The sequence below is a fragment of the Malania oleifera genome, chromosome 3 (genome assembly GCF_029873635.1).
Source record: "Malania oleifera isolate guangnan ecotype guangnan chromosome 3, ASM2987363v1, whole genome shotgun sequence".
Lineage (NCBI taxonomy): Eukaryota > Viridiplantae > Streptophyta > Magnoliopsida > Santalales > Ximeniaceae > Malania > Malania oleifera.
In genome coordinates this window covers 99710380-99782468 of record NC_080419.1, presented here as the reverse complement: position 1 = coordinate 99782468, position 72089 = coordinate 99710380, and the positions used below count along the sequence as shown (strand labels likewise).

Sequence of the window (72089 nt, the reverse complement as noted above, 5' to 3'; positions counted from 1 at the left end):
ATCGCTTGTGTTTGGAAATGTGGGTTCGCAACGAGGACGTTGCATTCTGTAAGTGGGGGAGAATGCGATACCCCGTGGAAGAAAGGTTTAAAAGGATTAGATGTTACTACCCATATCAATACGGTGCACATTTCTTTTCAGGAGTCTTCCCATAAGAACTCCAAGATTAAGCATGCTTGGCTTGGAGTAATCTTAGGATGGGTGACCTTCTGGAAAGTTTTCTCAAGAAGTGTGTGAGTGAGGACAAAACACACTAAAAAAGGACACATGTTGGTCTGTGGGGCCAGTCATTAGTCTGATAAGGCCCAATCCCTCTTGTTTGGTCTAGATGGAGGAGGAGAGACGCAGTGCTCCTTGGCAAACTCAGGTTGGGGTGTTACATCGGCAGCGATTCTCCACAATTTAACCGGAGCGATTTCGCTGTTAAAACTTTTCAAGCACCACTCCAAAACTAGGGTAAGGAAGTTATTTTTCAAGTTTAATTAGTTATTGGGATATATGGGCTTAGGAGTATTTAAAATGATAAATATTCTGGGGTTGAGCTGATTAAGTTGGGATATATGGATACAGGGTTTGTGTGAGCGCCACATGTATAGTTTTGAGATCCCTACAGACATAGCTCCAGGAAACAGGTAAGGGGAATAAGTTATATCAGTTATTTTAGAACATTGTACTGATTAAAATATAGCATACGATTGCAGGATTATAGAGTATGATTGTATGGATGATACAGAGTATGAAAGTTATGGGTATGGAAATTATAGTTTTACGTATATACACATATTTTGGGAAAAAGCTTGATAGTTGGGATTTAGATAAACCCTAAAGATGGCTATATTATTATTTTACAGCAGAGAATTATAATTTATTCCTTACAGCAGGGAAATACAGTTTTCCATACAGATTATTATACTGTGAATATCATTCAAATTGTGTGACATGAGAAATGATAGATTTAAGTATAGAATTTATATACAGTATTTTACAGAGCCATAAAAATATTGTTTATTCAGAACCATGATATACAGTTTATACAGAATCATAGTGTTACAGTTTATACAAATTCATAGTATTGCAGTTTTATACCAAACCATGATATTACAGATTTATACAGAATCACAATATTACAAATTTATACAGAATCATGGAATTACAGTTTATATAAAATCATGGTATTACAGTTTATACAAAATCATGGTAACACAATAATATTTATAAATAGTATTATATAGTATCAAAAACTTGATGGACTAGAGATTTACAGAGAGCACGGTACTGTTGCTATACAGTTATAGTAGTGCAGCCACACTTTTAGATAAAGTGTTGGTAAATCAGTTGATTGGGCCATAGGTGTAACGACCTGCTTAACTTCCATGTTTTTTTTTTTTTTTTTATAAGCCTAAGCAGCGAGAAGCAAAAATCATATAAACATAACCATATGTAAATATATACAATACAATACCAGAGTGCTAACATGTTTCCCCAAAATATACACATATCACTGTTTCCCCAATATTCCCAACCGATGAGGGGTATACAAAAATATACTCACTCTCTCTCTCTGACAAGGCAGTACTGAAACCCCTCTATCTACGAGCCTGGTTTGCTCGCGTACCTGGATCACCTGAAAAATAATTCAACACTGGGATGAGCCAAAGCTCAGTAAGACAAAATATGCTATTACTAGTGTGTGGCAATTGAGCTACAATACTGAGAAAATGCTATTATAGTCATGTATCACTGAATCTGTAAAGTATAATACTAGAAATATAATCTTCATCTTTTACGTGTTGCTTAACATTTCTGTACTTTAGGTTTCTATTCGAATTACTGCTAGTATATGTATATCTTTTCTGTTTCTATAAAGCTGTATAAACATAATAATAACTGTAAACTTCCCTGTGGATAACTATGTGTCATGATTTAACCCCTCATGACAGGGTTATGCGGCCCGTAGGCGGGATTTACCATGGCTGGCCAACCAGGAATAAATCACTATACTCCATAGTCTGATCAGCCCTTCTCAACCCATATCCGATGGGGAGCCTATCCACTCGTGGGCTATATGCGATCGGCCTTTATACGACGTATTATCTGAATAGGTGGTTACACTCTATAAACTGTATGTAGCTACAATACAGTGCTCTGTAACTGTATGGTCCAACAGGGTCTGACACTATATAATACATCTTTATATACTACTATCTGTTTTACCATGATTCTGTAATAACTGTATAAACCATAATGCTGTAGAAAACTGTATCTTTATCAACTGTGTCTTTGTAATTAACTGTAAATCTGTAGGTCATGGTACTGTAAAACTGTATAATCATGATATTTCTGTAATTGTTGTAAAATACATTCACTATCTATATATTCTGTAAAACACATCTCTGAAAATACTGTAAAGCATGTTTCTATACTATGTACATATTCTCAAGCCACACAGTAATTTTAAAACATATTAATCTTATTCGATAAACTGTATAAATCTCTACTGTAAACAATACTCTGGTGAAATATTTATAATTTTATATTGAAAACATTCTCAAATAACCTAGCATAGCATATTTCTCTTACCTGTTTCCTACTAAAAATCATTTACTATAATGGGTCCAACACCCGCAGGGTTCTCCACTCAACACACTAAAAACCATAAATTTCAGAACAAAACATCAATATTTCTTGGCCTACATCATTTCCTACAACTGCTAGGAAATCAAAAACTGAATAAAAGACCTTACCCTGAATTTGGGATGAATTCCAACTTCGTTTCACCAACGATCCGTTTTGGCAGACTTGAACAGAACTCCGCCAGAAACGTCGTGGTGGCCTCAAATCGTCGATCCGACGACTAATGGGGCTAAAATCGATGGAAGAAGGAGGAGGAGCCGTAGAGGAGAGAGAGAGAGAGAGAGAGAGGGTTCGGTTGAAATTCTGCGATAAAAAAATAGTTTAAGGCTATTTATACTGCAAGATTCGTCAACGAGCCACGTCATCTCATCGGCGAGTCCTTAAGGAAATTCGTCGATGAACCTTACCCTTCGTCGACGAAATTCAGAGTAGCCCAAAATCCTCACTCGGTATTTTCTCGTCAATGAAATGGGACCTCGTTAATGAGATCCTGAAGACATTCGTCGACGAATCCTGGAAATTTTTTGAAATTGCTATTACCTCTAAAATACAATGTCGTCGATGAAGCCTACTGCCTCCTTCTGTTCCCGTTTCAATTTTCCTCCCTCTTATTTTTAAAATACTTTTATTCTTCGGATCACTACAATAGGAGAGTAGAGGATCACCCTGGAGTCCAGACCAAGCTACGTAGCCCAATCGTACTCAAAGTTATAGTTACAGTTACAGATACAGATACAATTTGACTTAGCCTAGTAGGCCAGCCACGGTTAAGTCCAGCCTAGGTGCCGTACAACCCCATCATGTGAGGTTAATTCATGATTACAGTTATCCATCCAGGGAATTTTTCACAGTTATATATATACATAGATTTACAAAAGTAGAAATATTTATCATAATTAAAAGTATGTTCAAATAGAAAATGTGTATCTTAAATGATATAGGCGTGAGTTATGTATATATATACAAAGATGCCTTTTCAGTTACAGTTGAATTAATAGCTATGTTTTGATTATATAAAACTCATCTGCCATACACTGATATTCACTTTATCCCACTTACTGAGAGGTGTCTCACCCCAAGAATTCAAATATTTCAGGATATCCAGATAGACAGGCAGAGCAAGCTCCGACGTAGAGGATTGCCCTAGGTTCACGGTAAGTGTTTGAGCTGGGAGAGGTGTTTTGTATAATCCCTAGGACGTATGATGATTTTTGGGGATATATGTATAGTTATGTGTTGATGGATGATTAGAACTCTGGTATTGTATATGAATTTCGGGTACTTTACATTTTCCGCTACGTAGATAGTATGTATTTATGGATAGCTATATCCCTAGTACCCCACTTTGGGAGCGAGTTAACTTTGTTGATATTTTTGTGGTATCAGAGTTTACTATGTGGGAGAAAAAAAATATATAGCAAAATTTTCGAATCGTGCCACAACTGCCCTAAGATAACACCAATCTCCCCGTAGCTACAAAGTCACCCTGAGATAATTCTAATCTCCCTCTAACTTTAACCTTGCGAATATCCAAACCAAGAATACTCTTAGCAGAACTCAGCACCTTTATGTCAGTTTCCAGTCTCAATAGAGTCTCTAACTAATTTTGTAAGAACCTAAATCGTGATAAGTGGGTTTAAATAAATAAGAGAAGGGTAAAATTGGTATTTGAACAGGCTTCATCGACAAAGGCCATGCATCTCTCGTCGACGAAGTTCAGAGGCTCGTCGACGAGGAGAAGCTGAGAAGTTTCGGGAATCAGTGATATCAGGATTCGTCGACGAATCCATCGTCTCGTCGACGAGAGAACTATAGAGCCTCGTTGATGAGTACACCATCTCGTCGATGAATTTGCTCGGGTCAAAGGGGCTATAAATAGAAATTTCATTGCTTAACTATTAAGAGACTTCTAATATCTCTCTCTCTGTCTCTCTACAACTCTCCCTACTCTCTATCTCTCTAGATTTCTTCGCCAATCGTTGCGAGGATCGTGAATCTGAAGCTACCATGAGGATCGTGGAAGGATTCTTTACAAGTTCTATGGATTGGAATCCTGTTTGGGAGATTTTCGGGTTTTGGCGAAAAATCGAGGTAAGGCTCGGTTTTCATTTCTGATCCGGTAGTTTTGTAGGAAACTGTCTTGTGAGTATATCCTATACTATGATTTGTAGGTTTTGGAACTCGATTCTCTGGTTAGGGGCCTTGGAGTTTGGGATTTGTTATTCGGGGAAAAGGTAAGGGGAACTGTGTTTATATCGGTTATTTTTGAAATCGAACTCAGTCGAATTGTGTCCACAGTCCTTTGGGTGTTTTGGCTACTCATTTAGGGGGATCTAATGAGGAAAACTATAGGTTTTTCATTATTATAGTTTTGAGAAAAAAGGGGCGACAGGCTGCATCCCTGGTTTTGTTAAAAACCAAACGTATATGATGATTTATACCGTGTTATAAGGATGGTCGTGCCTTGACTTGTTTAAACTATATATGTTTGGAAAACCATGATTTTATATTACCAAATAGGTGTGGTTTGTTTGGTTATATGAGCATGCATATGTTGTATCTTTGTGAAATAGGAACGGGATTTCGAATTGTTCCAGGTTTGAAAATCTGACTTTTGCCGACGAGTGCACAATACCACTAGATTGGACGGCTTTTGAGCTGGAGGGTGCGTGAACACCAGATCTGCACTGGTTCAACGCTGATGCTATGTCAAGTTACCGGGGGCACCGGCGTTTGCCGAAGGGTGTGAAATATCACCAGACTGCCGACATTGGCCGAAAGGTGTGAAATATCACCAGATAATCGATTTTTACCGAAGGGTGTGAAATACCACCAGAGAGTCCGGCTTCGAGCCAAAGGGTGTGACGACACCAGATTGTATTGCTTGTGTTGTGAAAATACTGGAACTGGTTTTGATTATTTTGACTATTGAACTATGCATGTTATGATGTCATGATAACACTCAAATGTCACACACTGATATAATCTGTGTTCTTCCTTACTAAGAGGTGTCTCACCCCTGTTGTACGTACATTTTACAGGTCTTTTGAGTAACCGAAACTAGCGTCCTCGTGTAGCGAGCGTAGTGGCTGGTGTACTGCAATTAGCGCTTGGGTAAGTGCTAGGACTGTTTTTGGTGGGTTGCCATTTTGAGATGTATTTGGGCACCCGTTTGTACGTTTTTTATAGAGCCTGTTTTTGCTCTTGTATAGACTCTGGTATGGTACTGTATATATATGGAATGACCTTTTCCGCTGCGTAGATTCTGTTGTGTTTGGGTTTGTTTAGGGTGCCTAAGAACCGCACAAGGTTGAACCCTCATCCTTTGTACTATATCTTTGGATGTTTTATCGGATAGAGGGATAAGTTAGATTACATTTTCACCCTCGGGTCCCATTTTCGAGTTCGGGGCGTGACAGCTTGGTATCAGAACTAACCAGGTTGTTTGGTCTTCTAGACTTGGTTAGGCTTAGCTGTGAGTACATACCAGAGTATAGGATATTGGATATGGGTAGAGTTGGTTGAGAGTTTTTCGGTTGCTAGATCGGAATTTGTCGACGTTATTCCATGTTTTTCCTGGGATGACGATTCCAGTAAAAGTAAGGCAGATCATTAATGACTTTCGTGTTGGTGTGACAAGACAGACCTAGACCTGGCAGGGAGTAGTTAACACGATTAGTGTAGATCATTGTGTTAATTGTATGTGTTGTAGGGATACTGATAGATTCCTATTGTGTTATAGTATGGAGCCCAAGGATAATGACTTGGGAAGTGGTTTCAAGGAGACTGCGAGTGATGAGTCCCCTTCTGTGCCTCGAGGTTTGACGAGGCAAGTATTACGGAAGATTAGGGGGAGTGTAAGGAGACACAAGTGCTCTCCTATTGTTGTGCGGTGCACCATTGAGAGGTTTAGACGCATGCATCCTCCAACGTTCTTTGGAGGACCTGACCCAACGATAGCGGATGTCTGGGTGGAGAAGGCTGAGAGAATTCTGGAAGTTTTGAACTACACGGATAGGCAGTAAGTCCTCATGCTACCTTCCAACTGTCTGGGGAGGCAGGTCGATGGTGGACTGTAGTGAATCTTCTGAGAAGCAGAGAGCCGGTCCTGAGTAGATGATGTGGAGCCATTTCAAGGAGGTGTTCTTCGATAAATACTTCCCGGCTTCTATACGTGATGCGAAGGCAGATGAGTTTTCTACTCTAACTCAAGGGAGTATGACGGTGTAGGGATATGCGACTCGGTACATATACCTGTCCCGATTTACGCCGCGTCTGATCTCGAGCAAATATGAGAAGACTTGGAGGTTCAAGAATGGCCTAAGGAAGGATATCCACATACTAGTGGGTATGCTTCAGATCCGCGAGTTCTCGGTGTTGGTGGATAAAGCCACGGTGATTGAGACCGGTATCCGAGAGGATGAGGTGGATCAGGAATCAAGGAAGAGGATAATACCTTCCAGTTCTCAAACAGGATCTCGACAAGGATCGTGGAGGAAGAGGAACAAGCATTCCGGTTACCGTTAGAATACCGAGCGCCAGGATTCTCAGATAAGCTAGACTCATGGACGTTGTACTAGATTCCACAAATGGCACGAGGGTGAGTGTCGGTCGTTTGGAGGTAACTACTACAACTGTGGCCAGTCAGGTCATATATTTCGTGATTGCCATGCACTGAGACGAGACGTTCCTACATCTAGTTTGAACCGAGGGAGCAATCAGATACCTCGGGGAACCGTTCAGATGAATACAACTCTGGCCAGAGTATACTCTTTTACTCTGGCGGACGCTGAGCATGCAGGGAACGTGGTGATAGGTACCTTATTATTGCTTTCGAATAAGGCTTCTGTTTTGTTTGATTCGGGTGCAACCCATTCTTTTGTATCCGTGAATTTTGTGGGACGATGTGGGGTTGAGACCCAAGACATGAATGAGTTGTTATCTATTACTATGCCATCTGGAAGTGTATCTTTCTATAGGAAGATATTGGTAGACTGCCCAGTGAAAATTCAGGGGAAGCTATTACCGGAAAATCTTGTGGTATACGACATATCAGGGTTCGATATCATTCTGAGGATGGATTGGTTGTTCTCTAGTTACGCGGCGATCGACTGTCGTAGGAAGGTAGTAGTGTTTAGACCTCCTCGGGAGCAAGAATATGAATTTGTGGGATGGTGTGTGCGTTCGACGCCATAGATTTTATCAGCATTGCAGGCGAGGACACTACTATTGGACAAATGTGAAGGGTACCTAGCTTGTATGATGGAACCGCCGCGGAATGAGTTGAGGCTTGAGGATATTCAGGTAGTCAGTGAGTTCCCAAATGTGTTTCCAGATGATTTACCCGGTTTACCTCTGGATCGTGAGGTGGAGTTTGTGATAGAGTTGCTGCCTGGTAAGGCATCGATCTCTAAAGCTCTGTACCGGATGGCTCCAACAGAACTTCGAGAGTTGAAGGAGCAATTATAGGAATTACTAGACAGGGGATTCATTCGACCTAGTGTTTCGCCCTGGGGAGCTTCAGTACTATTTGTGAAGAAGAAGGATGGGTCGATGCTAATGTGCATTGATTACCATGAGATTAAGAAGGTAACTGTGAAGAATCGCTATCCTTTACCTCGTATAGATGATCTCTTTGACCAGTTGCAGGGGACGCGGGTCTTTTCGAAGATCGATTTGCGGTCAGGATATCATCAGGTGAGGGTTAGAGCAGAGGATGTAGCGAAGACTGCTTTCTGAACCAGATACGACCACTATGAGTTCTTGGTCATGCCATTTGGGTTGACGAATGCTCCAGCGGTATTCATGGTTCTGATGAATAGGGTTTTCCATTAGTACCTGGATCGATTCGTGGTGGTGTTCATTGATGACATTCTGGTATACTCGAGGAGTACGAAAGAGTACATAGAACATTTGAGGTTAGTGTTACAGATTCTGCGGTAGAAGAAGCTGTATGCTAAACTGAAGAAATGTGAATTCTGGTTGAGTCAGATTGCATTCTTAGGCCATGTGGTAACTAGTGATGGTATATTAGTTGATCTTAGCAAGATTGAAGTTGTGGTCGACTAGGTGAGGTCGATGAATGTGTAGGAGATTTGGAGTTTTCTAGGACTGGCGGGTTATTATCGTCGGTTCGTGGGGGGGTTCTCTAAACTATCTAATTGGACTAGTGATTGCGAGTAGTGTTTTCAGGAATTGAAGCACCGGCTGGTTACTGCTCCAGTATTGACCATTCCTTCGAAGGATGGTGGGTTTGTGATTTATAGTGACGCGTTTTAAAAGGTCTGGGATGTGTGCTTATACAGCAGGCTAAGGTAGTAGCTTATGCTTCTCGGCAACTGAAGGAATATGAGAAGAACTACCGTACATGCGATTTGGAATTGGCTGCTGTTGTGTATGCACTGAAAATCTGGTGACACTATTTGTATGGTGCGCAGTGTGAGATCTTCACTGATCATAAAAGCCTCAGGTATTTCTTCACTCAGAATGAGTTGAATATGAGGCAGAGACGGTGGCTTGAGTTGATTAAGGACTACAATTGCACGATCAGTTATCACCCGGGGAAGGCTCATGTGGTAGTTGACGAGTTAAGTCGGAAGTCAAGACCTACAGTTGTATCTGCTATTGTAACTCAGTGTCACATCAGACGGGATTTGGAGAGCTCGGGTGTAGAGTTGGTGGTTGGTGATCATCAGGCTTATCTTGCTGATTTGGTGGTCCAGTCGACTTTGTTTGAGCGCATAAAGGCCGCGCAGGCTAGTGATGCAAAGTTGGCAGAGGTTATGGAAAAGGTATAGCAGGGACTAGCTCTTGGGACCAGACTATGTGTTTCGAACAATGATGAAACCAAAAGGACGATTCTAGAGGAAGCGCATCGTTCTTTGTTTACGGCACATCCTGGTAGTACGAAGATGTATCAGGACTTGCGTGAAACTTTCTGGTGGTCTGGTATGAAGAGGCAGATTGCTCAGTTCATGGAGCAGTGTCTGACATGTCAGCAGGTGAAAGCTGAACATCAGAGGCCGGCAGGGCCATTGCAGCCTTTGCCTATTCTAGTGTGGAAATTAGAGCATATTTCCATGGATTTTGTGACCGGTTTGCCACCAGCGCTTCACGGGTAGAATGCTATCTGGGTGATCGTGGATAGATTGACGAAATCTGCTTATTTCATATCAATGAAAGTTGGCTATCCTTTAAGCAGGCTGGCAGAGTTGTATGTGCATGTGATTGTGAGAATGCACGGGGTACTAGTGTCCATTATGTCAGATTCAGATCCAAGATTTACTTCTCGATTTTGGATGAGCTTGCAGGAAGCATTGGGGACGAAGCTTACTTTCAGTACAGCATTCCACCCCCAGACTGATGGACAGTCGGAGAGGACGATACAAATATTGGAAGATATGTTGCGAGCTTGTGTGTTAGACTTCGATGGTAACTGGATACAGTTTATGCCACTTGTAGAGTTCTCTTATAATAACAGTTTCCATTCTAGTATCGGGATGGCACCATTCAAAGCTTTGTATGGTCAGAGGTGTCGATCGCCTTTGTGTTGGGATGAGGTTGGTGAAGTCAGGTGTTAGGACCTGAACTTGTGTAGCAGGCGTCTAAGAAGGTGGGTTTGATCCGAGAGAGGATTAGATCAGCTCAGAGTCTGCAAAAGAGTTATGCACATGTTCGCCACTATGATTTAGAATTTGAGGTGGGGGTTAAGGTTTCTCTGCGTATCGCTTCGATGAAAGGGGTGATGAGATTTGGGAGGAAGGGCAAGTTGAGCCCGAGGTATATCGGACCATTCGAGGTTCTTAAGCGAGTGGGTCCGATAGCCTACAGGATTGCATTACTTCCACCACTTTCGAGGGTCCACGATGTGTTTCATGTATCCATGTTGAGGAGATACAAGTTGGATCCTTCACATATTATCAGCTTTGATGAGTTGGAAATTGGGGATACTTTAGCGTATGAGGAGATACCTGTTCAGGTTCTGGACTGTAAAGTTTAGAAGTTTCGTACTAAAGATATACCGTTGATGAAGGTATTGTAGCGAAACCACGAGGTTGAGGAAGCTTCTTGGGAACTGGAAACGGAAATACGCCAAAAGTATCCACAGTTGTTTTGAGCACTTGTATGTTATCCTACTTTCGGTTGGGATAGGTGGTTAGTCGTCGGAAGTGTGTGTATTGTGAACTCCTGAGATATTTGTACTTGTAACCACGGTATTCCTCTGCCATAAGTGAGGGTATATATGTGTATGGGTATGATGGGGCAGCGCTGCAGTAGTCGCTAGCTTCTTGTTGACAGCTTTCGTGTATATGTTTCCGTGTATGAGTTGTTAATGAGAGATGAAAAATTTTGAGGACAAAATTTTTGTAAGGAGGGGAGATTGTAAGAACCCGAACCGTGATAAGTGGGTTTAAATAAATAAGAGAGGGGTAAAATTGGTATTCGAACAAGCTTCTTCGATGAAGCCAGAGTTCGTCGATGAAGGCCATGCATCTCTTGTCGACGAAGTTCAGAGGCTCGTTGACGAGGAGAAGCTGAGAAGTTTCAAGAACCGGTGATATCAGGATTGGTCGACGAATCCACCGTCTCGTCAATGAGAGAACTATAGAGCCTCGTCAACGAGTACACCATGTCGTCGACGAATTTGCCCGGGTCAAAGGGGCTATAAATAGAAATTTCATTGCTTGACCATTAAGAAACTTCAAATATCTCTCTCTCTCTCTCTCTCTAGAACTCTCCCTACTCTCTATCTTTCTAGCTTTCTTCGTCGATCATCGCGAGGATTGTGAATCTGAAGCTACCACGAGGATCGTGGAAGGATTCTCTGCAAGTTCTATGGATTGCAATCCCGTTTCAGAGATTTTCGAGTTTTGGCAGAAAATCGAGGTAAGGCTCGGTTTTCTTTTCTAATCTAGTAGTTTTGTAGGAAACTATCTTGTGAGTATATCCTATACTGTGATTTGTAGGTTTTGGAACTCGGTTCGCTGGTTAGGGGCCTTGGAGTTCGGGATTTGTTATTCGGGGAAAAGGTAAGGGGAACTGTGTTTATATCAGTTATTTTTGAAATCGGACTCGGTCGAATTGTGATCCACAGTCCTGTGTGTGTTTTGGCTACTCATTTAGGGGGATCTAATGAGGAAAACTATAGGTTTTTCATGATTACAATTTTGAGAAAAAAGGGGCGACGGGCTGCATCACTGGTTTTGTTGAAAACCAAACGTATATGTTGATTTATACCGTGTTATAGGAATGGTCGTGCCTTGACTTGTTTAAATTATATGTGTTTGGAAAACCATGATTTTAGATTAAAAAATAGGTGTGGTTTGTTTGGTTATATGAGCATGCATATGTTGTATCTTTGTGAAATAGGAACAGGGTTTCGAATTATTCCAGGTTTGAAAATCTGACTTTTGCCGAAGAGTGCGCAATACCACTAGATTGGCCAGCTTTTGAGCCAGAGGGTGCGTGAACACCAGATCTGCACTGGTTCAACGCTGATGCTATGTCAGGTTACCGGGGCCACCGGCGTTTGCCGAAGGGTGTTAAATATCACCAGACTGCCGGCGTTGGCCGAAAGGTGTGAAATATCAACAGATCACCGATTTTTACTGAAGGGTGTGAAATACCACCAGACAGTCCGGCTTCGAGCCAAAGGGTGTGATGACACCAGATTGTATTGCTTGTGTTGTGAAAATACTGGAACTGGTTTTGATTATTTTGACTATTGAACTATGCATGTTATGATGTCATGATAACACTCAAATGTCACACACTGATATAACCTGTGTTCTTCCTTACTGAGAGGTGTCTCACCCCTGTTGTACGTACATTTTACAGGTCCTTCGAGTAACCGGAACTAGCGTCCTGGTGTAGGGAGCGTAGTGGCCGGTGTACTGCGGTTAGTGCTTGGGTAAGTGCTATGACTATTTTTGGTGGGTTGCCATTTTGAGAAGTATTTGGGCACCCGTTTTTACGTTTTTTGTAGAGCCCGTTTTTGCTCTTGTATAGACTCTTGTATGGTACTGTATATATATGGAATGAACTTTTCTGTTGCGTAGATTCTGTTGTGTTTGGGTCTGTTTGGGGTGCTTGGGAACCCCACGGGGTCGGACCCTCATCCTTTTACTGTATCTTTGGATGTTTTATAGGATACAAGGACAGGTTAGATTACATTTTCACCCCCTGGTCCCATTTCTGGGTTCGGGGCGTGACATAAGCTCAGTTAGAACCTTTCTAGCAATCGGCATGCCACTTACATAAAACCACAGAACTATCGTTCACTTTCATCTTATCTCCCTCTCCCCCTTTAAGAGCACCATCAACCCCCCTTGTCTGAGTCTCATACATTCCCTCCATCACCTCCACCATGGCATATGTCCACTTACCCTTCTCCTAGTCGTGCACTGCCTCCTGAAAGGTAGTAGGATCCTTCCTGGTAGTAATGGTTGCATAAGACATCAAATCGCACCTAAGCGATGGCCTAATAGTGCCTCTGAGCACAGTGTGATCCTGTTGGTCTCCCGAGCTTGAACTCCCTACATCATGACTGACGTCATCTCTGCCCTAAGTCTGAAACTCCACCTGCATCATAATCTTTTTCCTACTCTAGTTTAGCTTGTGATACTGCAAGTTTCCTGAGTTAGAACTCCCTGCACTCCTGCCCTAAGTCTCCAACTCCATTTACACAACATGCTCCTTACTGCTACTGAAGCTTTCTAGCATCCATTTCCCTTCATCTACCTGAGTACATTGTCCCATGGTTTTAACACCTAAAGTCATGTCTCCACCAATCGCCACCCTATTTGCCATTGGATCACCCAACTTGAATACATCTTTCTTATATACCAAAAATATGCACTGTCCAGACATAACACCAAGCCTAGATCCCACCTCCCTAAAAATGTGTATATTTGGACCTCCAAAATCTACCGCATAACCAGTCCAAGCCTCTCTTGCCACTCTCTTATTTAGTGATTCCTTTGGCGATCGACTAATCGAGAAACATGTCATACTCACTGACTTTACCAAGAAGTCCCTTGCAAACCCTGCAAACCCCATGCCCTGCTCACAAAACTTCTTGAACACTAGCGTACTCAGCAATAATACCTGACCTGAGGAACTCTCTGCTAGTTTGGTACTCCACCTCAGCCACAAGTTACGCCTGGAAAATAACTTTAACTTGTGCCGCATAAGATACCCCTAGCCTTTCGTGATAACCTGACAAAATACTCATGTCCAACCCGTGATGCTACCCTCATCGGTCCCTAAACATCCACAGCAATGTAGTTAAGAATACCCATCGTTTTGTGTGTGGTTACATTACACAAAACAGTATTTCCTGACTCAGAATTCCCAGCTGTAGCTCCATCTACAACTGTGTTACCCTGCAATACATAGAGATTCCCTGCTATCATCTATCCCTTCATCACCATCAATACGCCATCACTCACCATGATCATCTCGCCTTTGGACTTGTAACTATAACTGTTACAATCCAAAGAACCTAATGATATGACCTTCTTTCGTAGTGGGTGCATACTTTACCCTACATAACGTCTTCCCACATTGTTATACGTCTTTGATCTTGTTATCCCTCATTTCGATAACTTTGCCAACCGCATCATTTCCCATCAGAACCGAACCAGGACTCAACAATCTGTAAGTGGTGAACCAAGCTTTGTTGGGCATCATGTGAAAAGAATATCCCAAGTCTAAGATCCAAGAACCCGTGAGGTATTCTAAACCTAATAAAACAATAAGCATCTCACCATCATTGCTCCCCGAGTCCCCTTCGTCAACTACATTCAAGGATTTTGACGAACCCTCTTAAACTTTTGCCTTTTCCTTCTCCCAATTCGAACATTCTAATTTTATGTGCCCTAATTTTTCACACTTAAAATAGTGAACATCCTTCTTCCTCCTAAACTGAGTTTTATTACCACTTGGTCCACTCTAGGATTTGCCTCCCGCACAATCCATATTACCCTTCGCCACGAGCCCGTCACCATGTGAACCCTCATCACTCGCCTTCTTCTTTTGATGGAACCTTAGCAATGCACTCGTGATGTCCTCCAACTCTAGGGTTTCTTTCCCTTAAGTCAATGTCGTAACCAGATTCTCATATGTAGGCGACGTAGGTAGGGAATTCAATAGCATCGACGCCTTGTCCTCCTCCTCAAACATCACATTAACTCACCCAAAATTACTAATGATCTAATTAAATATGTTGATGCGTTAAGTCAATTAAATATGTTGATGTGCTGAGTCAAATCCAAACCCTCTGCCATCTTAAGCCAATAAAATTTTTTCTTAAGATACAAGTTGTTCGAAATCGACTTGGATATGTATCAACACTCTAGTTTCAGCCAAACCGCCACCGGCGAGTCCTCATCTATGACGTGATACAATGCATCATCGGCCAGACACAACCTAATCGTGGAAACCGCCTTTGCTTCAAGCTCCTTCCAAATTTCGTCGTTCATGTCGTCTAACTTCTTCTGTATAACACCTTTACCATCCCTTGCTTCACTAACAAGTCCTTCACCCTTCGTTGCCAAAGCTTGAAATTACCAATTCCATCAAATTTGTTCACATTGAACTTAATTGAAGAGACCCCAGCCATTGTAGAACCAATAACTCTCATACCACTTGTTGATGTTTGTTTAACTTGAACACGCGCAGCAGAAGCACACAATCAATCACGAATGAACCGATAATGTTGTGCCCCGAACCCGATGGGGCCCAGAGTGCTACAAATCTATAAATAAATCCATTTTACCATCTCTAATACCATAATATAACGACCCAAACCCAAAGTGGGGTACCAAGTACACCTGTTCATAACTCAATTTAAAATCATGCAACAAAAATATTTTAAACCTCAAAACTATACCAGAGTTTTCATACTACTATAATTACACATGTACCTTCAAGCATTCATACTACATCCCAAATAGACAAAAACATATCTATATACATATCAGTGTCTCACAAGCACTTACTCTAAGCTATAATAACTAAGCCCCCTCCCGAAGCTCGCTAAGCTCGGCTCCCTGTATTTCTTGAAATGTTAAAATTATTGGGGTGAGATACTTCTCAGTAAGACGAAATAGATTATAATCAGTGTGTAACTAACATGAGTTTTAGTGCAAGCAAAATACAGCCATTAATTTAACTTTGAATAAAAATGGCATTTTTGAAATGTAACTCACACCTATATAATTAAAAGTACACATTTTCCTTCAAAACATAATTTTCATCTCAATAATAGCCCATTTACAAAAACCTACAAATATGCATAGAAGAACTCCTCATTTGGACTAATTGCATGTTTAACCCCCATGACGAGTTGTGCGATCCAAAGATTGGACTTCACCTTGGCTGGCCTACCACCAAGTTAAGTCAAAGTATCTCGTCTGTAACTCCAATTTGCCTACCGCAACCTATTCCAGACTCTAGAGGGTAAAACAACTCTTTTTGGCCAAATCGACTATCCCATGGGCTACACTTCCACAACAGTGCGGTTGCACTGATTTTCTCACTAGTTATGGTATTAAACTTTCATCACATCTGGTCCATCAGGGTTTTTAAACCATATATTGCAATTTACATAATAAAGCAAATAAAATGAATTTATTTTTTCAACATATGACTCGCAATAGCTTTTCCACAATTTTCCCGAAATTCCTAGGATGGGTATAAAACCGTTAAATTCACAATATGCACGTTATTCTCAACCATTCAAGAAACCAATATAATATCACAACTTTCATCATATAATACCATATAAATTCCAACTTGTTTAATTATAAAATAAAAGTAAATCATTCTCATGCCACACAATTTGAACGTTAATAATTATAATTTCATAAATTTCCTCAAAAATTCTTATAAATATAAATACGCAGTAAATTTAAACAAAAACGCGGGTATGATCAATTTCACCTATTTAATTTAATTCCAGTATATTCCCAAAAATTTGATTTGATAGAATCCCCGCAATTTAATTTAATTCAAATATATTCTCAAAAATTTGATTTGATCAAATCCCCGCAGTTTAACTTACCCCAGGCATATAGGAATAATTAAATTTACAATATGAACATTTAAAATCCTCCATTGGTGGTTCTCCATCACAATGTCCTAAGTGAATTAATTTATAAAGAAGCTAGATCAAACAAGTTATAGTCACAACATGAATAATTAATCATAAGCCTCTTAATAAAAATAATCTATACAACAACAATAACAACAAACCAAACCTTAAGTCCTACGAGGTGAGTCGACTACATTAATCCTTTTTTTGCCAATTCACATGATTATTGGCAATTTCCTTTGACACATTCAAGCTTAATAGATACTTACTCATTATATCATTTCAAGTTATTTTTGGTCTACTCTTGCAACTTCTACTACCCTACATAATAACTAGGTCACTCATCTTCACAGGTGCGAAATTTGGCCTGCATTGCAAATGTCTAAACCATTTAAGCTACCCCTCCCTTATCTTATATCCTGCAAGAGCTACGCTTAACTTAGCAAGAGTATATTCATTCTTATGGGCAAGAACTTTTAAAGATTTTTACTTTCTAGAAAACACAATATTTTAATGAAAAGTTCCTAAATTCGACATCTTGGGGTAGGAAAAGAATTTCAGAGCCATTGAAGATGTGGAAAAAAGCTTTTATTCAATTTAGGAGAGGTGATTTTAATAGTTGAGAATTTCCATTGATTCCAAACTTGGAGGAAAACTAGTTAATTGTACCAAATGGTTTACCTTTGAATCTTCAAAAGCTTTTAGTCAAAGATTTATGGGATCTAAAATCAAAAGGTTGGAAAACAAAATGATTGGAGGGTTAGATTCAAGGAAAGAGTTTAAGGAAAATCTTAAAGCAATGATTTCCTATGTTTTAAAGAGATGACAAATGGATTTGTAGGTACACTAAATCAAGTATTTTCACAATAAAATATGTTTTCAAATTATTGCTCGATGAAAAAATCTCAGGAGATCAATCTATGAATACTTATAAAATATTCATAGACTTCATAGCTGACCAAGAGTCAAAATGTTCTTTTGGAAGCTACTTCGAGAGGTTCTACCTTTGAAACTCAAGTTATTTAAGATAAATACGGTGGAATACCCTCTTGTTGCTTGCATAATGAGTATGAAGATGACAAAAATCATATATCGAGAAAGTTTAATGATTTTCGTTTGTTCCCATATTCAGTCAAAAATGGAGCAATTTGATTCGACATGGAGCTTTTTATCTATTAGCTTTAAGAGTAATAGAAGTTTTGACGACTACTGCCAAGATACCTTACAATTTGCTATATGGTGTTATATAATATGGAAATTTAGAAGAAAGCCATGTTTGATAATTGACAATGGGCTGAACATAATGTCATTCATGGAGATTATGATTTGTATAAAAATCAAGTTTTATCCTCTTCATTACAGGATTTCTGGAGTTCTCCCTCCCTTATTATATAAATAAGTTGACAGGTGTATCAAAAAAAAAAATTTATTTTGGTGTGACGTTACATGGAATCCGACCATTAAGAAGGCAACAAGCAGTCTAGTAAAGATCTTTGGCTTGATTGGTTTTGCGTCTTCAGCTTGCCACACAAAATTTTGGGCTATCCAATGAGGGATTCAAGAAGCAATATCTTTAGGTTGGAAGGAATTCCAAATTATTTCAGATTCTAAACAAAAAAGTTATTGATATAATTAGATCAAAAAATCATGATTGGATTGGGCTTTAAAACCCATTTTGTGGATACATGTAAGTTATTGGAGAAATAGGGAAATACGAACAAGGAAAGGATGACCAAAGACATGAAACAGAAGTAAGGACTCAAGACAAAGACATTTTATAGAGATCAAGACGACTTCACTATAATGCCTCGAACACTAGGTATTACCGGTTTTATAGGGATGTTCCTATCTTCAAAGGATTATTCAAATTACTTTAGGTTTCTACTGCAATTAAAGTCAACTGACAAAGGATAAGATCACATAAACTAGATATAGCATTATTTCCTTTTAAAAAAAAACCAATCTTATAATGCATTGTCTTGGAGAAAGCATTGTCTCTAAAAATGACATTATTTCTAATAAGAATCCTTTTACTAAGGAATACAAGATCATGTCATCTTTTCTTGACCAGATTCTTTATGCTAACTAGGATAAATCCAATTTCTGCTAACATCATTTCGCTAATTTAGGAGGGCTCAGGTATTCGTTTTTAAATTTTTCTGTCATCGCTAAACCCATACATGCGATTTTATGTTACCAATCAAATGTGGCATCCATCACCTAAATAAAATATGGTAGAAAGAATGTACTGTCACTTAGTAGGCACCATGACACATACTTGCCACTTGATTTCTTGCTATAGAATGTTGCAAGCGCCTCCAAATTTATGGTTTTGTTTAGAAACCTTTCAAGCTAATACCCACTAAGCTGTTATATGAGGATTTGTTATTTTTTTTTTCTATAATAAAAGTTTTACCTCTATAAATGCGTGTGATTTTGGTATTTAAAGTTGTGGCGATAATGCTTAAATATAATAATGGAGCATGTCCCTCTCATGGATTGAAATTTGGGGAGAATATATTTTGACCCATTTCCACATTGCCACTTGGAAGAATCCCCTCATGATGTCCATAAGAATATACCTAGCAAAATTTGGGCTTTGTGCTTGAACCTCTTAGCTTGTCTCCTTGCATATGAAAGTACAATAAGGCTTTAAATTGCAATTCAATAAACTATATGAAATTTTCGTTGCATGGAATTCCATAAATACGACTCTTTGATAATAAGTAAATTTATGATGCACATCTTGCCAAACTACTAATTGAGATCTCCAACAACATGTTTGCGTCTTTTAAAGTACAACGAGGTTGTGTATTGATGCTTGTGTCTTTATTCCAAAATTTCTTCTCTTTGAAATTGGGGACGTACTATGATAATTAGGGTTATGCATACACCATTACCTATTATTAACCTAAGGAGATCATTCAAATTCTAAATAATTGATCCCGCGAATGTCAAAACAAAAATGAGTTTGACAAAACTATTTTTAAGAAAACATATTGGTGTACTTCAAGTCTATGTAACTCTCGGTTGGTGGCCTCAATTGGAACCTTTCCCCTTTCTAAAAAAAAAAAAATGTTAGCTCAATCACCATTTTGTTTAGGAAACCTATGTTCCCTTATCTAGTGTCATTCTATTGACGTCATAGTTCAATCTCCGATATTTGCAACCACAAACTATTCATGACGTCCTACAAATATGAGGAACAAAAGAGTTTGGGAGACCCTGATGGCCTTTGAAGGTCTTCTTTGGCGCTTTGAGTTAGAATGGAATGTGGATAATTGTAATTATAGTGTCTTAGAGAGTATTCTATCTTCTCCTGGCGGCTTCTATTATACAGGTCTTATACCCGAAGGTTAAGTGCCTCATCATTATAAGTTTTCTGCCATTATGAAGGGGTCATATAAATCATCCCCCATAATGCATAACATCCCTTACTAGATGGCTTTCAAGCCATCATGGAGCATAGAATGACTTTTTACCAACATCAACCTCCTTGCATTCGTACAATATCTCTTCCTCCCATTTCTTTCTCCACGTTAGTTCTTTATCCTTATTATGTATTCTTTTTCCTCTTCACTATCTCTTTTTTTCTTCATTTCTTCATTTACTCTATTGGTCTTATTCGTTTTTCCTCTCTTTATTCTTGGTTTAGACTTTGCTTCTACATTCCTCCATCTTTCTTTCTTATTAACATTTTCTTTCCTGTCTTTGCTCTATTTTTTAAGCAACAATGAGAACTTAGTCTCTAATTTCTCTTTTCAATCTTCTCATCCTCTTTTGTCACTCATTGAAATATTTTCTTAACACCATTACTCCAATCTCAAACAGCAAATCATTCCTTTTAAGGGTTGGTTTAAGTGGACATGAGCAATTGAAATTTTTTTAATAATTAATTGGAAATCTTGAGTTCAATTTAGTATGAAATCCAATTCTTAATTTATTAGAAGGCAACTTTGGGTCGATCATGTTCTTTCCCAATTTGGTAGTACTTGGAGGAGTCTAAAAGGTTCCTCCAAATTGAAATTTCGAGAAATCAATAAAAAAATTAATGTTATGATTGGTTGTTGAAATAGAGCTCCAAAAGTATTGTCTAAAAAACATCCTAATGAATAGAAATCATTTAGGGTCTGTTGGTATGAACAATTTACTTGGGGAAAGGAAATGAAACAAAAACAAAGACGAAATTCATTTTCCGTACATTTTTCCTTTCTATTAAATACTATAAAAAAAAAATTAAGGATGAGAATTTGGTACTTTATATTTAAAATTTTGGGTTCAAATTGTGAGATATAGTAAGAGGATGTATATGTCAAAAGATGGATTAAAAAAAACATAATTTAGTCATATATGAACAAGCATACATGCATGCTAAAAGTTAGAAATATTTGTAAGTAGCGATTTCTTGACATTAGTTTTGGAGCCCACTAATTAAAAAATGTTATATTAATGTTTAAATCTACCAAAATATCATGAGATACATATTATTTGGTTTGCAACAAACTATACCTCTTACTTGTGCAGATTCAAATGATATTTTAACATCCTGTAATTGGTCAATTTTAAATGAAAAATCATTCATTACAATATCATTCTTATAACTTTCCAAATTTATGAGCTTAATGCTAATAATTTTTAACCAAGCGTTTGTGAGTATGGAATTTAAATATAAATTTGAATTTATATAAATTTAAACAAAAAAATATTAAATCATTTTAATTTTTTTAAATTTGAACTCTCAAACACTCAAACAAAAACAAATATAGGCAAAATATACTCACCTTCCTTGAGGTTTGACAAAAAGACAAAGACTTTCTTGAGATTTCAAAAATGCTAACATGTAACGCCCCGAAACATACACACCTCTAATACCACATCTGTAACATATCTCTGATACCAAAATTGACACAACCAGAAACCCAATCGGTCCAGGGTACACCTTTCCATATCTAAATATAAAACAAGCAGTGGAGACAAAATAAACCTCAAATACCATACCAAAGGATTAAACCCATCACCATTATTACATAGGTATCTCCCCAAAAACAATATTATATCCCAAGGTACACAAAAGCATAACTAATTCAGTTTCATACAAACACTTACCCTAACTCTACTATCTACACCCAGCTCTATAGCTCCTAAGCCTGATTCCCTGTTCACCCTGAAATGTGAAAATATTTAGTGGAATGAGACACTTCTTAGTAAGACGGAATATATTATTATCAGTGTGTGGCTAACATGAGTTTAGTGTAATCAAGTATACACATTAATTTAACCTTAACTAAAAAGGCATTTATAAACTGTACTCAAAACAGTATAGTTGGAAATATATATTTACCTTTAGTTAATAACTCCGGCTCAATAATAGCCCCAAATATATAAATCTACAAATATGCCTAAAAGAACCTCCCTGATTGGACTATCATCATGCATAATCCCCATTATCGGGTTGTACAGTCCAAAGACTGGACTTAGCCTTGGCTGACCTACCACCAAGCTAAGTCAAAGTATTTCATCTGTTAGTCTGATTTGCCTACTGCAACCTGGTCCGAACTCCATAAGTGTACAACATTTCTTCGTGGCCAAATCAAGTATCCTATGGCCTACACTTCCACAACAGTGTGGCTGCACTGACTTTCCCACTAGCTGCGGTACTGAGCATCCACTAGTCCATCAAGATTCTTAGAACATACATTGCAATTTACATAAATAAAATAGATAACATGCTCATAATTCTCAACACATAATTTGCACTAATCTCTCCCCATCGTTCTCAACACTCACGGGATTAGTATATCACCTGAAATTCACATACTCTACTTTATTCTCAGCATTTCAAGAACTCAATATAAAATCACAACTCAGTATAAAACCGCAATTTTTGCCATATAAAACCATAACAGTTCTTACAAAACAAACCACTCTCATGCCACACTTATTTGAGTGTTAAGTCAAAACATAATCGGTATAGTCGGCTAAAAATAAAGGTATGATCACCTCCATCGTTTAATACAATTCCAAATATATATTTTACAAGAAAAAAAGAGATGATCACCCTACTCACTTTAACTTTTCCCAAATACTTGTATAATAGCAAAAATCATCACATACTCAAGTTTAATCAGTTCAATTTCCAAAATATACTAACATAATTTATTCTCCTTACATGATCCTAAAGATAGGCCTACCACGTTCCCAAAATCGAGCCTGCAGCTTTTGAGAGATGGAACCCGAGTTTTCCCTAAACCTGGACGAGGAGAGAGAAACAATTGGAGAGGAGTATTGCATATTCATTGCAATATCTTGAGAAGTTTTATACAAGTCTTCTTAGGAGAGACTTATTAACAAAGTCTCCTAAGAACACTTAGGTTTAGCTCTCGTATAAATCAAATCAATCTAATCAAATTGGGAGAGCAAACATTTCTAATCAAGCACTTAATCAACTTACAAAGAGTTTGAACAATAAGAGAAGGTAAGTATGAGTGGTTGGGGCTTAGATATGAGTATTATAGGTTTTGGGATTTTCAAAAAATCTCTCCTAATCAAAATGGCTAATCCACTACTAATAATCCCAAATGAAGAGGTATATATTGACACCCCATAAAATATAACCGTTGGAGACATGTCTGGTATTATTAGAAAAGATTAATGATCTTTTAATTATTTTAACTCTGTTTTAAAAAAGTAATCACGGTAAAAAATTCAAGGCAACCCAAGAGGCCTAGTCGACCAAAACACTTTCGGTCAACCGAAGTTCATATGGCTCGGTCTACCAGGACATTTTTGAACTTGGGACTCGGTCAACCAGAAGTGCATGTCCGAGGTGATTTTTCAATTTTACCGAGGTTCGGTGGACCGGGACATTTTGAACTGAGCGATTCGATCGACCAGATAGTTGGCATTTCTCCTAACGACCCTCAGTCGACCAGGTAGTTGGTATACAATTTTGGCTCAGTCGACCAGGTAGTCAAATGTTTGACTCCTAGGAGGTTCGTTCAACCGGATGTTTTTGAACTAACCTAATTCGATCGACCGAGCTGTGGTCAACTGGTTGACCTAGACTAGTTCGGTCGACCGGGGCAGAATGAACTGCATGGGTTAGTCGATCAAAAGTGCACAAAGTGTGCATTTCGGTCCTGTTTTGAATCACAAACACCCTAATCAAGTGTCTGACATTTATAAGTGCAAAGGTGAGTGTCCTAGGGTCATTTCTAGATCCTTTTGAAGACACCGAAAAAATCTGGTGTCGATCGACAACCCTAAAGTCATTTTAAGGTCATTTTCATTTTAAGCTTACGTATTTTGACCATGCATGTGGGGTGTGTGATTATTACATACAAGGAGCCCTAATTACTATTACATACCAATTACACAACTGAATATATATATATTACAACTATAAACATGAATTGGTCTTCAAGCTTCATTTGCTCCATGTGCATGTGCATCATGATCTTGACAATTTTAATTCCTGCACAAAACCTCAAACACTCATTAGATACAATGAATATTTGTCATAATCAAAACCGGGTGTGACCTATAAGGTCAATAGAGAGAGAGGATCGGAGAGTGGGAGTGGAGACCCGAGAGAGCTTATGAGAGAAAGAGACACAAGAGAGAGAGAGAGAGAGAGAGAGAGATGAGAGTATTTTTTAAAAAAAGATAAGATCCTCCCCACTTAAATACCCTCAGCTGCCTGAAACCGTCGACGATTTGGTCTCATACCAAACCAATTTTTTTGTGTTCTTGCATAACAGCTCTCGGTTGTCTGAAACCATCAACGGTTTCCTTGAGCTCCCTGAAACAGTTGACGGTTTGGTCTTGTACCAAACCAATTTATTATATTTATTATTATTATTATTATTATTTTTATTTTTATTTTCTAGTCCTTACATAACCCCTAAGGTTTGGTGAAAAGACACAAATTTTCATTTAAAAGGTTTCTTTTTTTTACAAAATATAAGGGAGAATAGTGTCACTTTGCTAAACCTCAGGAAAAATCCTTAAAATTCTTAAAACCTCAAAAAATATTATCGAAAATTTTAAAATTTTTAAAAAATTAATATATTTTGATTAAATTTTAGAGAAGGTTGGTGAGATTACTATCAACGTACATGTGTGTGCGCACAAGCGAAAATGATAATAGTTGAAGAGTAAGAATGGATGATTTTACACTATCATATCATGTGGCCACATGCCTACCAAATTAGCTGTGGGCATTGTTGAGATTCGGATTTGCCATCATTTAGGCCATGCTCTTTAGGGTAGGGGAGAGGCGCCCAAGCTGCTGCCAGCGGCAGGCTGTCTGCATGGCCATGCAGTGACATGCTAAGTTTGGTCAGCCATAAATGAATGCTTTAAGGCAACAGTTGGGAGGGTTTTCCTTTCCATCTCTATTTCTGCCCCATTCATTAACTTTATAAATTCTAAAAAGACCTTTGCTACCTTCACTGGCTATTTGTTGAACATTTAATCTTGAGTTTCGTACTTTGTATCTGCAACATGGATTTGTAACTTTTGAATTTTGAATTTGCATAAATTTAGTTAAAAAATAATATTATAATTTATGTAAATTTATATAAATAAAATATTATATATATATATATATATATATATATAATAGGGTAAATTCAGGAACATTGCTTGATTTTTTTGAATATGATATTCCACCACCTAAACCTTTTAAAACTACTAAATAATTCCCCACAAATAAAAAAAAAATCTTTCATTAATCAACTTTTAATGACAAGTTAAGTTTAGATTAAAAAAACATCGTTCATAAAATGACGATTTTATCTTTTCATTTAATTATGATAGAATAAATTAGAAAAATAACTTCAATTTAAATTAAGTTAGGAAAATTGGTTCATTAAGTATAATGTTTTCAAAATTGAACAAGTAAGTGAATCATAAGCCCAATTGATTCTTTGTTGACCAATCCAAATTTGATATAAGCATCACAACATTATTATATTATCGTTTTAAAAATCTTTAAAATATATTAAAAAATAAAAAGTAAATAAATAATACTAATAAATTAGAAAAAAAATATGTAGATAATTATAATGCTCTAAAATGTTCATTATATACATTTTCATACAAATTAAGGGAGTAAACACATCTTAAAAACAAATAGAGCATAATTTAGTATTCTTAATTATAATAACTTATCAACATAATGTAAGAAAAAAATATAAGTTAAAAATTTAAAGTTCATACTCTACAAATTGAAATTATAAAATTGAATATTAGTCCTTCTATGTCTAAAATTGAAGGTGCTCCTTGAATTTAAACTAGGCATAAGGTGTTCTTTCTCAAGCTAGGGTTTCACTCAAAGGTTCTTACACTACTAGGATTTACCAGAGTTTCTACACTTGCTAAGCTAGGGTTTTAACAACAAAGGTTTTCTGAATGAAATTTAAAGATTGAGACAAACTAAAAGAAGGACAAATTTCCTACAAAATTTGAGTGGGGTACTAGCTGGTTACTAGCGCAACCTATCTTCCAATGCCCCTAACAAGTGTTAGCTTTTTGCTAGAATTAGATCAAGTCTAGAACTTGAATGCATGAATTGAATCAATTTGAAGTTCAATGACTAGATTAAATTTAAGTAACAATATCTAAGACAAAATTGAACATCAAGTTAACATTGTGGAAGATGAGGTTTGATAATACAAGAGGAGATATAAGCCCTACAATTGAGTAAAGTTGACTAGTGTCAACAAGGAAATCTTGGCTAAGTTTTGGGCTTTGGAAGATTACCAAAAAGCGAAGGTTGATGTTGTTGGACGACATTCGATTGACATGGTGGATACGGAAAGCTCAAACCCTTTCATTGTGGACCTAAAGGATGATGAGCAAGGGGTTATAATAAGTGGCATAGTCCTTCTTTTGGGGCCAAGATAAAGCCCCTGTTGGATATTTTAGAAACCAAAGATTAAGGATAATGAGAGAAGCTGATTTAGAGACTGCAGAAGGCTAAGTTTTATTAAACAACAAACTATCTATTTATACAGCATATTGACAACTGAATTGCAGAAAAATATGCTAAAACTGAATTGCAGAAAAATCTGCTACATGTTGAGCATAACAGCTATGAGCCTAAAAATCAGCATAAAGAAATGGTTATAATCTTAAAGAATAGCAACAAATAAAACTTATTTAACTCCTAAAGAATAGTAACGAATAAAACTAATTCAACTTCATGAGTCACATGAGTCAACACTCCTCCTTGACTCTGGAGCTGCATACACCAAGCTTCTGCCTCAAGAATTCATATCTAATCTTCGGAAGTGCCTGTGTTAGGATGTCAGCACTTTGATTTTCTATTTTGTAGTAGATTAGTTACACTTCTCCCTCACTTTGTACCTCTCTTGGAAGATAAATTTTTTATTTTGAAGTGTTTTGTTTTGCCATGAAACACTAGATTATTAGCAATTGAATTTGCAGCTTGGTTGTCCACAAACAATTGTGTGCCTCCTTGTTGTTCCATTTGCAAATTTTTCATAAGTTTCCTGATCCAAAGGGCTTAATTCACAGCAGCAGCTACATATTCTGCTTTGGCTGTGGATTGAGCGATGACTTCTTACTTCTTAGAACACCATGGAAAAATTCTAGAACCAAAGCTAAAATAGTAACCTGAGGGGCTTCTCATATCATCATCACATCCAGCCCAATCACTATCAGAATAACCATGGAGACTGAAGTTTTTAACTTAACTGAATCTTATTCCATAATCAGTTGTGCCCTTAACATATCTAAGAATTCTTTTTGCTACTTGAAAATGAATTTCACAAGCACAGTGCATATACCTTGATAGCAAACTTACTGCATGTATGATATCTAGCCTGGTTGCAGTTAAATATATTAGGCAGCCTATTAGGCTCCTGTATAGCCTTTCATCCACCTTTTCAGCTCCATCTTCTTTGCAAAACTTCTCCTTTTGATTCATTGGAGTTGTAGTTGGTTTGCACTCTCCCATGTTGAATTTCTTGAGGACTTCCTTTGCATATTCATGGTGGCATAGAAATATTTCATTTTTCCTTTGATGTACCGGCATATCAAGGAAGAATGTCATCCTCCCACGGTCTGTCATTTCGAAGACATCTTTCATTTCTTCTTTAAACTTGTCAATCAACTCCTTGCCACTTCCTGTAACGAGTAGATCATCAACATACAGAGATGCCACAAGTATTTCATCATCAGTCTTATTGATATATGTTGGCCTTACAAGGCTTAAAATCTTGTTATTTTGTTTTGATGCTAACAAACAAGTGGAATTTAACATATTTGTGTGAGTAATGTTGTTTTAGGGCTCATATATGAGAAAGCAAGGTTAAAGTGCTCACAATGATCAAATGAAGTTTAAAAGAGTCAAAGCATGGATTTAAAGATGATATATTAAAACTTGAAGAATATGAGGACATGAATGATTTGTAGAAAGCCAAGGAATGTTAAAGTCAAAAGAGCCAAAGAAAAGCAAAGTGAGGAAGTTCAAAGAATATGAAAGCTTGAAGAAAAGATGGACTCAATCCAAGGACAAAGCATGAAGACTCAAGAATCTAAAATGTTAAAGTTTTAGAAGTTTTCATGTAAGTACTTTAATGTTTAAAATATCGTTTGAAATATTTTGCAGCTCTTGGGTTAACTTCTTGGACCTAGATATCTTTTAAAATACTTGGAAAATATTTTTATAAGGTCAAAAATTATTTTAAAAGGGTTAGAATCATTTTTTGAATGAAAAGCACAAAAAAGAGTTCTTCCAAATGCTGTCAGTTCTTATACAGCCGCATTGAGGTGAATTTTTCACTATCAAGATCTCATTATTTTAAAATGTTCAACATGAAAGTTGTAGAATTTTCTCTTAGCTTTGACACCAAGAACACCTAATTTGGAGTTATACAGAAAAAGTTATGGTCAAAACACTGAAGCGGGGTCATTGCTGTCAGACATCTGAACATTGTTCACGGGAGGGACTTCAGATGACTGAACAAACGACCTCAGACGTCTGAAGATTAAGTTCAGACGTCTGAAGATTTTCTAGATAGAATATAAAGAAGGCAGTAGCAGTTTAGACATTTGAACTCGCGACTTTAGACATTTGAACACTGTTCAACGAGCAAATTTTTTAAATTCTAATATTTTAAAATATAGCCATTTTAGCTCTAAACTTTCTAAAATTTTGGGAAACACTTAAAGGAAACTTTTGCAACATGGATACAAGTTTTAAAGCCTATAAATACATGGTTTTGCAAATCAAAATATATCCAAGAATTGAAAATTCTGCTTGTAAAGCTGAAAGCACTCTTGTTCTTTCAAAACTCTCTTGCTCACTCATTGCAAATCTATTTTGCTGAGATATTCTGAAGTGCTAATCCTTCCTCCTTTCAATTCCTATTTCTAATCCTCTTCTAAGAAGGATATTGGTGAATTCTACACTTAAGTTTCATTGCTTACATTCAAAGTATATAGTGTTGAAATTGTACTAACTTACTATTTGAGAGAGTATATTTGTACGCAGATCTTATCTTGTATTTCTTATAGTTCATTGACGTTCCAAGGGTTGTTTGGATCGTTGGCTAAGCAAAGGGACATTGCTTATAAAGGCAGGCTCTAGCCTATGTAAGGAGTGACCAAACGAGGGAATATCGTTTGGAGAAGGCGGGCTCTAGCCTTAACCAAGGAGTGTTGTAATCGGTATTGTTCCACCCGTCAACGGAACTGAACTAGTGAATCCTTTGGTGGTTTTCCAAAGGCGAGGACGTAGGCTGGGTATAAGCCGAACCTCGTTAAAATCTCCGTCTCATTCTCTCTTTCCCTTACTCTTTATTTTGAGTGCATATTTAAATTACGTGAATAGTTTAAATTTGAAAATCATATAAAGTACATATATTTGGAAATCAAACAAACTTAAGGTTTAATTTTGATTTGGGTTGCGGAAACCGAAAGGGAGTACATTGGTTACACCATATCTTACGAAAACCATATGGGAGTACGTTACTTGGTTAACATCCCAAAGATAAATTTACCAAGAGTTTAGTTGAGTTCTAAATATTGAGAAGAGTGTATATATTGTGTTGATTGAATGTTATATTGCACATCATATTGAAAAAGTAAAACCATATATAAAGGGCTTACAATTTCATATCCAGGGCTGATAACAAAAGGTATATTGTGATTGAATGGTATAAAAGATTGAGATTGATTGGATAGTGTTTGTATTCCAAGAGTGCTAAATCTTGAATGATTTCATCAATTTAATAATGCTGCAGTGAACTTATATTTGATAAATAAAGTGTGGTTGTGTTGGTGTGGAGATTGTGATTAATTGTTTGAAGGTTTTATTAGCTGTGTGGTTGATTAAAGAGATTAAGTTGTTGTGTGATTGGTGAAATTAAATAAACAAGTTAAAGAATTGGTTAAAAGAAATAAAGAAGTTAAGGATTCTTAAAAGAAGTTAAAAGAAAGTTTTAAAAGTCAATTCACCCCCCCTCTTGGGAAGTTATTCCTAATTTCAATATATAAAGTAGATTCACTCAAACTCTTTTCAAAGCCTAAGTTCACTAAGTGTGCATAAATTCTGCTATACCAGGACCTTGGTGCATGTTTTAAACTATACAGGGCTCTTTTAGTCGATATACCTTCTCCTCATGTCCTTGAAAAACAAACCCTTCAAGTTGCTCCACAAAGATTTATTCCTCCAAGTATCCATTTAAAAAGGCTGACTTAACATCCATTTGGTGTATAACCCAGCCTTTTTGTGCAACAAGAGCCAATAACATCCTTCTGGTATCCAACTTGACAACTGGGGCAAAATTTTCAGAAAAATCTACCCAAACATCTGGACATATCCCTTGACAACAAGTCTTGCCTTATACTTGTTTACAGAACCATCAAGATTAAGCTTGGTCCTGTAAACCCACTTGACTCCTATAACTTTCTTGTGTTTAGGTCTATTTACCAACTCCTATGTCTAGTTCTTTTCAATCATCTTTAGCTCTCCTTCATTGCATCTATCCACTTTTGATCATGTAGCTTTTTCATACCCTGCAGGCTCCATTACAAGAACATTGCACCTCTGATAAATGTCAGAGAGTGATCTAGTTCCTCTAACAGGTTCATCATCCATATCATCATTCTCCTCCTGAACCTCAAGCTTCTTGTCATTCTCTCAAATCCAGTTGTCTAATTCAAGGAATTGTACATCTCTGCTGACAATTACTGTGTTGCTTTGTGGTATATAGATCCTGTAAGCCTTTGAAAATGAGCTATAGCCTACAAAAATCTCAAATTATGCTTTTTTGTCCAATTTGTCTCTCTTAACTTGAGGGATGTAAGAGAAACATAGGCAACCAAATGTCTTCAGATTAAGTAACTTTGATTTATAGTCATACCATGCTTCAAATGGAGTCTTTTTCAACAAAGCTTTTGTTGGCAATATGTTTAGTAGAAAAAATGTTGTATTTACAGCCTCAATCCAAAATTTATTTGGCAACCCTTTCACATGAAGCAAGCACCTTGTCATCTCCATAATTGTTCGATTTTTCCTCTCCACAACACGTTTCTTTTAAGGAGTGTAAGGTGCTGTCAACTGATGTTTGATGCCTGCATCTTCACAAAACTTGTTAAATTTTTCAGTAGTATATTCAATTCCATAATCAGACCTGATCACCTACATTTTGTATCCATTTTGAGTTTCAACCCAAGTTTTAAACTTCCCGAAGATGTCAGCAACCTCAAATTTAAGCTTCATAAAATAAATCCAGCACACTCTAGAGTAATCATCAATGAAAGCAATATAATACTTACTAACATTCAATGATGGTGTTTTCATTGATCCTCCCATATCTGTGTATTAATTGCAGCCTTTGTGTAGCCTTCCAAGCCTTGTTTTGCTGAAAAGGAAGCTCGGTTTACTTTCCATACTAACAGGCAGCACATTTAGGAGGCTCCTCCTCTAATTCAGGAAAGTCTTTCACCAGATTGTTCTTCTTCATGAAAAGTAGAGCGGCATGATGGAAATGCCCCAAATCTCTTGTGCTAAAACACTGTATTGCTATCTTCTTTGTGTACAGCAGCCTACTCCTCTTTCATCAAATCCAAGGCAAAGCTTTTGCCTTTCATTTGAACTTTGAACACCTCTATGCATTTTGTATCTTTAATCACACGGTTTTTGTCTTCAAATAGCACCTTATAGCCTTTCTCCAACAACTGAGTAACACTCAAAAGGTTTTAATTAATTTCAAAAACATATAAATCATCATAAATTAATTTTAGACCTGTGTGGCCTTCAATCACTACTGTTCGTTTGCCTTTTACTACAATGTGTGCTCCAATTTCAATTCTGACTTTAGAAATAGCAGACTTGTCAAGCTCTTTGAAGAGCTCTTGATCATAAGTCATGTGGTTTGTACAACCACTATCTATAAGCTAGCTTTCTATGGAGCTGTTGGTGGCAGAGCATGATACCGCAAACAACTGCTCCTCTTGAGGTTGATCCTTAGTAGCCTTGGCTTTTCCTTCTTGTTGTTGAGTCTTGCATATCCTTTCCATGTGCCCTAAGTGATCACACTTGTGACATCTTGCATTTGGCCTCCACCAACATTTATTCTTTGGATGATTGGTTTTTCTTTTTTTTTTTTTTTTGCAATAGGAATAAGGTGGAAAGACTTGGGTATTGCTACTTTGGCTACTTTTGTTGTTGCTTGCATAATCTCCAAGCTTATTGTTTTTGTCCTGTTTTATTTTTATTTTTATTTTTTATTTTTTATTTTTTTGCCAGCATTGTTGTTCTGTGATTTGGCTTGAAAAGCACGCTCCACAAATCCTTCTTGCCTCATAAACCTCCTTTGTTCTTATGCCCGTAATGCTTTCAACAATTCTGCCAAGGTAATGCTTGATAGATCTTTTGAGTTTTCCAAACAAGTTATTGTAGCCTCAAATGTTCACTTTAAGAGTCCAATCCTATTTTGATAATGACACGTCACTTTATTTGACCTGTGCAATTGAGTTTTTGAATAGGATCATAATTTAGAATGCACGAACGGTAAGCTTGATATGGAAGCCACGAGGAACCTAAAGTACATATCACTTGGCTCAAACCATGGAACTAGAAGAATAAAGGGACGAAGAAGTAAGCTTCAAGCTTCAAGATCTTCTATGGGAATGGGTATTTAGAATTAAATGTACTTACATATGTCATATGATATAATTCGAAGCTCAAATATTCCGTAGACTGACCTTTGGACTCATGCATTTCATGAAAGATACATTTACATTAGTTCTAGGTTGAATAAATTTTTAGAGGCAAAATTGGTAAAATTCTAGAGGCCTCGTCAATGAATGAGTTTTGTACACTCATTGATGAACAAGTATTGTACACTCGTCGATGAATATATCATCGACGAAGGTCGTGGCACAAAACAACGTTCTCAACGCAAATACAGACGAAAACCTTTATTTTTAAATTATCCAACGACTAGGATTTGATCAACTGTCAAGAACACTTATAAACCTAATCTCTAAACCCTAGAGCAATACTTTTTGGCATATTTTTGAGAGCCTTGAACATATTACTAAACTTGTGCCTGCACTCCAAAGCATTTTACATCTAGTTTTGGGCATTAGTTACATTGATCAAAACGCATTCACGCACATATCTTGCAATCAACGTTGGTATTGAGGTTTGACTATTTTGAGCATTTAAATCTTATTTTTTGTTTTCCACACTCATTATATTTGATATATTTCTTGGGAGCAAAATCATAAACTATGCATTTTATATTCATTGATTGCATTAAATACTTGAGAAAGGTTTTTCTAAAACTAAAATCTTTGAGATATTCAAATCTATATTTTCATTCAAAGATTTGGTATTTGGTTATTGCAAAAACTATCTGATTAAAAATTCTAAGAGCTTCTGGACACATATTCTTGAGGAATATCTCTTGAAAAATATTGTTTAAATCTTTGCAATATTCAAAGTCATATTTTTATTCAAAGATTTAATTTTACAAATAATTTGATAGCAAGAACATAGATCTGTGTATTATTCAAGATTATTTTTAAAAGGATCTTATTTTTTATTTTTGCATAAAGTGATATGACATCAAACCCTAAGATCTCCAAAGCACTCATTTTTAAGAAATTATTTTTGGAAGATATTGATTAAAAAGTAAATTTGGGAAGCATCTCATTACTCATATAACGATCTTATCGTTACATACATATTGAGTTTCATGTTTTATCATATGATTATGTACTAGGATTTATCTTGTACTCACTAGCTTGGTTAGAAGCGCTTTGAGTTGTTGCAGAAATTGTATTCATTACTTCGTATTCACAATTTGGGCTGTGAACTGGGGCTGAGGAGGAAGCTACGCCTCTTATAAGCAACTAATTGTAAAGGAAGCTCCGTCCCAGTTAAAGGAGCGGATTTTTAGTGGAATCCTTGAGTGGGTTGCTCAAGGCGAGAATGTAGGCTGAGGTAGGCCAAACCTCATAAAAATTGAGTTTGCATCTCTCTTACCCTTACCTCTAATTAATTTCCGCATAATCTTATTTGGGTGAATATTGTGAATATTTTAAATATATAGTAGGTCATCAAAGTAATTGGGTAAATTAGGTTGATTGACAAAATCACTCATTAGGTTGATTAATTGAAAAACATTGAGGTAGTTGTAAGTAGCTTGCAAGTTTGTAAATGACAGTTTTCAAAATTAGAACTTGAAGGACTTAATTTTTAAAATACCCTCACCCCCCCCCCCCTCTTGGGATAACACCGAAATTCACATTTGCTATCAGAGCGAGTTTACATAGACTTAACTGTTATTTCGTAAAAGATCATAATGGCACACATTGGTGTAAGCCCATTTGGTGAGGGACACTCATCCACTAGACCACCAATTTTCTACAGTGTAAATTACACTTACTGGAAACAAAGGATGAGTATATATCTTTTAAATGTTGATTGGAAAGTGTGGAGAATAGTTTCTAAAGGAAACCATGTTCCTATGAAAGTAGTTGATAAAGTAAATGTACCTAAGACTGAAGATAAGTATATTGACGATGATTGGAAATCTGTTCAAATAAATGCTACTGCAATAAACCTTCTACACTATGCACTAGACGTTAATGAGTTTAATAGGATGATGGCCTGTAAAACTGCTAAAAAGATATAGGAAAAACTAGAAGTAACATATGAAAGCACTAAGGAAGTAAAAGATAGTAGGATAGATATGGTTACTAGTGAATATGAGGCATTTAAAATGACTGCTGATGAGTCTATTCAATTCATGTACTCTAGATTCACACACATCACGAATTCATTAATTGTTCTTGGTAAATCTTACCCAACTTATGAGTTGATCGGGAAAATCCTTAGGGGACTACCTCCAGTTTGGGAAGCTAAAACTACTGCTATAGCCAAAGGAAGGAATCTAAAAGAGATGTCGGTTGATGAGTTAATTGGTTCACTCAACATGTGTGAGCTAGCAATAAATGAGAGGAAAAATGAGTAGAATAAAGCAAAGAGAGTTACAGCTCTTAAGGCATCATCTAGCAACTCTAGTGAAGGGAGTGACTCAGAATTAGAAGATGACATGGCCTTGCTAACAAAGAAGTTTAGAAAGTTCCTAATGAAGAATAAGAAGTTTAACAGAAAAGTTCAAAACTCGAAATCAGAAAGAGGAGAGTCTAGCAAGAGGAAGCAGATGGAAGATCCGCCAACTTGCTATAATTGCAGAGAGGTTGGACACATCAAACCTGAATGTCCTAAACTAATAAAAACCTCCAAGAAAAAGAAGAAGGCTTTAAAAGTCGGTTAGGACACGCACAACACAAGCAGTTCAGACACTGAGTCCAATGATTATCTGGTAGCCAATCTATGTCTAATGGCACATGATGACCTTGAGGTATAATCATCTTTCTCAGCATCTTCTTATTATTTCAGTGAGTCTGAAAACAAAAATAGCATGTTTTCTTATAATGAATAGCAACAAGAATATTTGTACACGCTTAAAATGCTTGAGAAGAAAACTAAGAAAATTTTTTATTTGAAATGTAAAGTTAAAGAACTCTCAAAGTTTATTGAAAAACAGAATGAGTCTCATGCATCTGTGATAAAAGAAATGGATTTAGAAATTTAGGAATTGGAAAGAAATTTGAAATACAATTCTAAAATTATTCATAAATTCAAAGAGGGCCAAAGTAACTTTGAAAGACTTCTTGGGACACAAAAAAATTCCCTAGATAAAGAAGGACTTGGTTTTAATAGAAAAGAAAATTTGAAACAAAAACATCTTTACATGGGTTATTTTTTAAGAGAATCAAAAGCTTATGTTCCATCAAAAGACTCTTATAAATATACTACATGTTTTAAATGTAAAAGGATGGGTCATATAAAATTTGATTGTCTTTTTAAGAACAAAGATGTCAAAATGAAAAAGGTATGGAGAGTTAAAAAAGATTCAAGCACTAACCCCATGGACCCAAGAAAAAATGGGTACCAAAAACAGTTACTTAGATGTCTATTGCAAGTATACTTGAGATCATCCTTCTCAAAAGATAGATGGTATATGGACAACGGAAGTTTACGTCATATGACTAGGGATAAAGCTAATTCGCCTCCATCACACCAAAGGACGGAGGATTTGTCACTTTTGGGGACAATGCAAAAGGGAAGATCATAGGAGTAGGTAAAGTTGGTAATGATCCATCACTTATTATAGATGATGTTTTACTGGTTGAGAGTTTAAAACATAACTTATTAAGTATAAGTCAACTATGTGATAAAGGTTATGAAGTATCTTTTGAACATGACAAGTGCATTGTTGAATATAAAACTGATAATGAAATTCTATTTACTGCTAACCGTCATGAAAATGTATATACCACCAGCTTTGATAACTTAACTTCTCAACGTCTGACATGTTTCTCTGCTATGAATGAAATTAGTTAGATTTGGCATAGGAGATTAGGACACGCAAACATGGACTTAATATCTAAACTAGTTAAGGGAGACTTAGTTAAGGGATAGCCTAAGACAAAATTCATGAAAGACAAAAGAAAAAATTCGTGAAAGACAAAATTTGTGATGCATGTCAACTAGGAAAACAAGCAAGATCTAGTTTTAAGAAGAAGAAAGTAATCTCTACTACTAGGCCACTCCAAATGCTACACTTAGATATATTTGGTCCAAACCCAATTCAAAGCTTAGGAGGAAAATCATACGCATTTGTTATCGTTGATGATTATTCTAGATTTACATGGGTACTATTTTTAGGTCACAAAGATGAAGCGTGTGAACAACTTATTAAACTATGCAAGAAAATTCAAAATAAAAAAGGATATACTATCACTAAAATCCGAAGTGATAGGGGTAGAGAATTTAAAAATCAAGGTGTAGAAGAATACTGTGATTCATTAAGAATATCTCATAATTTTTTAGCTCCTAGAAAACCATAACAAAATGGTGTGGTTGAAAGAAAGAATATGTTTATACAAGAAATGACCATAACTATGTTTAACGAACATAAACTACCTAAGTACTTCTGGGCTAAGGCAGTAAATATCGTCTGTTTCATTCTAAATAGAGTCCTGATTAGATCATCTCTAAATAAGACTCCATATGAATTATGGAATGGTCATAGACCAAACATCTCATATTTTCATGTCTTTGGCTACAAATGTTTTGTACTTAGAGACAATGAACATTTAGGAAAGTTTGATGTGAAGTCTGATGAAGGTATTTTTCTAAGATATGCCTTACATAGTAAAGCTTACAGGGTATATAATAAACGAACATTAACCATTATAGAATCCATTCACATAGTATTCGATGAGTCCAATTCATTTGCTCAAAATACTGACGAGGATGAAATTGAGATAAATAAGGAATTTGAAAATTTATCTATTGAAGATAATTCAGACAAGAGAAATGAAGTTAAGGAAACATCTTCTTAAGATAATCAAGTAGAAAAAGAGGTTAATGAAATACCTAGAGAATGGAAGTACATAAAGAATCATCATATAGATCAAATTATTGGAGAACCATCACGTGAAGTAACTACACGATTCTCACTTAGAAATATGATTAGTCATTTTGCTTTCTTATCACAAGAAGAACCTAAGAATGTGAGTAAAGTAATTGAGGATGAATCATGGGTAATATCTATGCAAGAAGAATTAAACCAGTTTGAGAGAAATAAAGTCTGAACATTAGTTTTTAGACCTGAGGATAAGACAATTATTGGAACAAAATGGATATATAAGAACAAAAAAGATGAACATGGAATAATTGTTAGAAATAAGGCAAGACTAGTAGGAAGGGATAGATTTTGAGGAAACCTTCGCACCAGTAGTTAGAATGGAAGCCATTCGAATACTGTTAGCTTATGTTGCTTTTAAGAATTTCAAATTGTATCAAATGAATGTCAAAAGTACATTTTTAAATGGCTACATAAATGAAGAAGTATATATAGAACAACCCCCAAGTTTTGAAAATCATAAGCATCCAAATCACATTTATAGACTAACTAAAGCATTTTATGGTTTAAAGCAAGCTCCTAAAGCTTGGTATGAAAGACTAAGCGGGTTTCTACTGAAAAATGGATTTACTAAAGGAAAGATTGACACGACACTCTTCATAAAAACTAAAAATGAAAATTTGCTTCCAGTACAAATATACGTAGATGATATCATATTTGGAGCCACAAATGAAGAGTTGTGCAATGAGTTTGCATAGTGTATGCAAAATGAATTTGAGATGAGCATGATGGGAAAACTTAACTTCTTCCTAGGACTTCAAATCAAACAAGCAAAACATGGAATCTTTATAAATCAATCGAAGTATATTAAAGACTTACTCAAAAGGTTTAATATGAAAGATGGTAAAATTCTAGGAACACCTATGAGCTCTTCTTTAAAATTAGACAAAAACGAATAAGGTATACCAGTAGATGTTAAGTTCTATCGTGGGATGATTGACAGCTTACTATAACTAACTGCCAGCAGGCCTAACATAATGTTTAGCGTATGTTTGTGCGCAAGATTTTAGGCTGCACCTAAAGAGTCCCATTTATTACCTGTCAAAAGAATACTTAGATACCTAATTGGAACCATTGAAGTTGGATTATAGTATCCTAAGTATACTCCTTTGAGATTTTCAGCTATTCGGATGCTGATTTTACCGGTAGTAAAGTGGATAGAAAAAGTACGAACGGCACATGTCATTTCTTAGGACACTCTTTAATATCTTAGTTTTCAAAGAAGCAAAATTCAGTTGCTCTCTCCATAGCCGAGACAGTTTATATAGCGGCTGGAAGTTGTTGTGCTCAAACGCTTTATATGAAACAACAACTTATGGATTTTAGATTACACTATGACACAATTCCTATAAAATTTGAAAATACGAGTGCAATAAACATCTCAAAGAATCCTATCTCACATTCATGAACTAAACACATAGAAATTAGATACCATTTTCTTTGTGACCATGTGCAAAAAGGAGATATGACACTTGAGTTTGTATGCACAGATGAACAATGGGCAGACATATTCACGAAACCACTTTCGGATGATAGGTTTATCCAAATTAAACGTGAATTAGGTCTGATGCATAGTCGAGAAGTTGCCTAGAGTTACATTAGTCTACATAATTAAGGGGGAGCAACTTACATTAAAGTTAACATTTGGTTAAAATTTCCACATTTGGCTTTCTTTTTTTTTCATTTGGTATTAAACTTAAAGAATGGTTATTGCATGTCAAATTTTTATGGATACATGACACATGTTGATGATCACATAAACTTTTGGACTTTAATGGAAAGATTTGCTTATCCATGTCTATGTAAATTAAAATATTGTGTATGTTCACATTGAAATTTGATTCAACAACAAAATATATCTTAGAAAGGGGGAGAAGTAGATTGAGTAACATAGGGAGATATATTCCGCAGTACAATTTTGAAACAAAGAGGTTGATATGTATTTTGATTGCGAAGCTATGATATATTTATGTCAGAACATTTTTTTTTTTTTTTACTTTTTTGTTGATGTCAAAAGGAGGAGAAGTTAGTAAGAAAAAATATTTTTTTCTTTTTCTTATTTTTTTCTCTTTTGAAATAAAGGGGGAGAAATATATGGAGAAGGTGTACTAGCAAAAATATTGCATATTCCACAATGTATATGAACTTCATTGTGTGTAAACTATATTGCTATATTGCTGAATTCTAAATTATGCATTATCTTAGGGGGAACCTTTTTAGACGTAACCCATTTTTGCTTGTGTGTTTGTCATCATCAAAAAGGGGGAGATTGTAAAACTATATGAGTCCAATCCTGTTTTGATAATAACAACTCACTTGGTATTTGACCTGTGCAATTGAGTTTGTGAACAGGATCATAATTTAGAATGCACGAATGGTAAGCTTGATATGGAAGCCACGAGGAACCTAAAGTACATATCATTGGACTCAATCCATGAAATTAGAAGAATAAAATAATGAAGATTCAAGCTTCAGGTTCAAGATCTTCAATGGGAATGGATATTTAGAATTGAATGTATTTACATATGTCATATGATATAATTCAAAACTCAAATATTTCCTAGACTGACCTTAGGACTCATGCATTTCATGAAAGATACATTTACATTAGTTCTAGGTTGAATAAATTTTTAGAGGCAAAATTCTAGAGGCCTCGTCGATGAACCCATGGCCTCGTCGATGAATGAGTGTTGTACACTCATCGACAAACGTACCCATTCGTCGATGAAGGTCGCAACGCAGAACGACGTTCTCAACGCAAATACAGACGAAAACCTTTATTTTTAAATTATCCAACGACTAGGATTTGATCAACTGTCAAGAACACTTATAAACCTAATCTCTAAACCCTAGAGCAATACTTTTTGGCATATTTTTGAGAGCCTTGAACATATTACTAAACTTGTGCCTGCACTCCAAAGCATTTTACATCTAGTTTTGGGCATTAGTTACATTGATCAAAAGGCATTCACGCACATATCTTGCAATCAACGTTGGTATTGAGGTTTGACTATTTTGAGCATTTAAATCTTATTTTTTTGTTTTCCACACTCATTATATTTGATATATTTCTTGGGAGCAAAATCATAATCTATGCATTTTATATTCATTGAATGAATAAAATACTTGAGAAAGGTTTTTCTAAAACTAAAATCTTTGAGAAATTCAAATATATATTTTCATTCAAAGATTTGGTATTTAGTTATTGCAACTATCTGATTGCAAATTCTAAAAGCTTCTGGATACATATTCTTGAAGAATATCTTTGGAAAAATATTGTTTAAATCTTTGCAATATTCAAGGCCATATTTTTATTCAAAGATTTAATTTTACAAATTATTTGATAGCAAGAAAATAGATCTGCGTATTATTCAAGATTATTTTTAAAAAGATCTTATTTTCTATTTTTAGATAAAGCGATCTGACATCAAATCCTAAGATCTCCAAAGCACTCAAATTTAAGAAATTATTTTTGGGAGATATTGATTAAAAAGTAAATTTGGGAAGCATCTCATTACTCATATAACAATCTTATCGTTACATACGTACTGAACTTCTTGTTTTATCATATGATTATGTACCAGGATTTATCTTGTACTCACTAGATTGGTTAGAAGCTTTTTGAGTTGTTACAAAAATTGTATTCATTATTTTGTTCACGATTCGGGCTGTGCACCAAGGTTGAAGAGGAAGCTACGGCTCTAGTAAGCAACAGATTTTAAGAAAAGTTTCGTCCCAGTTAAAGGAGCGGATTTTTAGTGGAATCCTTGAGTGGGTTGCTCAAGGCAAGGACATAGGTTAGGGTAGGCCGAACCTCATAAAATCAAGTTTACATCTTTCTTACCGTTACCTCTATTTAATTTCTGCATAATCTTATTTGGTCATATTGTGAATATTTTAAATATATAGTAGGTCATCAAAGTAATTTGGTGAATTAGGTTGATTGAAAAAATCACTCATTAGGTTGATTAATTGAAAAACATTGAGGTAGTTGTAAATAGCTTGCAAGTTTGTAATTAATAGTTTTCAAAATTAGAACTTGAAGGACTTAATTTTTAAAATACCCAATTCACCCCCCCCCCCCCTCTTGGGATAATACCGGAATTCACATCAAACTTTTTTAGGAATTGTGACTAGGGCCTTTTGAACAATTCTAGAATCAGAAAAATCAGTACTAAGGAGTCTTACCTTGTTGACAATGCCAAGAAGTTTGTCAGAATATTCCTTGATTGTTTCTGATTCTTTCATCTCTTGCATCTCAAATTCTCGGATCAAATTCAGCACTTGCATCCCTTTGACCCTTTCATTTCCTTCGTATTCTCGCTTCAAAAAATCCCAAATTTCCTTGGTTTTTTTCAGTGTTATTATTCTAGTAAAAATAGTGGATGAGACTGCTTCAAACAAGGTTGCTCTTGCTTTTGATTTTCTTTACTTCATCTCCTTTTGATTTTTGATTTGTGCAAGAGTTGGATTGTTTGGCAGGGGTAAAACTTCATATACTTGTTCAGCAGCTTCCCATAGATCATTAGCATCAAGATAGGCTTCCATTCTAACAGCTCACATCTTATAATTTGTTCCATCAAACACTGGAGGTGCAATTGCAGTGAATGAATTTTCTGAATTCATTCTAAATAGGTTGTTGTGTTAGAGCTCCCTCAATCTCACAGGTCCCTCAAGACTAAAGCTCTGGCTAATTTTTACTGAGCAACAAACTATCTATTTATACAACATATTGACAACTGAATTGCAGAAAAATCTACTACATGTTGAGCATAACAGTTAAGAGCCTAAAAATCAACATGAAGAAATGGTTATAATCCTAAAGAATAGCAACAAATAAAACTTATTCTGTTCCTAAAGGATAGAAACAAATAAAACTAATTCAGCTCCTAAAGAATAGTAACAAATAAAACTGATTTAGCTTCATGAGTCACACTAGTCTACAGCTCCACTTAAGGAGGGGCAAGTCCAACAGTGACTTCTGCTGTCATCCCATTTTTTTATGTTTTCTTTTTTGTTAAGATCTTTGCCTTTTATTTTGTTAGCATGTTTTTTTCTATAGACTGAATATATTTTTTGTTTCCCACATGTGTTGTCAACTTGTGTTGTTCGTTAATTCTTTTGATCTAGGATATAGATTATTCTTTCCAGCCCACTTATCCTTATGATTTCTAAGACTATTAAGCTTGATAGGTTTCAAGACCTTAAACTTTTGCATGTCTTTGAGCTTATCGAGGCTTTGTGCCCTCAAATATTCCCATTTTTTGAAGCTTACCTAGCCTTGTGCCCTTCATCATCTCCATGATGATTGCTTTTAGAATATGTTCTTTTTTCTTGTTTTTAGGCATGATAGACTTTGAGCCATTAAGGCTTAACTAAGCATTGCGCCCTTCATCCTTTCCATGCTTTAAAATTTTTCATGCCTTAGGACTAAACTAGGTTAACTTGATGCCCTTTATCCATTATAGATTAATTGGTTGTAGAATTCTTCAAGCAACTTAATCAAGCACCTTTCTAAGGTGGTTATTATTATGATTTTTCATATCTTTGGACTTAGTCAAACCCTGCGCCCTTCATCCTTTCTAGGTTAGTTGCCTTTAAATGTTCCACGCATTAAGGCTTAATCAAGCCCCATGCTCGTCATCCTTTCTAGGCTCGATGCCTTTAAAATTTTTCACACCTTTAGGCTTAATCAAATCATATACTTCTCATCCTTTCCAAGCTAGTTTCCTATAAGAAATCACGTGTATACACAACTAGGCTCTGTGCCCCTTCATCCTTCAAGATTAGTTACCTTTAATATTCTTCAAACCTTTAGACTTGAATAATTTTGTACTCTTTATCTAGTGAGCTTCCAGTAATTCTCTAGCTTCTTTATCGATCTCCCACAAGGATACAAATTTTTTTTAGCGGTTGTTGGTAAAACTAACTATAAAAATTGCCCCTGATGGTTGGGCACAGTAGTGAAGGCACACACCTCAAAATGCAAGATCATCGGGTAATGTGGAGGTCCTAGGTTTGAATCATGCTGCCTTCTGCCCTATACACTTACCAAATGCATGTATTAGGGTGGACCATTGCTTCACGGTTTGCTGCCACCAGGAGAGTCATTAAGGTCCATCCAGGATCTAGGTTCTAGGTTACCAACAAAAATTGCCTTGAACTATGAACAATTTATGCAATCACCGATGAAGAGAGCATAAACTAAAAGTACTGGCAATACAAGCATAGGTTCTCATGTATCTTCTAGGTGCAAAATAAGGTCTCACTCTCACTCTCACTCTTGAAAGTGGAAAGTCCCTAGTTAAACTTCTCTGGTTTGGTAACTTTCCAAATCAATTTTTGGCTAGTAATGCCTGACTAAGCCCTCAGACCGAAAAGAGCTTTTCCATTTTGTGGTTTTAAAAACGAGTATGTTGTTGGTGTAGGGAAATTTGGCCAATCACATGCATGCGTATGCACGAGAGGCAAGGAGAGAGAGAGAGAGAGAGAGAAAGAGAGATGGTATTTATTTTACAATTAAGAGGTGAAAACATGTTAATGAGTCAAAAGTTACATGTATTTTAAAAAATAAAAGTTCAACACAAATTAGGATTAAGGTTTCAACATCATTATACCAATCTATTATGCATAATATCAATCTTTTATCTAAAAAAGACAAATACACTTTCTATATTACTTTGAATAAGAAAGTATGCAAAATAATATATGATTTTTTGCATTTTATAATTTTAATAAACTTATGAGTGAAATCTTAAATTAATCCTTATATTATTTAAAGAAAACTATTTCAGCCCCTATATTTTTTAGTTGGTGTCATTGAGAACCAGTATTCACTAATTTTACTTTATTACATATGTCGCATCAATGAAGCTTGTTGAAGTATACATACCATGTTCCTGCCAATAATTTGTTTGGTGTACAAACATAAAAGATGAAATGAAGTAATCTTCATATTTTTTTCATGATCATCATATAATGTTTCACTCTATTCCAGTCCCACTTCCCGCTAATCATAGAAGCAATCGCCCTAACTGCATAAATTTAACAAGTCCTTAGTTATACTAAATGGAAATATAATGGCATTTTCAATTTTTGCTTCTTTTAGTTTTAGGTTTCAACAGATCCCCATCCAATTTCGCTTCAATCCAACTGGACAAATATACAATTAGCAAGTCCGCATCACATTCCATCTCATAATAAAACTTAAATAAATCTTGCCACAAAATATAATGTTGTATAACCCTAACGCATTAAGCCGTAGTGCAGTTTTAAAAGCTGATTCCATGATTAGACAAGCCTGACCCACTTTACAACTTCTGTTAAGGATCAGAGCGACTAACAGAAAATAAATACTTCATATACAAAACTGATAGCTTTTCTCTTCCTTTTCTTTCGACGACAGCTTTCGCCAGTACAGATATAGGAAAATGACTCAAATTCCAGCGAGGGCAAATCCATCCCGAGGGGTGTGTTGTATTATTTGGGCCAATTGCTTCTTTAATGTTGAACACTTAAAAAACTGAGGTTTAGTAAATAGGAACAGAGAAGGGAAAAAAATTCTGTACAAGAAGTGGCAACCAAAACCCTACACCCCTCGCAGGAGGGGTACAACGGTCACATTGAACTGAGAAAACCTGCTTGCTCTGAGGACCCCCAAAAAAAAAACCAAGGAAATGAGAAGAAAACTAGTGGGTAAAGAACAGAGAAGTCGCACCAAAACTGGCTTGACGATGATAGGCGAAGTGTTGGAAAATCAGAAGATCATTTCAGATGGGCGGAAGCAGCTGCAGTCTCTGCTATTCTGTGTCTGCTAACAGCCATCAGGTTAGAAGTTTCACTTGTCCTCTGCACACGATACCAGATGGCGGCCACCATTGACCCAAAAAAACGCTGTAAATCTGTAAGATAAAGTAAGGCTGCAGAACTGCCAGCGGAAGGGGCTCACTGAATTAAATCTCTAGAGCCGGCATAAATTATCAGACCACTTTACCCATCACCATTTGAGTTCGACGACGAAGAAGATTTGATTGCCTCAGCAGTCATAAGAGCAACAACAGCTTTGTGGATTGCTAGATCTGCTCTATAAAGCAATCTCTGAGCTTTTTCCCTCTTGAGCTTGGCCATGTTACGTGCATGCTGAGCAGCACCAGATGCATCCCGCAACCTAAACTCATCAAGATCTGAACCATCTAGCTGTTCAACCATGCGCCTCTGAGTCCCTTCAGGAGGGTAATGCTTCTGGCTTGGCCAATCAGGTAAGCCCATATTCAGTCGATGCATTCCATTGCTCTTGCCTGTAATCCTCTGGATGTATGGAGGCACCACCGGCAAATCATGGGAGGATAGAAATGTCCCGATCTTCTTAGACTTGTTTCTATGAAGTTTGGGATAGCGGTTTCTTTCAGAAGCATCGCTACTGCTCATTGAAAAATATCCAGTGCAGCCAGCATCACGTGGCGAAAATACTCTAGCTGATGTCTGAGCCAGTGGAGAAGCATCAGAAAATTCGTGATTATGGCCTGGAAATATAATCTTCTCATCTCCAAAAGCAAACCCATTTAATCTTCTTCCTGTACAGATTTAATCAGATTAGTAATAAAAGTGACAAAAGCTAATAGAGCGATGTGAAGAGAAGGAAAATAGTTACCAAAGGCATCCTGATCTCCTGAAATAGCATTGCTGTGCCCAGCAACAGGAAGTTTCTTCTGTGACCTTTGTTTGGAACCTTTATTGGGCACTTCCAGGCCTCGTGGTTTCAAACAGAAGGCAAACATGGGTGGCTTCTCAGGGGGAACAGCCTTCCCCTGGCATCCATCAGAGAGGGAGATATTGGCCTTGGTCATCGCCCGCTCCCAATCTTTCACTTGCTGCTGATACCTCTCCCATTGTGGAGGCTGAATATACACACGAAATTTCGAGGAATTGAACAAGGAAACATAAAATTTATGTAGAAAATAAAGAAGCAAGAAAAACAAAATAACTGTTTTTTTTTCAAAAATTGAAGCATTGCAACCGAGACGAATAAAGCAGAACTTTCACAACAGCTACCAAAATTTTAGTCCAAGATAAAATGGGGCTCACTAATTAATAGCACTTTTTCCCCCAAGGAAACATTCACTCACATTGGAACAATGTAAGTCAGAATATTGCAATTTCAATATGAAACATTAAACTGAAACAATAAACCAGAACTTAATCAGATATTTAAACTCCATAAACCATATATGAAGCACTGAAGTGAATGATATAATTACTAACAGGAATACCCTTTACTTGCTATGTGTGGAATCAGATTACACACATCTAAGGCAAAAGAAGATATAATCTAGCAATAATCTTGTGACCTCATCGGAGAAAATCTTAGACCTCGTTCACTTGTGGAAAACATTTTTATTTTTCATTTCAGCTTTTCAAATAATTACAAAAATGTCATCTTGTTTTCCAGTCTTTAAATTTGTATACAAAAGCTGGAAAACATCTTTTTATTGTCTTCCATAATTCCTACATAAATCTTGGAAAACCAGAAATAAATAAATAAATAAATAAATAAAAGTGGCAATTTTGTAATTAGTGAAAATTTTGAAAATGAAAAAAGGAAATTGTTCTCCAAAACAGACCCTTTAGGCAGGGTAACTTTCCCTGGGAAGCAATTTGGAAGGTTTATGCACCAAAATAGACTTTTTTTTACTCGTCAAGCAACATGGAATGGACACTGACTTTGGACAGTCCAGAAAAGTGGACAACAAATCCTAGTAAAAAGATGTCCTATTCCTAAAAGTATTTTCTTACATTGATCTTGGACTGGGATTTTGTGGTAGTTGGGCCAGTTGTCTTTACCTATTGTTGTCTTCTCATGTGCAACAGCTCAGTCAATTGGAAATGAACTTTGGGCCCAGAGAGATATAAATACCACTACAGAGGGAAAAAACCCAAGTCTCAACCCCACACCCCATTTTTTGGTATATGCAACGGAAGACAAAAAAAGGAGTTTTTGAGGGATTTGAAACACTTCTCTAAATAATCAAAAGATGGTTTAAGACATCGTCTGCTTGGTTTAGTGAACAATACTTATTGGACAAACACACTGTTCTTAAATTATTGAATATATTTTCTAATTCAAGATGTTCCAATCTTTGCACTTGGGCTGACACCACCTCGATGCCCTTTAATGAATTTTTTCTTATCAGAGAGGGAGAGAGATTGTGATGTTGACAAAGACTGAGGAAAAAGGAAGAGGAGGTTTCAGGGGTTAAACGGTTAACTCAAGAATAACCAAATTGTTGGAGCAGTTCAACACTTTAATTTACAGGAAAGACCAAAAAAGAAAGTTACAAATCTGTAACCCCCACACCCCAAACAAACATACCTAACTAAAGAACAAACCCCAACAAAAGCATAAGCCAAACTAATTAACCAAGGGGCCATTTGGTATCACAGTCAAAAATTAGGGAAACAAAAACAGACACAAAAACCAAAATTAAATATAAAATAAAAACTAGAAACCAGCAACTTGTTTGGTTAACATTTATAAAACTAACACAAATTAAAAACTTAATTGAAAAAATGCTCATTTTCATCTTTAAATCAAAATATTTTTAAAATATGATTAAAATAATAAAGTACTATAATAAAAATAAAATTTATTATAATTATTTTACTTAATTGTTCTACTTTCAAATTTTACTTTACGATAAAAAGACATGACAATTGAAAAATAGTAAAAGTATTATGTAATTGGATTTAAAATTATTTTTTGAAATTTATGTATATTTTTATTTTAATTATATTTAAATATATATGATCATTTAATTTTGATTTTAATTTAAAACTGTATAAAATGAATAATTTAATCCAAAAAATTTATTTCTAGATATTAAAACTTCTAACAATAAGTTGCCAAAACATAAAATTTGGTTTTCAGTTTTTGGCAAACAGCTGAAAATCGGCAACAGAAACAGAAAATTGATAATAGAAATAAACGTGTTTTTATAATCTATTTTTTCACAATAGAGAAGCAGGAATAGAAAACAGCAATAATACCAAACAGGCCCCAAATCTATCACATTTTGGTTCGAACCCAAGAGGCCCTTGACCCTATTCTTTGGATCCAGCCTACAAAGGGTATCAAATCAATCAATCCAATGATTGGATTCCCACCCTAAATCAATTAAATACGTTAACAGAGCATCTTTCCATCCAAGTGTTGTTGTCACTTTTCAATGCTACCATCCTACATTCTCCCTATAAGATTCTACATCACCACAAATTCTTCTAGTTTTCACCAAGCAAATTATTTTTTCCCCTTTCATTATAGCACTACCATAAAAAATTAACCCACCCCGTTCTTACCTCCTTGCATTTTTATTTACTTCATTTTATTCTAATCGTCCACAACATCCTACCCGACTTTCCATCACTTGTACACAGATTAAAGAAATGCATGGTATCACGGTCCCACATCGGATACGTACTAGGGAGATATTGAGCTTACAATGATGGTTTGGAGTCCAACTATGCGAGACACCTTTTATAGGACAAATCTGTGAGCCCAGTGAGCCAAAGCGGACAATACCTCACCGAAATTGGGTCCAAGACTGTTACATTTGGTATCAGAGTTACCATGGGGGTACTATCAATTGGTGGATCTTACATAGAGGTGTAAGCCACTTTGACGAGGGTGTCAGAAATCGGATGGGAGAGCCTATCATGGTCCCACATCAGATGTGTACTAGGGAGATCTTGGGCTTATAAGGATGGTTTGGACTCCAACTATGTGAGGCGCCTTTTATAGGACAAATCTATGAGGCCAGTGAGCCAAAGCGGACAATACCTCACCAAAATTGGGTCCAAGACCATACATTTGGTATCAGAGTTACCCTGGGGGTACTATCATGTGGGTGGATCTTACATAGAGGTGTAAGCCACTTTGACGAAGGTGTCAAAAATCATATGGGAGAGCCTATCATGGTCCCACATCAGATGTGTACTAGGGAGATCTTAGGCTTATAAGGATGGTTTGGACTCCAATTATGTGAGGCGCCTTTTATAGGACAAATCTGTGAAGCCAATGGACCAAAGCGGACAATACCTCACCGAAATTGGGTTCAGGATCGTTACACATAGCATCACCATCCTCCATATTGTAGCCACCATCCCTACTGTCTCATCTCCTGACATATCTATTGGACTCCCCTTCATCTCTTCTTCTCTAACACAAAATATTGTTACCAGACGTCCCCAAAAAACAATAGAAAAACAGCATCACACTAGCTGCTAGCCTGCTATGGGTGCATACAAACCAGACCTCTGCTGCTGTTTTCCTTTTTGCGGGGTGGGGATTGGAGCAGCAGCAAAAAATTATATATTTAAAAAAAGGCAATCAAAAGAAAAATCAAACAGTCACTACTACTGAGTTGTCAGCATATCCTGAATTGTTAGATGTAGCAGGATTTAGGTACATGAATACGGCATTCTTAAAAACATGGGGTACAGCATAACAGGGATACATTTAATTAAATTATTAATGCACAAAAATTATTAGTATAAGCTCCAATAATTTTAAAATAAATAAATAAATTTCTCACACACAAAAAAAAATGGTCATACCACACATTAACAAATTTTTCATTAAAAATAGGCAAAATTAGGGCCTCTTATTTTACTCTCCCAAATATAAAACCCAAATACATGGAAATAATGCCTTTAGATTTCACGTTTGGCTTTGGAGATGGCAGCTTACTGCAATATTTTCTAGCAAGTAGAAATAAGACAGAATATATGAAATGTAATTTTAACCATGGTAGGAGAAATATTGGAGAAAAGATTGAACTTGATGGTCAAGAATTTAATAGCACCAGTAGATTTCGATACCTTGGATCTATTATACAAGCAGAAGACGAAATTCAAGAGGATGTAATAAATAGAGTTGAAATTGGTAGGATAAAATGGAGTGCTTCGGGTGTGCTGTGATTGTGGAATACCTTTAAAAGTAAAAAGAAAATTCTATAGGACAGCTAACTCCGCTTGTGATGCACTCAATGCCCTAATTTTTTCACACACAGCAGGTGTTAAGTTTGGGTAAAGGAGTAGGGTTGCGTTAGGTGGGTGACAGCCAGCATAAAATTTATCTAATTACTATGATATGAATCCTTACCAATTATCGTGTAAATTGACAGAAAAGCATTCACATAGCTGACCGCATCTAATGAGACTTGAGGTTTGGTTTTTTGTTGACCAGCCATGTTATATGGATCAGAACGTAGGGCAACTAAGAAACATATCCAAAAGGTAAAAAATTGTCAAAATGTGAATGCTAAGGTAGATGAGTGGTTACATTAAAGGATATAATTAAGGAACAAAGTCAACAAACATGTTTGCAATAACTTAGGCATAGCACCAATAGAATATAAGGGGGGGCTGGCATAGATGGTTTAGGCATCTAAAACTCAGACCAAATAGTGCACTAGTGCGGAGTGAGCTAGTACTGTAACTGGTAGTACGAGGGGTAGACCTAAAATAACAAGAGTTGAGATATGAGGAAGGATTTAATAACTCTAAAGTTGTTCAAAGAATATGCCCTCAATTGAGTGAATTGGCGGAAAAGGATTCATGTAGCCAACCCAACTAATGGACTTTAAGGCTTGGTTTATTTTTGTTGTTGCAATATTTTCTAATAAATTCATAAGAACTTAAAATAATACATAATACCCATTGTTATTCTTTATACAGTCACAAACAGGCCCAACATGTGCTGTGTGTACCCCACACTGTACTCAAGGCATACCCATAAAGAAAAATAAATTAAATTAAATTAATAAATGCATACCTAGAAAAGAGACGTACCCAGGCCAATCCCACATCAAGCACATACACAATAAACACGCTACTGGTTATTTGGAATTCTCATGCTTCATAAGGTGCAAGACTTTCAGAATGCAACCCATTCACTAAGATAAATAAGAGAATAGCTCAAGCTTAGATTTGAAGCTCACTAACAAAATAGCCCAAGCTCAAGCTAGATGAAACTTGAATCCGTAAGCACACAAGCCACCTTGTTTAACAAGATCACATTGTTCATAAGCCTAATAAGTACTAATAGGATGGTTTAAAAGACTCAAGATAACTCGTTAAGTAAGTATGGGAGCTAGTTCGCATATAGGCTCATTATTTGACTTGTTTGCGGGCTTTCTTAAGACGCACCTCTATAAGGTCACCTAGAATTCATTTAAACTAATGTCATTTTAAATAGTTATTTTTTAAACTATTTTCTTTCAAGTACTCACTATTCACTTTTTTTCTTCAAGATTAAAAAAAAAAAAAATTATAGTAATAGAACACGCTGGGTACATTCATGTGTTTTTATTCATATTTTATTTTTTCCACAACACACTGCAGTGAGTTGCAAATGTACCATGTTGTTCATTAATTTATCTTAACATGTGATTCCAAGTTTAATTATAAAGCTCGTTAATAAATTATGTAACTTTTAAAAAAGAAAAAAAAAAAAAAAAAAGAAGATTAGATTTGACTCATTTAGGCTCATTTTTAAGCTTGTCCAACAAACAACCTAAACACAACTAAGACTAAGCTTGGCTCATTTAATAAATGAACCAAGCTCAAGCTTAAGATCAATTTTAAGCTTGTTTGTTAAACTATACAAACCTAAATATGTTAAAGCTCAGCCTGTTGCAGCCCAAATCTGGAGTAAGAGAGCAGTTTAATATTAAACCAAATAGGAAAGCGGTCCACCAATATACCACCCCACACTTTTGTGCAGCATGCCAGCATGAAGATCGTAATTAACATTTAAATAGGAGAATTCAATTGGAAATTTCAAATTTTAAAGGATGGTCTACCAAATGAATTTGATGATTGGGTTTACTCTTTAAACAATTATTATCAAACATGTGATGTCAATGAAGGTTGTATTTGACCAAATCCAAATTAAAATCAACTCCCCAAACTTGATAGATTAAACTAAAGAAGATTTTTAGGAGAAGCAATCGGGAGATCAGGGCTTTGGACAAGATGAAGCAACAAAACATGACTGTAGTTGCTTGCACTACTAAATTCTGCCATTTAGCCACCTATGGAAATATGGAATGGACGAATTTTCAATTTCTATGTACTGGAAAAGTTTGAATTCAAGCTTCCTGCTTGTCATCTAAATCCAGTTGGTATGCTATTCAAGTTGATACACAGGATATGCAGCATAATTCACTTAGAGCTACATTGACATTTTCATTAGAGAAGACTACCAGTGAAGTTGTGTAAGAAAATTCAGTTGAATGTTAGGTAAAGGATGTGATTATCCCATCATATAATTACAATTGGGGATGGAGTTCAGGTTGCCACAAGTTGCCAGTCATAGAAGAAAATATGCAACATAATCCTCCCATAGCTACATTAACTGAAGAGTTTAAGAAAACCGTTAGTCGAGTTATACAAGAAGAGTCAGCTAAGACATTGGGTAAAGAAAACTTGCCTATGGAAGACTCAAGAGCCCTACAGGACTTCTAAGGTCATGCTCAACTGTTCCAAGTGCTAAAGGTTTTGGGAATCAAACAACACAATGTCTTAATCAAGTCACAGCAATAGCACAAAAAGAAGAAGATGAATGAATGTAAGTGTTTAATGTTGAGGCAAAAGTCCCAAGTGACTTGCATAAAGATGAAAATGTGAGAAAGATTTGTCTAGTGCATTGCCCTATGCACACTTCCCACAAGGTTAAAGGAGAACCAACATTTTTCAGACTTCTGCCAAAAAATTCCAAAAAAGCTGCAAAGAAGTCAAGTTTGAAGGTCAAGTAACACCCTGATCCATACAAGATCAGTTAGGTGAATAATACCAACTTAACGGTCCATAATTGTTGCTTACTAAACTTTAGGATCGGTTCCATTATACAATCGGCCACGTTCTTTTAGAGCATGCACATTTATTTGACAGGATATATGATAGAAGATGTTTGCTTTTTGAATCCGATCTCTGTTTTGACGTTGACAAACCACCAGTATCTTATGTGTGCATTTAGTGTGTGAATAGGTTATCATTTTAGCACGAACATAAGATACCGAAAAATGAAAGCCAGTAGGGACATAAAGCTCACACACCCCTGACAAATTTCATGGAAAATGAAGAGCAAAAGAAGAAGACATTTTGATTTTAATTTGTAATGCATTTAATTTTTTATTTGGTCTGTAATAATACAAGCATATGCATGATATGATTTGAATGCTCAGATGACCGTAGTTTGACCATAGGGAACCAAAGGCCATAGACAGACCTTAGGGCTAACTTCGATCGACCTAAGGTCGACCGACATTAGGTTTTCAGGCCTAATTGAGAGCCTCGGGCGACTAAACTATTTATGTGTTATAGCCCTCAGTCAACCGAACACTTTGTTGGCCAAAGAGTCAACAAGTTGACTGAGGCCCAGGCGACCAAACTTAAATTGAATTAACTGCCCCCGGTCAATCGAATACTTAAAAACTACTTTTCCACTGTCCTCGAGTGACCAAACTTTTAGTTCAAAATAGGCTCTGGCGACCAAATTATGAAGTTCGGCAGACCAAACCGTTCACCAGTCGACCGAACCTCGATTGTTTGGAAAATCACCTTGGCCCAGCCACCCGAACTTCAAAAAGTAACTTTTCTATCTATATCTGTACGGGCGACCAGCCCTAAGGACTGGGCAACCGAAACTCTCGATTTGCCAAAAATTAACTGTGGTAATTGAGGTTAAATTTTAATTAATTTTTTTCAAAATCCCCAATAGGTCCCCAACGGTCATATTTTGTTGAAAAACTATAAATCCCCTCATTTGCTTTGATTAGCAACTTTGATTAGCAAATATTTTCTCTCAAATATTTTTAACCTCTTATTAATCAAAGTTTCCCCAACTTATTTTTATTGCAAAAATTATTTCTTGGGGCAAATCTTTTACTCTCCAAAACTCTTTTTCATTTATTATTGTAAATCATTTTTACAAGAGAATATTTTATTTGGGCTTTTACTTGTTTTGATTTGCACAAAGATCTTCAAATGCATATATTTTGTTTTATGCAAAGTTTTTGAAACTATAACCCTAGGTTCTCCTAGGTCTTATTGAAAATATTTTTTGGAGAAATATTCACGGTTTCAATCTTTAAAGTCTTCATCATACATATTATGTTCAAAGATTGCAAAAATGTTTTAAGAAACACACCCTTACTCTACTGAGCACATTTCATATCATAAGAGAGTGTATGTTTTAGAGCTTTAACGTTGTACATCATTATTTGTATTCAAAAGCATATTTTTGTATGGAAAATACTTTTAATAGATCGTTTGGGTTCAGCCCGTAATTAAACTGGGAAGTCTCAGCCCCATAAGTGAGACCGGTTCGGTTCAACCCGAGAATTGAACTGGTGAATCTCAGCCCCGTAAGTGAGATAAGTTGGGCTCAGCCTTGAAATTGAGCTGGGGTTTACCTTACCCCGTAAGGAAAGGTTGTAATGGCTTCTGCTTCGCCCGTTTAAGTGAGCAGGGATAGTGTAATCCTTGGGGAGTATGTCTAAGGCGGGAACGTAGGCTGGTTTGGCCGAACCTCGATAACAAATATTGCGTCGCTCTCTCTTTATCTCATTTAATTACTGTACTTTAATTTCCGCACGTATATGCTTGTTTATTCATAGTTCTAATTATTTGCCTGCACACCTTTATTTAAATAAGATATGTTGCACGTGTATGTTCATACTTATAGCTTAATCACTTTACATACAGACCATAATTAAAATGGGATATGATATGTGGTGAATCGGCGAAATGGTTAAATTAGTCGAAAAGTTTTAAAACTCAATTCACCCCCCCCTCTTAGGATCACACCAATTCCAATAGAAGAATTATACATGATTCATATGAAAGTACTAGACCTGGCAAAGTGGATCGGGTCGAATAATCTGTGGCTGACTAGGTGGATTATCAAGTGCAAATATTACAATCCATATCCGACTCGTTTAAGTTGCGGATTTATGGCAGTTCAGATTGGATAATCCGTGGCAGATGGCAGATAATCCGTCATTTTCATCCCTAATATAACTTTTTTTACCATTCAATGAACAATTTATTTTATAACGCAATAGCTGAAGTTGTTTTTAAAATTATAATTTGGTAATATATTAAACATTTAATAACTAATCACAAAATTATAATTTTTTTAAAATTTTTCAAAGCATGAATTTAGAGACTTTTATTTTGATCACAAAAAAAACTGAGTATTTGGGCTTGAGTTTGAATGTAAGCATAGGGTACGCCTAGAGACGCATATAGTAATGCAAGAGTTGAGAGTGTGAGACTAGGTCTTGGCCAATAGAGCTTATGCTAATTGATTAGATGTCTAATAAGCATGAGCATATTGGATTATCAATGAAAATAAACATTAGTTGCTAGTAGATAGGCGGATATCCATTGGATAAATCCTAAATCCGCCAACCGACTCATTTAGAGGTGGATAAAAAAAGTTCAAAACATATTCGACTCATTTAATGTGCAAATCACTTATGAGTCAATTTAAGCAGGTCGGATTCGGTTCGGATTAACAGATTTTTATCCATTTTGCTAGGTCTAGAAAGTACCTATTTCCTTCTCCATTGAAAACTCAATGTACAACTTGGTGCAAGTTCGTGACATTTCAAGATCTTCCACTAACAAACCAAAAATGCACCATTGGCTCCTTTCTTATGAAGTGAGATAATTCCTCTCATGGTGATGGTCAGCTTGGTGCTTTCCCAACTCAACTCTCAATAAAGCTGAGTTCCTTTTGGCAGGAGGGAATTGACTTAAGGCAGGAAACCAGCCATTGGATGGATTGAATTGGCACCATTTGGAAGCCAAATTCCAAAGAATACAGTCAAGGGCTTCAAGAGCTTGTTGGGTCCTGAACCCAAATTCATTAAATTGAATTACCGACTGATTGCTTGTAAACAGGTGTCTCCTAGGAGTGCGTTTGTAATTTACTCTTTTTTAGTCTTTCATATAATTTAGAGTGTTCCGGAGCTAGACAAAAAAGTAGGTTATTTTAAAATAACTGCGCATGCACACACACTCCCATGGTTCATCTCCTCCTCCTACTTTCTTCCTCCCTCTATGCCATTTCTACATCACACAGTTCTTCAACAGCTTTCAATGGTAAATGATCAGACAAAAAACACAACCCCAATGATGATAAAGAACAACTAACTGGACATGAATGCAACATAAATAGACAAAAAAAATGAATTGAAAATGTTTTTTTAAGAATAGGAAATATGTGAACGTTGAAAATAGTTGCAAAACTAAAAGAGCAAATGAAAATGAATGACAATGACGAAATAATGTTAGATCATCTAACATACATAATGAAATGGATGAGGTTAAAAGTTCTACACCTCCCAAAACAAGATAGACAATAGCAACTTCAAGCCCTGACATGAACAATGGCATCCACCTCCCAAAAATAAATATTGAAAACCTAAATGGAAGATTTAAAAAAAAAAAATGAACAGAAAAGGAGTAATGGTTGAAATATGATTGAAAAACAAAAAGAAATGAAAATAAGTAATGGTGAAATTACATTAGATCCTGTTAACATATATAATTAAATGTGAGCTTGAAAATTTTCCACCTCCCAAAACAAAGGGAACAATGGCATCTCCAATCACAGAACTGGGCCACTGGCAGAGTAAGGACAGCTGGAACACTGAAATACACTGGAATTCATCACTAACACATGGCATGACAAAGTTAAACAAAACAAAGAAATAATATTTGAGGGAAAAGCCACAATAAAGGTTTCAAGTTTTAATATAGGAAAACAACTAACTAAGTAACATATATTAAAAAAAAAAAATGGGTACACTATGCTATTAGCAAAACAAAAACCCCATCTCACATCCCCATCAAGGGTTTGATCATTTCACTTGTCTATAAAGGAAGAGAGCAGCCCTAGATCTGCAGATGCCATAGCTGCCATTGCTGGCACTGGGGGCTTTGTGGCTGTTTTGGGCCCATTGAGCTTAGTGTGCAACAGAGGATACAGCAGTTGGGTCTAGTAGGTGTCACTGAATTGGAGAAGAGAGGTCAAAGCGATAGAGGCCATCTGGCATGTGGGTTTGGTGGCTGCAGATGAGAGTTGAGCTGATGGCAGGTTGTGACGAAGACCAGAAATGGCACAGGTGAATTTGCAGAGTGTTGGATGGTTCTGCAGATTGAAGCACTGAGAGGAGGAATCAATTATCACATGTGTGCAAAACCTGTAACTGATCAAAAAAGATGGAGAAGAAAGCAGTGACGATGCTGATGAAGAAGACAACAGCGACAGAAAGGTGGGCAAGAAAGTAATTTTGTGCCAAATCATTAGAAGAAGATGAAGATGAAGAACATGATGGAGTGTTTCCTGACATTGTCCCTTTTCTCTCTGTTCAATTAATTTGAATAAAACAAATATAAAACACAAAATAAAAGGAGAAAATACAAACATTTTGTCCAGTTAGAATGAACTGTTCGTTTGGCTTTGGCAGGACCACCGACAACAGAAGCAGTCATCCGCTTTACTCGGACCCCCCACCAATAAAATCCAACTATAAGGTTTGCATTGCAAACAATAAAATCATGGGGATGAAATTGACAAATGCTCAAAACTTTGGAGGGCAAAAATGCTATTTAGCAAAAAATAAAAATAAAAACACTCACACATTAGGCAAGCACACAGACAAGGGACACTTCTCACACAACATGGACATGTGGAAATGGAAATTGTTATTTTATATAAATATTAGAGCCTGACATGGTCAAACATTCAAAATATACACATGCTTCTCTCATTCCTCTTCCTCAATCCCTCCCGTAGTAAATCTTAAATCTAGTTTTATTTAAAAATTGTGAAGTTTATTTTTAAAATAGAAAACCCATCATTGTGCTTCCTTTTTTTCTTAAATTATATTCTCAGCACGTTTTTTTATAAAAATAAAAAAGAAGATATATTAAGTGAGAGAAAGGGATTAAAATCAATGGAGGACAAGAAATCCTCAAAATAAAAATAAATAAATAAATAAATAAGAGAACTTAAAATAAAAAACCAAAACAAATTAGAAAGAGACCTAACAAATGCTACCTAAAAAACCCATTTTTGTTCCCTTTCTATCATAGTTATTAGTTATAGAGCACCGTAAATTTTCCAATTCCTATTGCCCCATGTTAGCAATACTTATACCACCATCCAAACAGATATCTTTACCCACCAGGTCAAATAACCATGAACCCATTTCATTTCCAGAAAATGTTGAACCCATGACCCAAGGGTGGGCAAAATACCAGCCTCAGTCTGCTCAATCTTCTCTCCTTGACCCAATTTAGAGGCTTATGTCAAAGAATGGGGTCAATGGATTATTAGGTCCTAAACCAAATGTGCTTAGTTAATTAGTTGTTATTATGTTGGTTAGCTTGCATGCAGTAGGATTATGTGTTTTGGGGGCTTGTTTGTAATATTTATGTGTTTTAGGGGTGTGATATTTCATGTATCATTAGGGGCATATACGTAATTCTTGTATTATAGGTTTTCTTATAAATAGAGTATGAAAGCCATGTGGGAGGGCAGTTATTGTTGAATTTGCATTGAGAATTAACTTGTCCCTCCCACATATCTACTTCTTTCCCCTCTTCATCTTCCTCTTTCTTCCCCTTACCTTCTCTCCTCAATTCCTTTTAATTTCTCCCTTGGCAGCAGATCCTTCATGCTGTCCTGCACCATTTGGTTTCAGAGCCAAAAAAACCTAATCTATATCTTCCATTTCAGTTTCTCATTTCACCCTTATTGCTCTTCCTTCTTTAATATTCTCTCCCTTAATTCTCTCTCTCTCTCTCTCACTAATTCTCATTTCTGCAAATCTTCAAGAGAACTCCTCTTCTTCCTTTCCTCCTCGTCCTTATTCCCTTATTCCCTTTTGTTCTTTGGTTGTTAATCCTAGTAGTTGCACAAACATGGTCCCCAAAGAAGTTGCAAAGAAGTTAAATTTGGAAATCAAACCTCATCCTAATCCACACAAAATCGATTGGGCGAACAAGACCAACTTGAAGGTCCATGATCGTTGGTTGCTTACCTTCAAGATTGGTTCAATTGTGGAAACAATGCAGTATGATATCCTTCCTCTCAATATTTGTCATATCCTTTTGAGCCATCCATGGTTATTTGAAGGGTTAAGTAAGATGGGTATGAAAATTCTTACTCCCTCTCAATAGACAAAAGAAGTATTAGTTGATGACAACTTGAGCTCTTCTATTCACAAAATTGAAGTGGACCGCTGGTTCCTTTCTCATGAAGCGAGATAATTCTATTCATGGTGATGGACTCCTCAGTGCTTTCCCCAACTCGACAGAGTCAAGTTCTTTTTAAAAAGAGTGAATTGGTGTAGGATAAGAAATGGTTATTTGGATGGATCATTTTGACTCAATTTGGAGGCCTATACCAAAGAATAGGGTTAATGGAATTATTGGATCCTAAACCCAAATATGCTTAGTTGATTAGTTTTTAATTATGTGTATTTAGTTTGCTTCTAGCAGGATTATGTGTTTTGAGGGCTTGTTTGTAATATTTGTGCTTTAGGGGTGTTAGTAACTTCATGTACCTTTAAGGGTATATGAGTAATTTGGTGTATTATAGGCTTTCCTGTAAATAGCGCGAAAGCCATGTAGGAGCGCAGTTGTATTTGAATTCAAATTGAAAGTTAATGTGTGTTCTTCCCTCCCTCCCCTCCCCTCCTCCGGGCCAAGTGCATCTACTTCTTCCCCCTCTCTTCTTCCTCCTCCTCCTTGCCCTTCCCTTCTGTCCTCAATTCCTTCTAATTTCTCCCTTGGCAGCAAATCTTTGATGCTGTCCTGCATCACCTCCATCACAATCAGAATCATTATCGAGCACATACATCAACAGATGCATCATTCCGTTTCTTCTCCCTCATGGGATTCCTCCTTAACCTTCATTGAATCCATCTTTGATCCATTCAAATGCTTCTCAATATAAAAAACTGCCATCACACTTACCACACATCCCCATGTAACATGCCTCTCAACTGAACTTTGCTGAGCTTCCCTCAGCGAGAGGTTTCATTGCGCCACACCCAACCCCAACTTTGCTTTACTAGAACACACATCATCTCAATCAACAACCTGACCAGCAACAAAATTAACCTACATCTGCGCTTCCTGCTGCCATGAGACTGTTGCCTGACCTCCATTCTCCATAAAACACCACTGGAAATCTCATCAATATTTAAAACATTCTTTCCCCTCAACACTCGACCGCTATCTTCTTTCAATGTGGTAGGTATTATAAATTCAATTTATTAATATTTCTAATATATTTTTTTAATGACAATTCGGTGAATAAATCCTTTCTCTTCACCCTATTACAAATTTGATTTATTAGTACCAGTGTTTTAAAAGGCTCAATTGAGGCTAGCCTTGAGGCTCAATCAAAAATACCAAATTCTAAAAAGGCTAACGCATTACTTGCTAGGGCTTACACATTTTTACAAAAGGCATGCCTTTTGCGCCTTTTTAGTTGAGGCTTACGCATTTTGGGTGTGTTCTCAAGTTAGAATTGGTTAGAAAATTTTAACTACATGTTTATATAAAAGCAATATCATAATATGAGCTGATTTTTAAAATTCTTGAACCTCAAGCTTTCCAAAAATAACTAAAGACTTATATCTTAGATCATGAAAATAGTTTGAACTTTATAATAGTATAGCTATCTCATCATGATTTAAGTCATGTACTCAAGTCAGTAATTTTTGAATGGCCAACAAGTAGCTTGCAAAGTATATATAATTTTTTTTTTTTTACATTATATTTGTAGTTTTCTTAATTTTTCCTTCATTTTTACAATACAAATATTTATTTACATATTTTTATCTTGAAAACAAATTCTCAAAAGGCTTACGCCCCAATGCCTTGCCTCTTAAGGGTTAAAACGCCTCGCCTTATGCCTTGGCCTTTTAAAACATTGAGACAGATTTCCTCTTCAATGTGATTTTAACTTTAACCACATACAATTGAAAAGAAATATAATTTTTTTTATCAATATTTGATGTATTATATTCGCTTATATGACGCTTTAGTTTTGAGGAAAAAATACAAAACAAGCTGCACAGGAGGGAAACCAAAAAGAGGAGTGCATTGAGGTGGATAGGAACTATAATCTCAAAAGCTGAAGCGTAATGAGAAACATATGAGCCCTCATGAAGCAAGGCATCAGCCTCAATGGGTTAGGCTAAGCCTTTGGGGAACTTCAACTTTAGCATAAAATATATATAAATAAATCACAAATACATATATTGAAGAAACAAGGAGAAATTAAGAAAAGTAGAAATAAAATTTGAGAAAGAAAATGAAAATGTAATTTGTGGGATTTGGACTACTCATTGGCCATTCAAAATATATATGCTGCAGGATAATCATACACCGCAAAGTTCAAACTGTGTTCATGATCCAATATGCAACTCTCAATTCTTTTGGAAAGGTTCAAGAGTTTTAGAGATTCACTCATAGTAGAGCACTCCTTAGTCCTTACTGGTTGGTTTCATATATACATTCGGTTCATTTTGCAAACAAATCTAACTTAAATTTACAAACCCAAAATGTGAAGCCTTAATGTACTATTCTTTTGCCTTTCAAGAGTTTCATTTTTAAATTATGTGTCAATGCATTCTAGGATGCCTAATCAGAAGAAGAACCTCAATTGTGATTGTGCCTTTCTAAAACATGATGGACATACGTTGATGATCTAGAAAAGATAACTCCCCTATACAAACAACTTAATGGTTGAAGAGGTTTTGTGAAGCTAACTCCAAAAAGTATAAATTTGGGATGGAATTCAGGACTTTGTCAATATGATTGTCCAGATTTTAGAGAGGTTGATGCGTAATCTCCTTGGGTCGGGTTCGGGAGAGGATAAAAGAGAGCATCTAGTTAGCTGGGAGGTGGTTAGCAAACCTAAGTCTGAGGGGGCCGGAGCATAAGTAATCTAGTATCCAAAAACATCTCCTGGTATCCCCAAAAGAAGTGATACAGGGTCTCAAGTATTGGCAAACACCCGAAAATTTGTATTTAAAATGTTTTCACCACCAAAATTTGCAGCACCACCAATTGTTGACAGCATTTAGCCTTAAATATAACATACACACCATTTTATATAGGCAGATCAAAGATTTTACGTACAATTCATGGTTTTAAAAAACCTGGACATGAAACCAACCTGGTGAAGTCACCCTGTCGGTCAAACAAGTGGAGCAAGTGGGTTAAACTGTGGTTGAACCGATGTAAAATAATAACAACAACAACAAAAATGCTAGTGATGTTCTAGTTTTTCAGTATAATTGACTAACCAATGATTATGACTTATGAATAACATCTTTGTATTATGATTATAATCATCATCATTACTATTAATGACAACCAAAATTAAATTTGTTGTTAATGACAATGAAAATGAAATTTGTGTAACTTTTCTATTTTTTATTTCAGTTCTACATATATTTCTTGTTAGGTGTATATATGTACTATACGTTCCAAATTCCAAACTAAACAACTTTTGGTGTGGTGGCAAGATCACTCCACACAATATTGGAGGTGCAAGAATCAAATCCCATAACCTCCAGCAATGGAAAGTGATTTTTTTTAATCATAATTGTTTAAGGGCAACTGGGCTGACACGACTTAGAACAAACCAATTCAAGTCGGTTTTGCTCTGGGTTGACCAGTTCCCTACCGGTTCAAGACATTACTGGTTCTCAACTCTCCCTTAGAGAGGCCAGGCAACTCAGTTCAGGTCAAAACCGGACAAATCTCCAGGCAGGTCTGGGTTTAAAAACCATGCATCAGGTATCATTTTATTTCTTTTGTTCAGCCAGAGATAACAATGCTAACATTCATCATTTAGTAAAAGTTCTTGTGCATTTTTTGCTCCTCATCCTGGGTCTGATGTTGGAACGTGAGTCAGGCTAGCTTCAATTTTTTCTCTTATAAATCTTTTGAGGCACAAGTATTGAAAGATTCCCCTTCCACTTCATTTCATTGGGACAAAGTGATTTAGAAAGCAAATGTTGCCTCAAAAGTCAAGGCCTGCATAACAAAGCCAATACAAACAACTTATTGTTTTTGATGCTCTAATTCTTTCCATTTTTCTTCCTAAAATTTTTTTTTACTATCAAAAAGAAAAATAAATTTCTAATTACATGGAAAGGTTTGTATATGGCACTTAATCCAGATAGGTGTCCCATGTTTAAACCTACAAAAGAAACAAATGATCACCCCCGCAGTAACAGGGGCTAGGTTGCTGTAGAAAAAACTGATTAGTGCTTTTGCTATGTCATGGATTTATCCTGCTTCAATGAGTCTTTAAGGTGATAAGGTATCAGGCTTTTGTAAAAATGAGAAAGCTTTGTGGCAAGGTGCTGTGTGTGCTATTCGCTGGTGGTTGTGGGTTGAAAGGGATGAAGAGGACTTTCTGAGATTGGTTTACTAATGATTTTAGTTCAGGTTTTTTTTTTTTTTTTAATTTTTTCTTAAGTTTTTTGAGTATGTGCTTCTGCAAGTTCATCTTTGAGTGATACAGAGGGGGAATGGATGGCTACCTTCTGGTAATTTGGTTTTCTTGCTTTTGGAGGAGGCCTAGTCCTCCTTGTTCTTGTAGCTTTTCTTTCTCTAAAATGACTCTCCATTTTCAATCTTAAAATATATATATTTACAACATTCGTATTTCAATTCTAAAATAAAACTATCTAAGAAACAGAAAACTTTATAACTCGAAAAGTCAACATTCCCTTATCATCTCCATAGATCTAAAAGCCTGATTATTAAGCATTCCTTAAGGCTTCAGGTATTTTTTATCATTTTTTACCTATAGGCCTTCATTTTATTAATATATGAAACAAAATGCACAAATTCTTCAGCACAAACAAATATTTTATAAAAAACTTAATTGCACTTATTGCCAAAAAAAAAAAGAACTCAACTGCACTAAATATAAGTGTGTGTCATCTCCGTTAGCCTATACTAGCTGAAAAAACTTCATGAATCAAGGGACTAGAAAATGAAAAAAATATACAGGTTAGTAAGTTTACCTGGAGTTGTCGAACTAAAGGCATTCCCTTTTTTTCCCTCTTCTGCCGCCAATGGTCATGGATGCTTTTAACTACTTCTGCTGGACCAATTCCTGCCATGAACTCGCTAACTTCTTCAGATGTAAACTGATCACGCTGCTCGGTGTATGCAACTTTCTCAAGCATATCCATTGCCTTTTCAAATATCTGTTCAGAAACCCCACACAAACTACTCATGCTTTCATCCAAAGCAATATGATTTTGCACAATCCACTGCTCATCATCACTATCCATGTCATATAAAATGCGCAATGGATCCATCGCCATGTCAACATCAGTTTCAAGCTGCCGAAAGTACTTAGGAGAATTTTGAACAAATGGTACTTCGCTTCCATTGTCATCACTATCCTCTATGAGGCGTACTCCAGGAATAGGAATGTTTTTAACCAAAGCAGCACGAACATTCCGATTGTAGCACTCTTCATGCATCTCCTTAAAAAGCATCCACTGACTCCTGTCTGGAAACTCCAAAATCCAATCCTTTCCTCCTTTCCAAGTCATGTCATGTGTGTAACGATTTGTTGTCCCCGGTTGCATAAACTGATGCGCTTTGTATGAATACCTAGTAGCCCCTGATAATTTTACAGCAAGCCTCCATTCATTGTGATCAGCAAGCTCTAACACTACCCGAGCCCCATGCTCTCTCCAGCCTCTGTCCCCAACCGTGATCAGCACATTCACATCACAAGACAACTCAGTGTCACTCCGAGAACCCCTAGAACCATCGGATGTTCTTTTCTCGTTAGCTCTTCTAATTCTTTTGTGAGGAAGTGCTTTATGTTGAGGGCTTCTATGCCTTGAGCTGATATCATGACCTCCAAAAGGCAAAGAGTATGAAACTTGAGTTCTTGGCTTCTTAGGTCCATTACCAAAACCATTGCGAAAGAAGTCAGCTTTTGCATCTGGCCATGCATGAGAGAGGCATCCAAATGATGAACTCAAATTATTCCTATTTCGATGCCAAATGCTTCTGGGAGCAGTGGGGTTTGAGCTGCAGATGACACCATCGTTCATGTTACAAGACAAATCAGAAAACCGCTGAGCAGACTGTGTTCCCTGATCAAGAGGCTTTTCAACTTGATTAAATGGATTAATTTCAACGCTGATACCATTCAAACAAGAATAATCCACAGAACCAGGCATGCCTTGAGAAGAATGATCCATTGGAATCAAAGAACATGATGACAACTCACATTGCTCTGAAGCTGAATGGCTGCATTGCCACTTAGTCAATTGGACAGATGTATCAATTCCATTTTTTGCAGGGTGAGGCGAACTAGTAGAAGTTGAAGCAATGCTTATGTCACTATCTTGGTAGGACATCTTCCAATCACCATCAGCACGCACAGAGAGAACATCAGTTCTTACATCTGGCTTAGTGCAAGACAACCATTCAGAACAAGCAGCATCATTTGACACAATCTTCATGTCAGTCTTCTTAGATGTTTCTGAACCTTCATTAGAGCAAACTTCAGCTAGAGAGCTGTCACCCACCATCAAACAACGAGAGCTTTCCTCATGCTCCTGTAAAATCATTGTATCATGGTTCTGAAAGCTGATACAAGCAACACTATGCTCCAAAAGCAGCTTGAGATGCAAACTAAGAAAGAAAGTAGGCGCAGCAGTAAAAGAAAGAGCAATCGGAGGAAGTCTTCCATGTTTCTCATCAACAAATACATGGCTCATATTCACATAAGAGGATTCCTTGGAGACACCCATGTGAAAAACACCCTGCCTAGATCTCTTCCGTAAACCCTGGATGAGGGCATAACTTATAGCAATGAATACAATATACATCAATTGACAAGGAAGTGCAATGTCAAGATTTTAAGCCTAATCAAACTGCATCAGGAATACGGTTGACAACAAAACAAATTGAATTAAGAATATGGATGCAATTTTTTTTTTTTATAATAGAAGAATATGAATGCATAAATAAAAACTCAGAACAGCACTAGACTCAGAATAAAGAAAATAAATTAACATTCTCGTAATAGAATAAGAAGAATCATAAACCATCGATCACCTTCAGAACTAAACTGTGTAATCAGAAATAAAAACAAAGATAAAGGAATACCTCAACTATGGAGGGTTCACCAGAAACAGGAGTTATGGCCAAGTGATCTGATCCACTTTGAAGTGCCTTGATATTATCATACGTGCATTCAGACAGTGGAAGTTGCTTTGCGAGCATGCAGTTTCTCTTAAGATAACAATCTAGGTACAACCACTTTGACGATTTCAATTTAGAAAAGTTATAGAATGCAAACACTAGCTGCTTTTTAAGATCCTGAATGCAATAAAGTTTGAATCTGATTGAAGTTACTGGCAATTCCATGTCAACTTGGTTCCCCTGGTCATTAGGCTGATGAAATACTGTCAAGACCAGGAATATAAAGGCTACGGCCTGCTTCAGGCAACCTTCAAACAAGAGAAACCTCAATCCAACAATATTATCAACAAAAAGCATCTCCAAATGAACCATTGGCCACATTACCATCACTGTACCATAGTGAAACAGCAATAAAGTTCGGAAGAGCCATAAGTCCTGCAGTCCCAATGTGTAATTCAAAACTGCAAGCACCGGGAAGCTTATCTCAAACTTGCACTGCCCAAATTTCATCAATGGAAGGCTTAACTTCAACAACCCTGCGCCATCAGTGGTCCAGCAAAAAGGCATTTCAGGACTCACACGCCTAGTAGAAACACATGTATCTTTGATATCCAGAAACTTATCAGCTCCAGGGGCATGAGTAACAGATTTAGGTGCGCTTCTGCAGATAGAATTGCCCTCAAGTCTATGACACAGTTGCTGTTCTTTTTTGTGAAACCGCCTCCTATAATAAACAAGGGGCAATTTTTCATCTTTATCTTTAGAGTAAAGATTGCTTCGGCTGCTTTCCAGTTCAGACTTTTCACTCCCTCGTGCATCAGTCAACCTCTCTGCCAACCTGAGATTACTACATAGTTTATTTACATCCTTTTCTGATGAACCTGTATCCAAGCGTTCATGTGCATCGACTGTTTTCCTAGACAACAATTGTGTCACAAATTTTGGAGATAGGCTAGAAGTTTTCTGTTTCTTCAAAACACCAAACGGAGCAGATTTAACCCGACGAGAAGATCGAGCCAACCATGAAATGATAGGCTCAGAGTCCATATAGCTGCCTATATAGCTATCATCTTCTATATTCAAGCTTGCCTTTCCCTTATCTGCATGTTTATTTCCCCTAGCCAATTTTTTCCTGCTACCCTTACCAGGAACTTCACCGGGGAACAATAAGAGTTTGAATCTCTCATTTTGGAGGTTTATCCATTCCTCATCACGGTCATCGTATTTGACATGATGAAGCTTTCGTTCTGGGTCATAATCGTTGACGAGGCCAAAATACCAACTCTGGTCCAAAGGCCAGAAGACCTTGATCCTCCGATGCAATACCCAGTCCGCATCCAAGTCCCTGTATAATATTTCATAGAAATGGCGCCTTTTCCTCGAGAGGCCTTTCTGTTTGTGCTGTTTCCTTGGTCGCAATACCCTGCCAGCAGCATCAAGTGATGCAGACTCTGAGCCTCCTGCAGAATTCACCCCACAACCAACAAAATCCCGACCAGAGGAAATCAGGAAAGACAATCCATTGTCTGATGGCGACACAAGTGTTTTTCTATTTGAAGAAAACCCAGTGCAATTTGGATCAAACCGAGAAGAGAGCATCCTTGCAGCATTCTGTTCAAGGTTCTCCTCATCATCTTCTAGCATATCTTCACAAAACTTAATATGATTATTAACTGAAGGTTGAGCCTCCTTTGCACTGCTAGGGCCTCCCAATCCCAAATCTTTCTTCTTTTTTCGATCCCTGCGGCGTTTACTTGAAGATGAATCACCATTGTTTATGACTGAAACATTATCTTCCTTTCTAAAATGCCGGCCTGAATTACACCCACTGGACCTATTCTCCTTAAACTCGTCAAAACCCTTTTTCCATTTAATTTTTGAAGAAGCAACACCCAATGATTTACCTATCACATTGGTGTTACCAATTTTACCACTAGATGGCAGTGTTGACCCTGCTGGCTTTGACACTTGACTACCCTCAATTTTTTTCCTCCCAACAAGACCTCTGCGACGTTTTGGAATTTTAACAATGCTATCATCCAAACTAAGTGAAATGCTATTAATTAACCGTGGCGACTTGCCTGGATCATTTGAACCTGAACTAACTCCACCACCACTATACACTTCATCCAAACTCCTCCTACTCCTCTCCTCAAAACTACTCAGAGAAACCTCTTTTCTACTCTTCTTCTTCTTTTTCTTCAGAGCATCACCATCATCATCAGCACCATCTAAATGACGCTTTTGTTTCAAGATCTTGCTCAGAGCCTCCTTTGACACCTTAGATTTATATATGCTTTGAAGATCCAGAGATCTCGATTTCTTGGGGATTTCAGTACCATCTGAGTTTTCTACACTATGTTCCATCAACTTTTTTTGAATCCAAACAGCAGAGCACAAAATCCCCTACTTTCATATTCCATCATACATGTCACTACACATTTTCAGATCTGAAATCACCAAAATTTCGCATCGAAATTCAAACAAAACACTCTGAAAAAACACACCAATAATCAACCCAAAACAAAACAAATTCTCACACGAATCTGAATCATTTCAAGTCCAAAAAAATGGAGAAAAAATTTAGTAAAGGATAAAACAACGAAGACATGCGTACCTCGATCGAAGTAACACCAACAAACGGAGTCTCGGCCAAATCGCCACGATCACGAGCAGGAATCATCGAATTAGGGTTCAAATCTGAGGTTCGTCAGTTCCAGCCCTATTGATTCGCCTATTTTTTATATTTCTTTTTTTATTTCTTTTTTTTTACCGTGTGGCAAGGAGAGAGAGAGAGAGAGAGAGAGAGAGTTAGGGTTCCTTGGGTCACGAGATCGCAAGGATTTGGATTGAAATTCAAATAATAACCAAAAATAAAAATCGAAAAATTAGAAATGGGCGGTTGCGATCGATTTACTTAGAGGAATCTAGGCCGTTGGATTGGGATGTACGGCAAAGATTCACTCTCATGGCATGGAGCCCATGACAATTAAATTGGCATAGAGATTTTTAAGGCAAATGAGAAAGAAATGAGCGGTGCAGATGAAATGAATCACGACGTGGACAGTTGAGATTCCATTGAGGCCCGTGAGATGCAGGGAAGTTAAGCACGAAATTGTCCATTTTTATTTTTACTTTTTCCTTTATAGTTGAGACTTGACCTCCTTTTTTTTCCCGAAAAATATCAAAAGCGCTATTACCCTCTTTAAAAAGAGCAAACAACGAAGCCTGCACCACTTACGAGTTCGGTAAAATTTTTAATACTCTCTTTTCTTTTTTTTTTTAGATTACGCACCGGGTATCCACGTGTTCGTTTTACGGTCCACGATTTTTAATACTCTCTTTGATATGGGGAATGTGACTTGTTTCCATGATCTTAAGAAAATGATACTGTAAACACATCTGATTAACTCGGTCGATGAATCAAGGAGAAAGACCGTCAACCCGTGAGTCTGGTGTCGCATAGGGGGGGGTTCGAAAAGTGGCTCATCGATGGCTGGAGTTCTGACGATAATTCCAAATAAAAAAAAGACACTGTGGTGAGCTAGGGAGAACAAATACCCTAATTTGTGTACACGAGGAGGTGGAGCAAAAAGGAGTAACTGTTGACAGAGTGACGTGGTCAAGAAAAAACAAAAATTTCAAAAATTTTAAAAAAAATAAAGACGAGTTGGGGTAGATTTTACTTGAAAAAAAAAAAACAGAAAATTTTCTCTCCATTTGTGTTTGCAAAAAAATAAATTGCATTCTATTGTACCTTACTAGAGAAATTCTTGTCTCCACTTGCATTTTTTTTCAATTTGATTTTAAATTTTGAAGGTTTTACACAAGAAGAACAAATATTAGTATTGATGATGAAGATTTTTAAAGATAAATATTTTTTAAAATTATATTCAAATGGAATTAGATTAAATTATATTTTTATTTTTATTTTTATTTTCAATGGGTTAATGTTAGAATTTAAAAAATTCATTTAGTTGATTAGAATTTAGAGATTACAGTATCATGCATGCTTAATATATGCATGATGTTGAGAAATTATAATCTAAAATTAATTTATTAATTTTTTTTATTTTTCAGAAGAGAGAGAAAATAGTTAAGATGTTTTAGAAATTATTTTGCCAAAAAATAAGGAAGTTTGTTGGTTTGAAAAAAGATAAAATAACATATATATAATTTGCATGTCTATTATTATTTTAATATATTGGTTACTGTCGAAACTTGTGCAATATTAGGAGATTCTCAATCTTTTTTTATTTTTTTTGGAAAGATGATTGAAAAATATTTTTCACTTTGTTTAACTAATAGTGTGTATATATTTCTATCTATATTATTAATTTATAATTTCTTACTATTAATTAAGGAAAAAATAAGTGATTTTCATTTTTTTATTCAATCATATTTTCAAAAATCTCCTAAATTCAAGTTATTTTAGTACTATAATATCTACAAAACTTGAGTTTATAAGTAATTTACGAGATTATTTTTGTATAAAATTTAAATAAACCTTTATTTCTCATAATATGCTTAACTTCCCATTATCCCATAAATAATAAATTAAAAAAAGTCAAGAAATTTCAAAATATCTTCTTATTTATTTCAAATTATATCCTAAAAAACAATAAATTTTAAAAAAATGCGAGGTTGGTTGTCGCACAACCGTTAAAAGAAAAAAGAACAATTTTCAAACTATATTCTTTTCCAATTCTTCGATCATACAAGTTACCTTTTAATTTTGAGATTTAAAATAATGGATTCACGAGTAATTTAACAAAATAAATTAAACTAGAATTTTTAAAAATATTCTAAACTTCTCCTTCTGTCATCAACTTTTGTTGATTTATTTTTAAGATAACAGACATTGGCCTCTTCTAAGATCTCAAAATTTTTATGAGTATTTCCTCAGATTTCAAAAAATCATAAACCAAACTTGAAATTTGATTTTTAGAACACTTATACTCATGAAAAGACTTATTTTTTGTCGAGTATAAAGAAGGTTTATATCTTTTCAATAAGCCTCATTGGAA

At 36.2% G+C, this 72089-nt stretch overlaps 1 protein-coding gene across 5 annotated transcripts; it reads right to left on the bottom strand.

Annotated features, from left to right (window-relative positions):
* Positions 1 to 44941: 44941 nt before the first annotated feature.
* Positions 44942 to 70078, bottom strand: LOC131151842 (uncharacterized). 5 transcript variants are annotated; one of them, XM_058103289.1, is made up of 5 exons: positions 69680 to 70078; positions 67027 to 69512; positions 64911 to 66704; positions 46427 to 46673; positions 44942 to 46349 (listed from the first exon to the last, which is right to left on the bottom strand). In XM_058103289.1, exons 2-5 carry the CDS (start codon positions 69427 to 69429, stop codon positions 45766 to 45768), a joined length of 5028 nt encoding a protein of 1675 aa, XP_057959272.1. In that variant the 5' UTR covers positions 69430 to 69512; positions 69680 to 70078; the 3' UTR covers positions 44942 to 45765. The 5 variants fall into 5 exon arrangements, with proteins under 5 accessions (XP_057959272.1, XP_057959273.1, XP_057959275.1 ...); XM_058103290.1 differs by having other exon boundaries at positions 67027 to 69555; positions 69680 to 70072; XM_058103292.1 differs by having other exon boundaries at positions 64911 to 66473; positions 67027 to 69555; positions 69680 to 70072.
* Between the last annotated feature and the right edge of the window lie 2011 nt (positions 70079 to 72089).

Bases quoted from the DNA above. Each gene is read 5' to 3' on its own strand.
- LOC131151842 (XM_058103289.1), bottom strand. From the start codon at position 69,429: ATGGAACATAGTGTAGAAAACTCAGATGGTACTGAAATCCCCAAGAAA. The intron at 66,705-67,026 runs GTATTCCTTTAT...GCCCTCATCCAG, and splicing joins GTGAACCCTCCATAGTTGAG to GGTTTACGGAAGAGATCTAG. The intron at 46,350-46,426 runs GTAACTATTTTC...AAATCTGTACAG, and splicing joins AGGAGATCAGGATGCCTTTG to GAAGAAGATTAAATGGGTTT.